Source organism: Echeneis naucrates, chromosome 3 (assembly GCF_900963305.1).
Source record: "Echeneis naucrates chromosome 3, fEcheNa1.1, whole genome shotgun sequence".
Lineage (NCBI taxonomy): Eukaryota > Metazoa > Chordata > Actinopteri > Carangiformes > Echeneidae > Echeneis > Echeneis naucrates.
The window spans coordinates 25,224,655-25,296,743 of record NC_042513.1 but is presented as its reverse complement, the minus strand read 5'-3'; the positions used below and the strand labels follow the sequence as shown (position 1 = coordinate 25,296,743).

The 72,089-nt window shown below is 42.6% G+C and overlaps 1 protein-coding gene across 3 annotated transcripts; it reads right to left on the bottom strand.

Annotated features, from left to right (window-relative positions):
- Window positions 1-27,669: 27,669 nt before the first annotated feature.
- tox3 (TOX high mobility group box family member 3) lies at window positions 27,670-64,019 on the bottom strand. Of its 3 annotated transcripts, XM_029498320.1 has the most exons (9): window positions 63,429-64,019; window positions 43,224-43,289; window positions 40,219-40,221; window positions 37,025-37,276; window positions 30,613-30,876; window positions 30,276-30,506; window positions 30,043-30,123; window positions 29,188-29,797; window positions 27,670-29,121 (listed from the first exon to the last, which is right to left on the bottom strand). In XM_029498320.1, exons 1-9 carry the CDS (start codon window positions 63,528-63,530, stop codon window positions 28,952-28,954), a joined length of 1,779 nt encoding a protein of 592 aa, XP_029354180.1. In that variant the 5' UTR covers window positions 63,531-64,019; the 3' UTR covers window positions 27,670-28,951. The 3 variants fall into 3 exon arrangements, with proteins under 3 accessions (XP_029354180.1, XP_029354179.1, XP_029354178.1); XM_029498319.1 differs by having other exon boundaries at window positions 27,670-29,797; XM_029498318.1 differs by lacking the exon at window positions 40,219-40,221 and having other exon boundaries at window positions 27,670-29,797; window positions 63,429-63,530.
- Between the last annotated feature and the right edge of the window lie 8,070 nt (window positions 64,020-72,089).

Genomic DNA, 72,089 nt, shown 5'->3' with positions numbered 1-72,089 from the left:
AGATGCCATCTTTGGATCTCTTCGTGCATTCTCAGGCCTCTCAGACTGGGCAGTGAAAAAGTCATTACTTTTTTTTTTTTTTCTTTTTTTTTGCTGCCATTTGTTGCACCAGTGCGCCGACTTGTCAGCTTCCAGCCTGCACAGCTTTGTTTTCAAAGTCCAAGCTCCATCTTGCTGCGCGGACTGATGAAACGGTTGCGTGCATCAGAGCTCATATATTTGTGCCTTGGCGCCGTGTCAGTTTTACATACAGGAGAATGGGAGAAGGAAGTTGCACCTGCCCTTTTGTTCTCCTCCCTGAGGGGGATCTTTGTGTTTGTCCCAAAGCTCTGCTGAGTACAGTGACAAACCACACAGCCAGTGACAATGACGGAGGAGTTTACTCCACCGCCGGTTACAGTTACATATATGTTAAATGAGTGGAATTAAGCAGCAGCAGGCTGAGCTGGCGAGAAGTTGTTTCAGCGAACAGTCTCCACTTTTGATTTTCCTTTTTTTTAATGCCTTTTTAATACAAACACGCAGTCACTCACTCACGCACACACACAAAAGAGATGAATTAGGTATTCTGCCAAGCCTATTACCATTTTTTTTTTAAAACAAAGCCATCTACTGATTTAAAGGGGGTAAAATAGTGAAATCAATTAAAGTGAATTGGATACAGTATAACAGAGGCAGCAGACTTGTTGTTGAAATGCAAACAGCATCTCTGACACCTCCCCTGAAAGAGGTGGGGGGGGACAAAACAAATCCCAAAACACTCTTTCCCATCTCTTCAAGCTGCAGAATAAAGAAGGCATCTGTACTCTTCCAGGTCAGTCATGCCCTGTTTGGGAAGGTTGGAATTTGAGATCCAAGGATAAACATCGGCTCCCCAGAGAGGACGGTTACTCATGTTTGAATAGTGCACGGGGAAAATGAATCTCTCCACAAGCACAAACACACTTTCACAGGTTCTTCTGGGAAAGTTCATTCTTGACCTGCGGCTTTAGGCTGTGCAGTAACTTTCTTAGGGCTCATCCTGAGCCAGATGTTTAACGCACACACCAAAAAAAAAAAAAAAAACCCAAAACAAAACAAAACAAAAAACAACAGTTGAACAAGAAACATTCTTGAGAAAATGGAGAGAAATGACAACGCAAATGAAGATGAAGCGTTCAGCTTTTGAACCAAACGACTGTTGGGCCACATCGCACTGAAGGAAGGGACGAGACAACATGCTCCTTTGTTCCGCAGACAGAGGCCACACCACACACTGTCGGTCCAGCTGCTGGTGGTCGCTGTAAGCCATGTGACCCGGGTCGACAAAAATCTAGTCTACCTCTCCTCTCTCGATTCCCTCACGCTCTCTTGGCTTGGATCCTCTGAGGACTCCCTCGGATTAGCTCTCCTCACTCGGAGGTTGGCCCTGACCTCTGAGATCGTCCAAACGTTAGCATCGACTTCCAACTTCACTGCGACACCAGCAACGCAGCGAGCCTAAGGAACTAAGGAGGAGTTCAACCACTCAGACCTGCAGCTCCGGACGAAGCACAATCAGGAGGTTCGCTGGGCCAACTTAGCACAAAACAGGCAGAGCTAAGAACTCAAATGCACATTTGGTTACTTTCTCTGTTGGGCTTCCTTCTATGTGTTTAGGTTGTTGGTCAGCCTTGGAATTCCTTCATGTGGACCCAGAATCAGAAACAGAAACACTTTATTGATCCCTGAGGGGAAATTGCCTTCGGTTACATATGCTCCCACTGAAAGTCTTAAAGAAGTAGGAAAGTATAAAAGTATAAAATACATCAGTAAAGTTTAAAAATAAGTACTCAAATAAAATAAAATGAAATACAAAATCAAAACACTAAAATATAAAAGTACATTTGTTCCTGTATCTACCATGACAAATAAAACAACAGTTTTCAAACATTTGAATATAGAATACTGCACTGGATGTATTTGTATTTGTAGTTTCATTATCTGCCATTTGGTCGCTGTCTCTCACACACACCTATAGCTCATATTAGAATAGTGTGTGTGTGTGTGTTTGTTTAATTCTTTATAATAAACGTTCTTAAACACAAACACTGGTCTGTGATGGAAATCTGCTTTCTTCTCTGCAGAAATCTGAATCCCTCTGATTTATTAAGGTAATTTGACTGGAGTTATTAAGTTGATTATAGTCAGAGATCCAAATTAAAAGTCTTTTATGGTTTTTGATAGTAACCAATGAGCTACCAGTAAGCTGTATCACAACAGACTCTCTTTTATTTGCTTTTGTTAACATAAATCACTTAAACTCATAAGAAATTTCTCTGCAATGCTCTAAGATGTGATGTAGCTGTGCTGCATGGAGCGTTTTAACATTTTCTGGGCCTGCACATTTTCTATTCATTTTGATCACCCATCTCTTTTTCCTGGGGAAAGAATAATGTCTCCATGGGCAGAACCGAGAGTAAACAGCTGTGCCTTTGTATTATGAGCGCTTACAGGTAATCAACAATACATCCACTTATCCAAGACTCTTCACAGAGGGGATTGTTTTCAGCTGCACTCAATGATTGAAAGCATTAGCGATGAATGGCAAACTGCTTAGATGCTTCACAGACGTCCACAGCGACCGTGGCCGCGGTGTGTTCACTGGAAAATACATAATATTTCAGTATGCACCAATCTGTCACATTTGAGTGGTATGGTTTTGAAACTGTATGGATGCTTTTTACACCCTGATTTTTATGAGAGCTCCAGGTGTGCGCTTGCCGTCGAGAGCAGAAAAGGGAGGCGACATTCAAGGTAGATCACGTAGGCAAAATGTGGCAAAGTTACAAAAGGCTTTTACTTTTTATTTTTTCAGAATCTCTTTCCTCAGCAGCCTCCCCTCCCCCCCAGCACACAGTCACACCTGTTTTCAAAGCAAATGTTATCAGACCAGAGGCCATCCAACCGAATCAAACAGACAAAGCTCAGCTGCTGTGAGTTGGTAACATTTCTTGTTTAAAATTGTGGCATTCTTTTCAAGCAAATCACACACTTAAGGGCTCATACTGAACAGCCTCATTGCAGCTTCAGGGTATCACATCCAAGCTTCATCTCCATAACAAAAAAACAAAACAAAGACTGATGCAGACTTCTTTTTGTGGAGACTATAAATGCACGAGGAAAAATAGAACATCACAATTTTTTCGTTGTTGCTTGGGTTCCATTTTTCCGGGGGGTTAAACTTCTAATGAGCAATTTGACGTGACGAAAAAGTTGTGTCGTTACTGTTAGTCTGCTGAGAGCCGACGTTGTGCACTCTGGCCGCGGTGCTGCGGTGAACGAGGTCAACCAGAATTGTGGGACAAAAATGACACTTTGGGAGTGTTAATGAGAGTTTTGTCCTCTTGAACCCCAAATACAGGTTGTCAGTTAGATGGTAAAGAAAAACAGCAGACATAGTTGTTTGTCATCAGATCTGAGGGCGCAGATGGTGCAGGGTGAAGAACCGGACTAAATGTGTGTTACTGCAGAAAGAAAAATGCATTTTAAAAAGGTGTGAAACTCCCTCTTGGCGCTCATCTGGAGCTGATGATTAAAATCTAGTTCCACTACAACTTTTTAAATCTGTCCCCACAGTAGATATCACCGGTCAGAGCGGGGTTTTTTTTTTTTTATCCTTACTATGAAGAAGCCCTGTGATGTGATTCTCACATTCATAGCAGAGACTTCTGTTGTAGCTCTGATGAAATGTTCACCAACAGTGCCCTCGTTTCCAGGATTGTCACATCATGAACTCCATTTTCTGCGGACGTTCAAATTCATTTTCTTTTTAGTTTTCCGTAGCAGTTGTCGTCGTCGTCGTCTCATGCGCTTACATGCATGGACACTTCGGGGTATGGAGCTCAGCCATCTAAGCCACCATCCATTTTTTTGTTGTTGTTTTTTTTTGGTTGCACTAACAACTGAGAAATGTGACAGCAAAGAAAACAGATTGTGGCAGAAAATCATCTATTGAATTGTTGTTTCTTATCACTGTATGCACACACAGGGCGTGACGACACGGGGGCAGGTATGAGCGACGGTCGGGCGAAACAAAACTTATTTCACCGTTCCGTGTGCAAATTTGGGACTAATTACTATCTAATAGAGGCTGCAAGGAACAGGCTTGTGCCAAAGAATTAATGTGATTGTGAGCAAGCCAATTATAACCTAATTACCCAGCTTACCTGAAACAGAGCTCAGTGGGTGAACAGATCATGCGTAGTGGGTTTTCGTCAACACAAGCGTTTGACACAAATGAGCTGAGGGCTTCTTTTTTTTTTTTTTAAAGTTATATTTAAGGACTTTTCTTTTTTGCAGCTGTAACCAACTCACAAGTTTTTTTCCACTCTGCACAGCATCTCTGAAATGAGCTCTGCTGTTGTTGGAGCCTCAGTGAGTCTAACAAAGTCTCCAACACCTCAAACCTGCATTAAATGACCCGAACATAACGGCTGCAGAAACAAGCTGAGACTTGAAGCCGTTTTGTTAGCAACTGCTCACTCACACGTCCACCAGATATGAAAGAGCACGAGAATTCATTTGGACGTCCAGCATTCAGTAGTTCAGTTTTTTGTTTTTTTTTTCCCCCCCACCACAAACGTCTGTGGAAAATATCCAGCTCTTTACCTCCTCTAATTCGCCGCCGTGGTCAGCAGCTAGTCGTTAGCCGTCTCTGTTTGCCATTTGTTGCTGGCTGAGTGGTGTACAGCGGGTTTATCATCTGAGCTCTTTCACTGGAAATGGCTGCCAACATCTCTGGAAAAGAGACTGATGAGAATGGTGAGAGTGAACTGGGCAGCAAAAAGGCAAATAATCACTTTAATAACACACACACACACACACACACACACACACACACACACACACAAAAGTTATGGGGAGCACAGAGGACGTTCACAAGATTATAATACAAATAAACAGTCATTTGAGCTGCTGTTGATATAAATAACACTTTCAGTCAATCACAGATTTGATCAGAAATATTGTGCACGCAGTTCCCGTGCACTACTTTAAGACAAACTTGGAGACCAACACTTTAACTGGTATCACTGTTTGTCCTTTTGATCCTGCTGATGTGCCTCTTCAGTACTTTGCAGCTCCAACCACTCAGCAGTGGACAGCCTGCAGCAGTGAGAATCCAGTTGTGTTGTGCTACGCCGGATTAGAATCAGAAACGGCAGCCTGGACCAGCATGAGGCAGATGGCTCCTAACGTGGCATCAGTAACAGGTCTTACAGGGTAAACCTTTCATCCTGTTGTTTGGCCTCCGCTCGACGCTTGCAGAGATCCCATCATTAGAATCCTAATCTTCCCAGATGCCATTAGTCATCGACGGCATCCAGCTGGTTTTGGGTTTGTTTTCTCCTGGTTTACTTTGTTGGACATCATAGCTACATAAAGGTCAAGTGGTCGACACTAGCGCTCTGTTCTAACTCATTTTTTGTGAAACATATCTTATACGATCGATCTGTAAAATCCATTCGTATTTATTTTGTTAAATGAGGACTTCATCGGGCTGTCAGTCATTTTCCCCAGACCACTTTGGATTGTTGTTTCAAATGAGGACTGCGTCTGTAATGTTCTGCCTATGAAAAGGAAAACAGTTTATTTTCAGAGGCAGAGAGAAAACCTGTTTATCACACTAAACTGAGCTGCTGGTTCACAAGAGGCTGCCTAAACAGTGCTGAAAACACCGAGTGCAGCTGCAGCCTCGAGCATCCACTGTTCCTCATCAGGGTAAGACAAAAAAAAACAAAACAAATAAAAACAAAACAACCTGGCTGCTTCTGTTTACTCTCAACATGCTGAGAAACATGTGAATTTACATCGCGGCTGAATGAGAATGAGCCTGCAGCAGATTATCATAACAACACATTAAATATTACATTTTGTTGTTCGATGACGTCTGCCGGCCGTAGCTGTCGCAACAGGACGGTGGCGAGGAAGTCAGGTCAACGATAACCGTAACCATGACAACCAAGGTGCGATTCCCCGCCTAGATATTCTGAGACTTTTTTACTGCCTCCAATTCCAATGTTTGTTTTTTTTTTTTTTTTTTTTTTAACCTTACCAGCTTGGGTATCGTATAAGAGGATTAAATGAGAGGTGTAGTGCTGTTTGCTTACAGAAAATGAGCACACCACCTCACGTTACATTAAATCGAAACCTGTTTTGACCGCTGCTGCCATCTGACTGTACATTCAAACATTTGGCCGCCTTTTTGAATCATTTCTATCATGTTGACTGTGCCGGTCGGGCAAACATCCAGCTGGGTACAATGAGACGATATGATGGATGTAGGAGGTTAAATTAATGTAGTCATTAGCTTTGCATTAATCAGTATGAGTGGAAGAGGCAGTTTGCTGTTTGAATGATTTCATTCACCTACTTCTGCAGAGAAAATGATGACTCATTGAAAAGGCAGAGGTCAAATGAAGTCAGGTTGTGAAAACAGAGCTGTGCTTTAATTTCTAGAGGGCACAAGCTGAACGAGTACAGCATCACAACAGAAAATCCAGAATGATTGATGAGATGATTTTCTGCATTTTATAGATGGAAAAAAAAAAAAAAAAATATGGCCACTTTCAAGGCGGAATATTTTCTCGTGTGTTAAATTTGTTGCTCTGACTTACTCTTCAGGGTCGATTGGTTCTGAAAGTGCTTAAGATTTATATGAGTTACAACCAGACAATATAATATTCCATTTCCTCATTTAGCAGAAGAAAGGGGCAGTTCTGTGCCAGAGTGCAGAAAAGAGATTCAGCTAAAATAAACAGTTTCTGTCCAGCCATGGGTGTGATACGGTGACAGAGCACTCCCTCTGCCCTCCCCCTCTCTCACTTTCCTCCCCAAAAACTGCATGGAAATGTGAAACGAAGATCGAAGCTCGAACACAATGTGCTGAAATAATGTGTTGGGCTCGGGGCCACACGCAGTACAGTATGTTTGTTGCCATCAGAAACAGTACGAAGCATTAAATCAGAACATGGACTAAATATTTAGATCATATTCACCATCCTGTGTTGATTAGACCAGCGGCCCCCAACCCAACCGGTTTAATGTCAGACAACATTTCTACGGATTGGCCTTTAAGGTGTGGCAGATAAATGCAACAAAATAAAATGATACGATCGGCATAAAAACTGTGCCATTTTCTAAATATCATAATAAACGTGAATCCACTCTGCACTCGTGTGGAACTTTATTAGCAGCGTCATCATCGTGCCAACAACATAACGTGAGTAACATATTCTCTGCCCACTACCCCCGAACCTGAATGCAGCTTTCTCAGGCTCTTCTTCTGTCTCCTCACTGGGCTTTTTCCCCTTCACAAAGAAACTGTCCTCTTTTAATCATTTTGCTAGCTTGTGGGTTTAATTTTAGCGTCCTGACATGCGTCAAGAGTGAGTCATAGACGGATGTAATGGAGAGAATCCGGTCATTTCTCAAAATAAAACATTTCAGATTCAGATAATAAAACATAAATAATGTAGGTTATTTATTCTTTCTGTGCGGCCCGGTTCAAAATACCCTCGGCCTGGTACCGGTCCGCGGCCCGGGGGTTGGAGACCGCTGGATTAGGGGACTTCACTGAGCAGCATTCATTAGAAATATAAAATGGAACCTCTCTAACAAAGTGTTCCCGATCCAGCTGAGCTGCTTTCCAGCAGCCAGCTTTGATGAAAACAGAAATAGCACCAAGTAAAAGATGGCTAGAAGTGTCTTTGTTACACAAGAGGTAGAGATAAGAAAATTGTCCTGGGTAATTATGTTCATGCTGAGTTAGTGTCAAGAGAGAAAATCAAGCAGCTGCTGCCTGACGAATAAACGGCGTAAAATCTCCTTTCTGGAGACACACAACACATTTCTGTAAACTCTACAGATGATAAATATTCCCTCCAAACTAACCGTTGTTTCTATCGACTCACTGAGGGGTTGATCAATGAGATCACAGAGATGTGCAGGATTGTTTAGTCAGCTGTTTTTTGGGCAATTTCTAATTCAGACCAACAATCAGATAAGCCAGTACAGTAGTTTGGGCCGAGGTCGTCAGCGGTTAATGTAACGTCTGCTGCGGAGAGGATTTCTCTATCAAAGTGACTTTAAGCCTCCTAAAGATTGACACAGAGTGCTGCTTTAAAACTGCTCGATCACTCTGCGGACTTTGACGCTGTCGGTCATGACATTTTAATTCAAAGTGTGTTGTCTCAGTCAACTCAGCAGAAAAGGACGAGAGCTCCAACGTTTCAATAGGTGGTGTTAAAAAAAAAAAAAAAAAAGATGATAGACTTCCCAAAGGATATCTTTGGGCCCACTTTTGATATTATCAGAGAAATATAATATATCTTTCAGTTTCCGTGCTGATGACAGGCATTTATGCTTTTCACTTGTTTCTAGTGCTCTCAGTTCTATTACATGAGATGAATAGAGAAGACTGAGAGACTCGTTGCTGCTGAAGTTCAAACCTTGGTATGCCTGAAAGAACCCTGAAATCAGAATCCAAAATGAGACCAAGGTTTTGTACTACGCTGTATTTCAGAGGCCATCTTTTCTGTGCTGAATTTAGAGGACGTGTTGACACCGTGTCGCGGGCCCTCCAGGTGGTGGGGGAGCAGAGAACAGGCACGGTCAGTAACGGGGAATAAGTTTTACACGAGGACTGAGAACAAACTGGCAAAGAGCGCGTCAGGCAGCAGGAGAGGCTTATATATGGACTGAGTGGTGATCAGGACCAGCTGAGGGGGATAATCCTGATGAGGTGGGCGTGGCTGTGAGTCCAGGTGAACAGAATGAACTGTCACCTGCTGTGTAGTGTAGTGTAGGCCCCCTCCTCGGTGGACAGGGATCAGCCTGCAGCTTCCGTCACCGCTGTCTTAAAAGTGTTCCTCGTCGTATTCGTCCTTCTTTCCTTGTTGCTAGTTTTCTGGGAAACCTGCTGTTTTGGAAATGTTGAGGCCATGTGTCTTTACTTCCAACCTCCAAACACATCAGCTCGAAGAACTGAACTTGCGCTGCTGCCTGATACACGTCATCGTTGTCTTTGTAACGTGGCAGTTAATGTCATTCATGTGATCTGTCGGTGGTTTCAATATTGCGACCACATGCTGCCTTTGTCAAATATTTTCTCACTTTACTACTCAGATGATATTATTCCATTTTATCTTTCATGTAAAATAAATCAAATGGACACAATCCCTTTTGTGGAGTAATATGTTATCTTAAAATAACACTTTATTTAAAAAAATCCAAGCGCACACCTTTACTGTGCGTGGCGCAGCTCTGTTCAAACACAAAAGATCACTTTAAATGGTCTTGAACGCTCCCTTTCAGGCCGCTGGTGTCAAACAATGACCGACAATGTTCCCACTCTCCAAATCTTGTATAAATGGCTTTGAACTGAAAAAGATGTTGTCTGGCAGCATCTTAAACAAGCCACATGGCAATATCATGAATGGAGCAGAGCAGACATTTCTCTAATTGGCATGCTGTTGTAGAAGAAATAATTGGCTCATTTCAGTCAGTTGAGTGATGACTGGAAAATGTGCCCTTAAAGAGTATCCATTTTGTTCTTTGGGGACTAATCTGGGAAGCATTCATATTTATTGTCTGTGCTCAGATAGACATGGATTTCCTTGTCTCACGCGTCAAGGGTATGAAAGGAAGGGATGATTAATGATGCAAGTTTCTCTATTAAGTGCCATTACGGGGCGTCATTCACCGCAGCTATAACCTCAAGCACAGCAGATCTTTATTCAGTCCAAGCTGCCCCTGTAAAGAAGACAAAATCCAATCACTTTCTCCCCAGTAGTGAAGGAGACAGCCCGGAAACAACATGACTGTGTTTTGAAAGCAGCAGAGCAGCTAAGGGGGGGATTTCTGCTGTTCAAAAAAAATAAAAAAATAAAATAAAAATCCCCCAAAAGATCGAAGCAATACAAAATAGTCTGGGTAGTTGTTCTCAAATGTGCTGTTTGTAATGAGAACCTGCGTTCATTCATTTTGGTTCCATTTGGAAATAAGCCAAACATAAAGCAGTGTTTGCTTATTGCGTCTTTGTGGTGATGAATTGTACAGACCTCAGTCTCTCACCCAGATTTTCACAACTGGTTTCTCCTGCGACAAAGATCTGCCTCTGTCAATATGAACAACTGCTAACTGTCCCACTTGTATCTCCACACAAGCACATCTCCCACAAACGGCTGTACATTCATTAGCAGTCATGTTTTGGAAAAGTCTGCCGCAAAATATTCGCACATGAATGCATTTTGTTGGAGATGGGTCGGCCTCACGGGTGAAATGAGTTCTCTCTCTTTTTGTAAGGCGGCTCAAACACAACACTCAGTGTGAATTTTTTGAAGCCTACTTTTGTCTTGGCCCGGGTCACAGGTTCACTTTTGTCCCACTCCCAAAACACCATGGGGGGATTTTGTTTCATGGCTCTGTCTTGAACAGGTGCAAAGAATGAACTAGTTGACTGAAACAGTAACACACACTCACTCACACACACACACAGAACAAATACAACATCTCTGTACATGCTGTGTGGGACAGAGCAGAGAGTTCAGTGGCCTTCTGTTTATCTGCTCTAACGCTGGTGTGTTAGAGCCACAGTCCCCGTTGAGATATGCTGTATCGTCTCTGCGTTTGAAACAACACAACATCAGGAAATTTCTTTGGTGATTGTGTCTCGCAACAGATAAAGTAAGATTCCGCACTGCACAATTATTACTATGATTGAAAAACAAAAAATAAAAGGCAGATTAACAAGCTGTTACCTCGGAGCCTTATTAATGGACCCCCTTTATCTTTGGCAGTGTTTGAACTTGTTCACATGTTCAGGACATTATCACCGCCACGGCAATCAAAAACGCTCTTATTTATTCACACTGAAGCACATTATTGTGCGTCAGTCGAAGAGGGGTTTGCTCGGTATCAGCAATATGCTGCGTGAAACTTTCTAGAGGCTTGCGAAGTCACAACTTGAAGGAAAAATTCTCAGCATAACAAATGCAGGTGAAAAAAAAAAAAAACCTTGGAAAATACAGAGAAGAAAGAAGCTGAGGGAGCTGAGGTGAAGATGTTAACGCACTTACTTATTTATTTATTTATTTTCCCACCAAAACATCTTATGAATGATGCATAGTTTGGTGAGGCTGACAGATAAAGGCACGGGCTGATGGTTAAAGCAAAACATCTTGAGACTGATGACCAGAAGATCCATCAGATCAGCGCAGATATGACCCAAATACCCGACCTGTGGATTCATTAGCTAAGTTTTCCTTCGTGACGCTTTGTTTTTGAATTTTTGACACTAAATTTTAAAGGTCTCGTCTTGCAAAGCCTGAAAATGAAATTAAAGCAGGTAGAGGTGAAATGTTAAGCCTGTGAAGTCTGCAGAGAACTGTGTGATGTCACGACGAAAGCCAGCCCGCCATCCAGACATTCAGGATTTGGTTTCTCCTGCAGTTTCTAATGAAATAAAACAAAAAACAAAAAAGAGGCTGAAAATGATTGGCTGATTGAAAATCTGACGTTGAAAAAACTTCCACAAATATATCTACATAAGTCATCAATACCTTAGTGGGCCTTCAATGATTTCGTTTCGGCTCATAAAAGAAGGGACGAAAGTTAACGGCGTCCTTTTATTTCTTTGTTCATTGTAATGATATTCTAAAGTCGCCGCCTGCCAGTTGTAATGTTCGCAGAAGATGCTGCGGGGTAGTTTATCGGTATAACTGCAACAATGTGAACTTTCCAGTAATTATGTTGTACTTTCTGCGTTATCACTGTTTCTTAACGGCGAGGCTGCTGCTGCTGCTGCTGCTGCTGCGGCTTTAAGCTGCTTCTAACTGCTAAAGACTGCAGGAAAGTCCAAAGAAATATGGGCTGCGTTTCCAGGCAACAGACAAACGTATCCTTGGATTTAAGTATACCTCAACACACTATTGTAAATAGAGGAACTCGTTTGGCATGACATTAACTCAGTCTTGACAGATCCCAGTCCTGTATACTTAAGTTCTTTCCTAAAGCAGAGTACAAAATGTATTGCAAATAGGGTGTTATGTAGCGTGCTCATCTCTCTGTTTACACCTCAGGCAACACAACATTTGCTTTTAGTGTGCGACTGGCAACCCAGTAAACATAAATAGATGTCGAACCCAACACAAACAGAAATGCAACGTGTCTTTAAATTAATGAATTTAATAGAGAAGTAATTTTACAGGTTCATTTAATGTGTCAAGAGCAGCTGCAGGTCTGCTGTGCTTTTATTCCTTTCTTTGCCTGTCCCAACAGCTGTGATTCTTACAGCGACCGGGTCAGGACCTAATGAAAATGATTCGTACTGGCGTTTCCCGCTGCAGGTGAAGTTTACAATCTAAATAACTTACCGATAGTTTGACCTGCTTTTCATGCAGCGGAGCTTTCAGTAATATTTCAAAAAGTCGGGAGAAAAGGCTCGAAGCACAATACTGTGACATTAAGCATCTGATATCATTGATGATCATACTTAAAGTGACGGCGGAGAGGCTGAATAAATGACTTTTCGGATCAAAAAGTCGCTTCAAGGCCCATGACTTAGTTTTCTGTCACATATGATAACGATCTAAACCCAGTAACTGATATATTGCCATAATTTGAGTGCATTTTAGATCAGATCAGATCAGAACATTTTAAAGTTGGTCAGGATTTTAAATAATTGCATTAAAATTGCAGCGGGAATGAGCCAAGTCAAGCTTCACTGTGTCATCTGGATAAAGCTTCTGACTGTAACCTGAATAATATCACGTTTTTACATGTACGACTACGTTGTAACGCTTTTCCCATCGATGACGTGAGTGTGTCCCCAAGAAATGACTACGGTGCCCCAGAGGGCTCAACATTAGGTAATGTAAGAAAAAGACAATGAAGCGGTGCACGCTCATAATCCAATCAGACACACAACCGCACAGCAAACAGCAGCGTTTCTAGGTGACACTAAAACCTGAACAGGAAGCAGTCGGTGTTCAATGATTTGTGACTTTTGAAGTCAAAAGCGTTGAACACGTTGTACGTGGAAAGGCTGAATATCTCATAATGCATCCGGGCAAGTGCATGCTGGTTGTGTTTGTCAAAGAGCTACAGGTCGGAGAGCATTGTTTTGTTTTTTTGTGTGTGTGTCTGAAGGTGGGAACATTTTCACTGCAGAACGTTTTCTGCATCTGCGTGTGTTTTGTCTATCTGCTTGTGTTTTCTTAAGCGGGCTCTTTCACTCATTCATTATGTTAACTATATTTAAGGGGATGCAAATGCTTGCTGGATTTTGTTCATGTGCAGCGTTTAGTTTTGTTTTTTTTCCATTATAGCAGCACTTCCAGTTTTCTATCTCATGAAGATGTGCTCGCGGTGGATGATGGAGAGAACGTTCTTCAAATACAACCTAACCAGGAACAGAGGAGATATGCTGCTGCATGGAAACTGCTCATAACTGCCTTTTTATATGAGAACTGAAACAATTGCACTCATGGGCTTTTATGAAATATTAATCCGAGATGGACACTTTATCAAACATCACAACATCCTGCAGTCGCTGTTAACCCACGACAGATGGACTTTTGTTTGAGCCGGTCAGCTATCGTCCTGTATTTTCCCAGAGAGCCACAGTAACCTGTCTCCCTGCAGAGAGCCACAGTAACCTGTCTCCCTGCAGAGAGCAAGCCGAGCACGCAGGAAGACAGGCAGAGGACCGGAGAGGGCTCAGCTTCGGCTCGCAGTCTGCTGCTCTCCGCTCCAGATGTGAAATGTTGCTTCTTCAGCATTTTATCTGAAGCCTCTCTGATAGAAAAAACATTTCTTCTCAACATAAACAACCAAAAAATAAAAATAAAAATAAAATGTCTGTTGAGCACCACAGTTGAACTCATAATAGAATCCCAACCCACAACACATCTATTCGGGCATCTGTTACTGTATTTATGACGACTGACATTTCTTTTCTTCTGTCCCTTCTCCTGCTACAATACACATGCATCTCACACAGTTCTCCCGTGTGTGTTGTCTCGCTGTGAAACACTACCTGGGTGACCTTTAGCCTGAATGGTGAGCCAACGTTTGCTTGTTGTGACACGTCTTGGCCCACACATGCAAATTCTCGTAGAGCGATAAGATCAGGTGAAAAGAAAGTATGTGAGGGCCAACAAGTTAGATTGGATGAATGAAGCAAAATGCAATGAGATAAACGGACGTGAAATAAAATGAGCTGATTTAACTAAGAGCGTGTAGCTAAGAACAGATGATCATGATTCCCATGTGAAAGAAGCTGCATGTGCGGTTTGATTTCTCACTTTATCTGACTCCTCCACAAAAATAACCGTGTTATTCTTAACAATGCCGACAAAGCTTTAACACTAAAGAAGTAATTATTTTAACCCTCAATCTTTTTCCTCAACCAACCAACTAACTTGTGTGCCTAAACCTCGCACCGATAATTTATTATGCGTTGGAGGACTTCAGAGAAAGCTGCACAAAAATTTGATAAAAAAAAAAAACAACAAAAAACTGAACAAAAACATGAAATAGATGAATCTGCAGTTGAGCAGAAAAAAAGAATGCGTTGAATAAAAAGAATCCTTTTTCAGTCCAACAATGTTGTATCGCCTTTTTATCCTTTCTATTTTCAGTTGTGTGTTGTGTTGCAACTTTGTGTTGTTGATGCCTGTTATGTTTTTCTAAAAGCAAACTAAATCAGCTTTGTCTTGACATGAATCCAACACAAAGTCACAAGAGTGCCGCTTCTTGAAACTCAAACGGTGGTGTTTCGGCTCAGCCTCGTTTCTCACCAGCAGCATATATTCACACCTTTCCTTCAATTTTTCAAATGAAATCTAATCTAGAGTTTATCTGAAGCCGTCTCCACATGCAGCATTTTATCGCCGGGGCCGGGACGTCCCACAGCACGATCTGTGTTAAAATGTTCGTCTTGTTTGTCGTTGTTAATTGACTGTCGCTCTACAGGTCTGCAGAGTCGAGCTCGGGCTTCATCAAACCAACCGGATCACAGAAGAAAATTCTCGCTGAGGATCAAATGAGTGATGCAACATGACAGCGGAGACGTTGCCCACCCTTTGTTTTTCCCATTGCCCTACTTTTGCTTGACAGAACGGAGGGAGACTGGAGGTAGCACTGCAGTAATTCAAGCTCTTATCCACGTTTGAGGAGGGGAAAGAAAAACACTTTGAACTCTGCGGAAACAGCAAACAGATGCTAATGAACATGATGTTCTGGTACAGGCCTCTGGCAACAGGATTAAAACAATTTAAAGGGAAGAAACTGGAAAGAAGATATCCACATGAGCAGGGATGAACACTGAGAATAATGTGCTGGTGATTATTCATACTTGGTCTGGGTAGAATTAACCAACAAAATTATTTTCCTTAATAACTGTTTTCATGAGCAGCGGAGCCATTTTAATGTTTCAATGATCCAATTCAAATGTTTTTTTTAGATGATTATTTTTTCCATAATTCGGAATTCAGTTTATTCGACAAAGTGTTCTGGTAAGTATTTATTCTTTCAGCTCAATCAGTGAATACAGAATAAATGAAAATTATATTTTACATATAAACGTCTCTTAAACTTTCCAGGCATTCAGTCAAAGACCTTTATTTTTCCCAGTGAATTTTCATCAAGGACATAATATAATTGGTTTCAAATGATCGCTACGCGGTCTTTTATCCGTACCCTTGAGAAATAAATAGAAAATACTAATTTGAAGCATTGTCTTATTAATTATGCATGTGAAAAAGAATCTCCTTTAATCAGCGCGGGGCACAAACAAAGACCGTTCCTCATTCGGCCACCTTGTTTCCCTGCAAATGATGTCAAGTGTCAGAGTTTAGTCTGTTATTATAGCGAACTGACCGTCCCTGCCACCCAACCCGCTATCCGTAATAGGAGAGCCGGCTGTAATTGGTTCCTTGACTGGTGCAGTTTATCTGTGTTGGACTGTGATGGATGCAACAGTGAAAGACGAGGCATAAAATTACATACACTGGCAACGCAGGCAGCAAGATTTGGTGCAAAAGGTTGTAAAATGTCATGAGCTGTGTCTTGGTGTAGCAATAACAGGCAGTAGCATAGCAAAAACAAAAGCATGAATAATGTATTTACATGTGCACACTCAGGAGAGACACCCATCAGCCCTGTGTACACACACACAAGCACACAAACACACAAACACACAAAACAAATCGCGTCAAATAAATGCTTGATTATAATGTATGAAATGTTTCTGATCAGTCAGCTGAAAAACTAATTTCATTTTCTCATTAGAAGTCTCTGCCTGAGGCTCATTCTCATGTCAGTGTTTATTACTCTGAAAACAGAAAATTAAAATCATGAGCCTGGTCAGAGTTAGAGCTGTGAATCCCTATTTACGACTGAGAGAGAGAGAGAGAAAGGAAAAATATTCAAGACCAGACGTAAATTGAAATATATCTAATTTTACTGTGGCGGTGGATTTATACTCATCGTGACCTTTTCTTTCCTCTGAGATTTGCTTCCATGCCGTCTTCTATCATGTCTCTGATTTGACAGAAGGTACAGCGGGTTAGTCAAAGGTTTCCATCAGATTGGCGTGTTGATGTAAATTAAAGAATGAGGGATCAGAATTAGATCGTTTTCATGACAAGCAAAATCATTTCCATTTAGTCTCATCATAAAATCACACAGCAAGACCAAGAACGATCAAACTACAGACAACAACTGGAAGGAAGAGGGAATATTTAAACATATTTAAAAAGGATTCTAATAAAACACGAACAAAGTCACATCAGTGATAATTAGTGTGCGGGGGAATCACTTTAATCAATCACTCATCAATATTATGATACCGACAGTAGATCAAATAGTTACCATCGGGACTCTCCACTTCCTCTCAGCTCTCATTTGGTTTTGCAGCCTACTGAGACAGATCTGGGTATCTCCTGAGGGACATGAAGGAGGTGGTGGAGACCAAGCAGAGCTAAAAGGAAAGTGAATATTGGACTAACTTCAAATAAATGCTTCTTGTCGGTTGACGTCTGGTTTGTCAGCCAACGTGTGTGTCGGCGTTGTGTTTTGGAAACTTGTAACGTAAAAGCCAACTCAGTCCAATGTGAGTTACTGCTCTTTGAACAAAAATGTTTTCATGTGGAATTCAGAGCTGTGTGAAAGAGTCATGTGTTTTCAGCAACATCAGAAAACTTTGGCTAGTTTTGCACGTTCACGTTAGATCTTTGCGGGCCTGTAGCTTCAGATTTCAGATCGTGTGAACAGCGCGTGGTCCCTTCCTGGATTCTTTTTTTTGCTTAATGTTTGTCTAATACAGGGTTTTACTTTCGATCCAACTCTCCTCGACATTTAAAGTGAAAAATAACTTTACATGACAAATAGTCTGTCACAAGGAGTCGGTTGGTAAAGGCATCGAAGTCCATTCAGAGGAAATCCACAAAAAATAAAAACGTCCAAAAAACCACACAGAGTCAAAAACCGAGGAAGCAAACGTTAAGTGACAAAGGCGGGAGAGCATGAACACACAAGGGCAACAATAACAATCCTGCAAGGGACGGGTGAAGACACAGAGCAAGGCTTAATCTTACACAAGACACAGGTGAGTAAGACAACTGGCAGGAAAACAACAGAAAGTTACTCTGGAGGACCGAGCCTACAAAATAAAACAGGAAGTGAACAAAACCAGAGCAACAAACTGGACATAATATCAGAGCTGTCTAATCAGTTCTGCTGGTTTGGTTTCTTTATTCAAACGTAAATATGAATTAAAATTTAACCTTCATTTATAAAATGTTAGACTTCTTTTTGCATATTCTGTGTACGTCTGATGTTGAACAGGAAATCTTCTTTCAATCTGACATCTCTATTTGACTGCCTGGTGACTTGGCATGTGTTTGTAAAGGCATCTGCAGAGCCTCATTGTGTTTCCTCTTCTGGTTCCAGTTGCTCTGCTGTAGTCTGTTTTTTTTTTTTTTTTTTTTTTTTTTTTTGTCATCTCATTGACCAAGAAACCACCGCTGAGAGAAATCTAAACCAGAAGGGTTTTCACAAGTGCAGCGTCACGGCCCGTCTGCCACTGCTGATTATTTTAAGTCCGCTGATATCAGTCATATCTGATAGAATGCAACACAGACTGAAAAGTCAGAGCTTAAACGATTTTATTCATTTAAGTCAGCAGCTTCAGCTTTGACTCATCAACCGCAGGATGTTTAACGAATTCCTCAGAGATGATATTTCACTGAGACTCGATTTTGGTGAGGACGCTTCGTATGGAAGGCGCATTCGGCCAAACCTTCCCATAAACAGACTTTATTCCACATCACAGAAACATGTGTCCTGACCTTTCCACCGAGACCTTTCATTTATTTTCTAATACACTTCCCCTTGTGAGTTACTCTGTTCTCATAGTCATAGAAAAGGTCAAAGCAAGCACTCATGTCTGATGTCTGCCTGCTGAATTAGCTGTCACCTTTAATTTCTCCAGAATCAGACCTCATCACTCTGCCGAGTCTCATTTGATTGTACTCTGTGTTCTGTATTCATACTGTATTAGTCATAGTGATTGTGCTGTATATATGAATATGAGAGTATGAAAGCAACAACAAACCAAAAAACAAAACAAAACAAAACAAACCCTTTTATCTCTCTTTTTTTTTGTCTCTTGTTCGAGTGAATCCAGCTGTTTAATATAAAAGAGACTTCTCCTGCATGACAGTTATTTTGTTTTCGAGGATTTCAAACAGATAAATGGATAACAGCTTACAAAATATGAATTCATTTACAGCCAATGAGTCGGGACCAACATGTGTCAGCGAGTGAAATGGACGAGTGGTGCATCTCTTCTGTAATGTCCATTCATTCTGAACGGTGACCTCTAATAACCCCCCACAAACGAGGGAGGGGGCAGCGATTATCCATTAATCAACAATGACACTGCAAAGCTCATTTGTATTGTTACAGAGTGAAGCTCTGAATTTGGGACATTGTGCAGAAATGACTCATGGGGGGGTGGGGGGTTGGAGCCTGTCATAGCCATGTTGATCGATGATGCTGCCTCAGATTATGAACACAGAATTAACACAGTAGGATTGGTATGATAAATAGACCAACCAGCACCAAGTCCCCCGAATCGCCACAAAGAGCGGCGAGACAAACGGAGCGAACCCGCAGCTTCAGCTGAGTCCAAGCTGAAGTCCACCTCGTCCACAGCGTCGGGTCAGGAAGCAGTCTGAGAGCTGCTCGCGTCAGACTTTACGAAAAACTCAATTCACACAGTACGGCTCCACTTTAGTGAACTTTGACCTGCAAATTTGTGCCGACTGATTGCGAGCTGCATGCCGTGCAAACCAGCGCTAACATTTAGGGGACTGGTTTGAGAATGGTGTGAAACATCGCAGTTTAATTCCACCACTCGATTTTTGTTTTGCCCCCTTCTCCGTCGGTGAAGTCAGCCACACCCATCACAAAGAGGTGATGGTGCAAAACTGAGCGAACTCATCGTCCTGCCAGCCACCTTTCTCGCCGATAGCGCCTCTTCTCAGGACGGTCTGGGCTTCTGAACAGTCGTGATTCATTGACAGATGATTTCTTTTTATTGCTGCGCCTGTTCGGATGGAAAAAATTGTGACCTTTGTGCGACCTCAGGATATTTTCATACCTGCTCTGCTCTGCACTGCGCCATCCTGAATAAGCGCACACACCTGTGTGGGGGTGAGGGGCTCCTGCATTAATAATTTAAACGCTGAATTACGGGGGAGGGGAAAACACTGTAGCCTAAATTGAACGTTGTGTTTGTCAAGATGAAATGAAATCATCAGTTACTTCTCTGAACACAAGAGGAGTCGCCCCAAGTTAGCTGCAAGTTCAATTAAAATTCTTCTTCAGTGATACAAGACCAAAAACACTTTAATTTCTATTTGCCAACTGTCTATTAGTGTGTCCCTCCGCACACTCACCGACTGACTACACAGACGCCTCGGCGGGTTGTTTTCCGACAGACACCGGAGACATTAAAGTGACATCACTTTCCAGCAAAATCATTTACTTTCCATTTCAGCTTCACTAAAGGCCCGGATTCTATCGCAGCACACAGGAGGTGGAATAATGAGAGATTACCTGTTTACGGCGAAGGCAGTTAATGAAGCTAAATGTGGAGGCAAACCAACACAAACATCAGGAGAACCCGCAGCTCCCACACAAAAGTGAGTGTCTGAGACCATTTGGACCATTTACATATTATAATACCCGAAATGGTCCAGACGCTGAGAAGCATCCTGGTATTTTATTATTTTTTTTTGCATGTAAAACAAACAAACAAAAAAGCAGAGAAGTCGGCTAACACGTTTGTGCAAATATTACCCACCCCGAATGTTCCTCCTCATTGTCCCCAGAGGACGAATCTCACACTTACAGCACCCTTTTTGTCCAATTCACGACACTTCCATTTGTCTCGGCTGCACTTTGTGTTCGGAGCTAACAAGCTGTAAACTGTCAACACGTTAAACCCGGATGGCGAACACAATCAACATTGTGCCGTCATGTTAGCATTGTCGCTGCGTGCTGACATCGGCAGTTATGTTGAAGCCTCACAGAGCTGCTGCAGTGGCGGCAGCGTCTTGTTAAATCTAATCTTTTGGTTTTTCGAATCAAACTGTTTTGATCTCTTTAAGTCCGAAACCCCAAAAGCAGATTGGGATCCAACCGATCCGCAGGCTGACCCCCCCCCCATCTCTTCATATCAGGGAGACAATCTTCACAGATGCACAGAATGCGTCCAAACTCAAATATTTCAGCTCCTCATATAAAACCAGTGTCATTCTGAGGTGAAGTGTCTTCGGTAGCTGTGTGACTAAACACCAGCACACATCAGAGGCCTTTTGGCTCTAACGGGACTGAAGGTGAGAATATGCTGAGGGTGTAAGTGTGGACCCCTGGCACCCGGCGAGACCCCGGCTCTGCTCCTTCCCTCCCCTTTAGCCGGCCCCTTCTCTCTCTGCAGGCAACTGAACAAAGAGAGGACCCAAACAATGGATCACTCTGAGAACTGAATGGCTTTGCGGGTCAAGCTCTGCCCCCCCATCCTCCCTCCTTCCCTCTTTGACAGAAACACAACCCACACTTGTTCTTGCTGAAGAGAGGCTGACCCTCCCGGCTAAGAAATAATGACCGCAGCCTGGGCATTAAACTGATAAAACTACTGGGACTGGAATCAGTTTGGCAGACAAATCACCTCTAATGGCGCGAGGCTGGAGCCTGTCTTCTGTCCTGTCCCCCCCCCATCCCCCCTCCCGCTTCATTACAAGTCCACTGTACACTGTCCAGGCATCCACACGGCCATGTTTAGCTCTACGGCGGAGTCTAAAAGCTGAGCACGGCTTATTTTTCTACAATGGTCTGGTTTTTTGTTTTGGTCCGCGGCTGCTCGATGTGGTGTCACAAAGAGAAGAGGCCGTGCTCAGCCAACTGAAACTGTGTTGGAGGGATATTTGTTAGGCAAATCGACTGATCAACTGCCACTGAGGCTACTGTTTATAAATACAACTCGTCTGACATCTCTCACAGCATCGAGGTCCAAGCCAGAGTTTTACATATTTCACAGTCAAATTGGTTACAAATACATTCACAAATCATCTGCAGCGTTTGTTGCCGTCCTTCCTCCTGCATTTTCTGAACATCTGGAACTTCGGATAATGTTGCTTAGCTTGTGAATCAAATCACAGAAACACTTATTTAAGCATTCATTTATTTTCAAGAGTTCTCCTGCGATCGTCCCGAGCTTCTCCCGCACGTTCTTCGGTTTTTACGGCTGTGAAAACACACCCAACCGTGAGCTGCTGCGAGATTCAGGAATTATTTTAATGTTATGAATTATGTGAAAATGCAATTAGATCCATGTCTGCTCATAGTCAGAGTAAGGAGCGATAAGATAAAACTTAATTATCCCCATGGGAACAATGGCCGAGATCATCATCACTTACTGATCCTTCCCTCTTTCTCTTCCTCCTCCACTTTAAACTTCAGCTCCCACTCAGGCTGCATGAGGGCTCCTGTCGCCGTTGTATATGGCCGCCGTGACACTTCTGCGCGGCTCAAACGGTGGTTTTACAGCTCGCCGTCTGCATGGGCAGCTGAGGTCTGGAGGCATGCAAGCTGTTCGGTCTTTCACCTTCGCTCGCGGCCCCTCCCCCAGGTCAGCGGCCATACATTAGATCAAGCTAGGCCTCACGGGGTCGAGGACTGATGCCAATCACGCCACAATGCAGCATGAAGCAGGGGAGGGCGCAAAACTATAAATCTCACTCAGGCAAGAACGTGTATTTTTATTTTTTATTTTTTTATTTCCTCACTCCAGTTTGTTTGTGTTACTGGCTTGTTGGTAAATGTTTAATCATTCTAATTATTACGGCACCGTTTCAGTGTAATCTGGGCTAATTTACAATTGTTGTCCTGATTGTGTTCTTAATTAACTCTCAGCTGTCAACAGGGTGGAGCATCAGAAATTGTGTAACTGTCGTAATGAGTCAAAACTGATTAGACAAAAATGAGCAAAAGCACATTTTTATTTATTTTATTTTATTTTATTTTTTTTTTTAAACCATGATGCTTCTCAGAATGACTGACTCCCTGAGCCACCGTATGATGTAAGACCAGCGATGGAAAGTACATTTAATCAAATGCTGTATAACAAGGAACCTTTTTACCTACAGAACATCTAAAACATTCTGCTCATGTGGAATTGCAGTTGATATATTTACGCATGAATGATCAGAAAACAAGGATCCTAATGAAAATGGACGTTTCCTCCGACTTTTACTTGTATTTTAATGCTGGAGTTCTTTAATTGTATTATGAGTAAATGTTGCTCCTTTACTCCTGTAGGGAACAGACCAAACATTATTCCCTTCCAGGAGTTATGCACAGTGTAAAGAATGAAGTTTCCTGTTCCTGGATGACCTGTGCTTGTAATATGTGTAATATTTCAGACAGCAGCCGTACACGGTGAAGAGACTCTACGGCTCATTTGCCTGTGCTCCTGCTCCCCGAGAACCGCCTGTGTAAAAGAATCATCCTCAGCTTGAATCCATTATCACCTGATCCTGCACTCCTTTAAGTCCTCTCTGTCTCACGTTTAACCCTTCCTTTTCCGTTCGATTGCATCCCACTTCCTTCACTATAACCAAGAAGAAATGTTTTCCTGCGCCCTCTCCAATGAGTAATTTTTTGGTGTCGAACTTGTCTCTAACCTTTTCCTCCTCCCTTTTGTTTGGCTTTTGTTTGGCAACAGCTGTTATCATGGATTTCTTTTTTTTTTTTTTTTTTGGTCAGCTGTGATTGCTCCAGGCAAAACAGGAGCAGATGGTGTTTTGCTATGCATGAATGGAGCGTTAGAGGAGTTGGATTGAATAGGCCAAGTTTTGAATGGTGTCTACACAGCACCTGCCTCTTGTAGCAGCAGGGACATCCTAGTGGCATGATCTATCTTGGCTTGGCTGGCATCGTAAGGGATGAAAGAAAGAAACAGAGGGGGAACCTTGTTGGGTACCGTCCATATTTATTGATTTTCTTGCAAGTCGTGGCATAATGTGGTGTACAGTCAGTTTGAGTTAATTGGATGTGACACAGCGTGCACGTATAATCTATCACTCCGGTCTCCTGGTACACTTTATCAGTTTTGTTTCCATAGAAACATGTTGGCTCTGTAATAGCCTATATTAACAGGCTAAGTAAGTTGCAATAAAAGGCAATTTCAGAGTTGGGATCCTCTGCTGAACACAAAGCCTATAAAATACTGATGAAATAAATCGGAAAGTGGCAGTGTGGTGGGGGGTGGGGGGGAGTCACGTTTTACATTCTTAAACCAAACGAAGTCCAAATAAAAAGAAACTGCTATCGTTGCCACGCAATGCAGGGACATCTGTCAACCTCTGGGGCATGATGATCTGTCACAATAAAGAAAGCTTTCTCAAATCACTGACAGCTTGCTGTGCAATTTTTTCTCCTCTTTCAGAACAACTGCATAACTCATCGCAGAATAAATACTCCACCATTTTGCTCCGCTTAATACTGACAATGCAGTGCAACATATTGAGTTAACCATAATAATCTGAAACTAACCAGCCCCTCATTCGCTCACTGATGTTATTGTTATGGTGACAACTGCTTCTAATAAACAGTTTTTCTTTGGGATTTACATGTTTATCCCCAGGACCTTTATGATGTTGCCAGCTGGATAATGGTGATTTGCTTAGCAGCCAACTGAGCAATATATTATATATATATATAGCTCTGATGGTAGAATTTAAAATTGTCTAATAAGCCATGAAACACTTAGATATTATTATATTATTATAAGATGTTTATATTATTATTACTTCTATAGAAGTCTCTTGCTGTTATGTGACAGTTTAAAATTAGATCTTTATCTATTTCAGTTCTCTCTCTCTCTCTCTTTATATATATATATATATCCTGTGGTTAGAGGAAAGATGATGTTTTTATTGACAAGCTGCAGCCATTCCTCTGAGTGTATTAAACATATAACCAGAGTCTGGTCAACTATATGCAGAAGGCTGAATTAGTTTTGGTAAAGGGGTCCACAGGCTGACAGAAGTCAGGAGACCGGCAGATCAGACTTTCCTTAACAGCCTCCAACAATAGAGGGGGATAAGCCTAATGGCTGAATCAGTGTCACCAAGGCAACATCACTGCACCGAAGCCTAAGGATGGTAGGTGTGTGACTAAAACCTGTGCATCTGTGAGTTTGCATTTGGCATTTGGCTGTGGAAGGAAAAGCTGAAGCAGATAGATGATCATTTATGACTATGAGATGACGATTTATTTATTTTTCTTTTTTTTTTCTTTTTTGCAAAACAGCAAATTTCTATTCATGATGTTGGCACAGTTTCCTGACAATTCATGAAAAAAAAAGAACTGCCTGAAAGATGGTGATTAGGGAGTTTAACACCTAATTCAGAGATTTAGATAAGATTATGACAAAGCTTATGCAAGGCTAAGATAATATTTACACTGGTCTCCCTGAATGTACTATTAACTTTGCTCGGAGGCATCTTCTGTGGCGCGCCTTTACTTTGGAGGGTCAAAAGTTCTCCAAACAAACGTTGCCATTGGTCAGGGATGTCAACAGTCCAACCAGCCAACGGCCCCCCCAAACAAAGTTCACTATTCATCTCAGAGGTCAATAGTTCTCTCCATGAAGCTCATCATCGCGGGGTCAAAAATTCCTCAAATGTAGTCAGCCATTTGACTGGAGGCCTGCTTCCTCCCTGTAAACAAGGCTTGGCATTGGAATTGTCGGGTCAACTGTCTCTATGCTTCCCTTAAACCAGTTCTTGTCAGCCAAACAAGCCTGTTTTCTTTTTTCTTTCTCCCAAGGAGACAAAGTTTCGTGTCTGAGCCGGATGGAGTGGCAGGACCTGCATCTGTGACCTTCGTCCAGACTGCGAGATTGGCTGGAGCGTGGGTCTGATGGTCAGATGGTCAGTGTCAGCAGGGCTTTTGTTGTGCTCGTATTGTATCTGTTCACTCAACGGGAAAACAACAAAAGAGCCAAATAAATCATTAAAATACAGAATCCCTGAGCTTCCACATCTGACTCCTTAGTCATCCTTGGCACACTGCCGAGCAACTGACCTCGGCGGAGGACAATTAGGTCACCTCATGATTGCATTACTCAAATGACATATTAATGTCATAGTGCCCTTCATGCATTTCATCAGCGTTGGTTATTGATGAGGAGAGAAAGAAAGAAGAGCATGGATGATATTGATTGCTTCATGCGTCTATGATCATATCGCTCTGCTGTTTGTGTGTGTAGGGCGGTAAAAAAAATAAAATTAAAAAAAAAAAGAGTCGATTCTGCAGATAAAACAAAGTCCACTGCACAAAGCAGGTGAAATTTATTTATTCACCTATTCAAATTAAACCAATCCCCATTCTAAAAAGGAGCAGTGTATTATCCTGGTAAATTATGTGTGCGTATATGTGTGCAGCAATGTTTTGAAAATATCTGTAACCTTTTTATTGCAGAGTCCCATAACTCCAACCCTGGCTGTGAGATATTTGTACACACAGTGACCGCAGTACTGAGGGGTTATGGAATAACAAGGAGCTCCATGCATTATTAATGGGCTCTGCTGTGAATCTGTTCAGAATAATAACAGCGATTTCCCAGAGCCTCATTACTGTGTGTTTTTAAAGCATGTGTTTGGTATCCATGGACACCCGCTCTCACATTCTCCTCTTCTCCCCTCGTATTGAGATTCAGGTCATGCACGCCACTTGCTGTTTTTAATTTTCATTTCATCATAAGCACTTTAAGACTGTGGCCAGCACTTATTTGCAGTTTTCCTGCAGACCTCTTCACTCGGGCTTCTGACAGGACAGATGCTACAATTAATCAAGGCAGAGAAATGGGCATCGTTTCCACACTGAGAAGAGCCAATCACCACCGCAGCAGCAGCAGCGGCGGCGGCGGCGGCAGTGACAGGCCTCGGCCCAAATTACAAATGCTTCTCTAAAACCAACTTACTGAAAACAAACCGAAATTTTCTAATTCAATCAAGCTGCTATCACAGACGTGCAGGAGCAGATTCTTGCTCTTAATTTGTAATTAACATTAACCCATGTTTAAAACGTCTCAGCTGCCTCTGCAAATAAAAAAAAGAAAGAAAGAAAGAAAGAAAACAAAAAAGGAAAAAGGGAAGGCCCTTCTCTGGGCCAGTGGATTCACAGGCTATTGTGAAGATATGATAATTATTGTTTGCCTGCCATCCCTCCCCCGCTCACCATATTATTCAAGGGAGCTCAGCAAACCCCTGGGGATGTCTTGGAAATGAAGTGATTTTGAAGGGAGTAAGAAAGAGGCAGAATCCAATGCACTGGTGTGTGAAAAGGGGACTGTTATTGAGACAAGTACCAGTTACATGCTGACCTTGTCCAGTATCAACACTGTTTTTACACAACAGTTACAATGGACTTCCATTCAAATCACCGAGAAACAGCACACACTATAATAATGCCGACATGAACGCGCTCGTGTCCCTGCAAAGTATTTTCTCCTCTTATAGAATTGCTCCATAGAAAACATACAAATTTATTTTTGTTTTGAGTGCTTAGAATATTTGTCAGTGTGTCTACTTTGAATAGGTAACAAGGAGATGGGAAGAAAATACCTCATAAAAATTATGGCTAAGATAACTTTTGAAATAAACCGATTGCTTCAAATAAATATTTGTGATTGATAGTTTAATTTTGAACAGAGACACAGAAATATATAATACTTCATACAAAATTATGGCTACTATCATATTAGTGATGGAATGTCTCTGGATTCAACTTCATGGCCCAGCAAAAAACTCAGACATTAAATTACTTCTCCTGTTGTGAGCTGAAAACAACTTTTCTAGAACTCATCATACCAGATATGCGTTTTATTCTATAGACAGTTTTCAGAAGCAGTTGGTTTGTAAGCAAAATACAAACAAAATTAATCGCCGCTATTGTAACTCATAAAAAAGTATAAAAGAGCAGAAATGCACTATGTGATATAGCAATCCACAGGTCGTTTAACAATGTTTTAATTAAAGCCTCACATATTAAAACTTTACAACAGGTGATATGAAAAATGTACAACATTTCCTTTTTTGTTTCGATTTTTTTTTTTTTTTTTTTTAGGGACTTTTATACAGCTGGCAAAAATACCTCCAATGCCTTTTCACTTGGCGTTGGCAGTGCAACAAACTGGCTCTGCAAGTTTTCTTTTTCTCCTTTTTTTTTTAAAACAATGACGGTATCAAGGAGCAGAGTAAAAATACATCCATCCCCAAACCACCTTCCTTGATCCGGAAATTTGTATTTACCATAAAATATCCCCTTTGTTACACAAGATAAAAACATAATTTAATTGTTAAACATCTGAAGTAAAAACAAATAGATTAAAGAGGATTTTTTTTTTTTTTTTTTTTTTTGGAGGGGTTGCGGGGGGATGCCAGTTACACAGTTTTGGGCAAATCACCTGGAGGGCAGATTACTGGATAAAGGAGGTGCCGCCTCTCCCCACTCTACAAAACCTGTACAGCAGATTACAGCTACAGTTTGATGATGTGATGACATAAATGATTTATGGCAGTCTCTGTCTCAGTCTGTTCAGTCGTTCATCCAGAGATCTGCATCCCAAGACCTTTTTAGATTTCAGTTCCCCTTATTCTGCATTTGTGACATGGTCTGCATGTATTCAAATATCATCGGGCCTCCGGCGTGTGACGATTTATTCAATAATATTCTCCATGTTGCTGTTGAACAGTCACGTCTGCGAGAACGGTCGGTGAAAGAGAAAAAGGTTAGACTAAAGAAAGTCTCGTTATATACTGTCCAGTGTGGGAACAAAGACTGATGATGCGTGGCTTACTGATTTCCAGCAAGGACCCTGTGAGTCATTCAGTCCAGGCAAGAGCTGATAAAAATCCTTTTGTTAAAAACGCATTCAAAATGTCCTTCTGCGGCGGTGAACTGACAACTCTGGCCTCATAAATAAAGCTTTATTGTTAAATAAAACAGTGAAAGACAAACATCTTTCCACATATAACTGTGTGCCCAGTCAGTTTGAATCGACAACTGAAAGACCTCACAAACAAACAAACAAACAAACGAAAAAAAAAAAAAAACAATCACTGGGCGCTCCCTCCAACAGGCTGCTGTCACAGCTCCGCCTATTTGAATGGACAACACCCCAGCTAACATATTTACCTCCTGTACACGCATGTGCATATCCGTCTATAACAATGGACAAGTTCTTTGTATAACATTCTAAATCTTACACACTTCTTAAGTGCAACTTAGAAAAGCAACGTGGAATGATGCTTTTATTTTATCCCCGTTCTTTGCGATAGGGTTTCCATTTGGCTCAGTAAATGCTGACCTGGGACAGGACTTGGGCGTGGGCCTGGATTTGGGATGGGTGGGGCTGCTGCTGGGGGGCTGGCTGGGGGCTGCCGAGCGATGCAGAATGGGGCGTACCAGGAGAGTGCTGTGGTGGGGAACACTGGGACTGGTGCTGCTGCTGCTGCTGTTGCTGTTGCTGCTGCTGCTGCTGCTGCTGCTGCTGCTGGAGATGTTGAATCTGCTGCTGATGCAGCTGATGCTGCAACTGCATGTGCTGCATCTGCATCTGCTGTTGCTGCTGTTGCTGTTGTTGCTGCTGCTGCTGCTGCTGCTGCTGCTGCTGCTGCATGTGGTGCTGCTGCAGCTGTTGCTGGAGGTGGTGTTGGAAATGCTGATGCTGCATCTGTTGCTGGATCTGCTGGTGATGCATCTGCTGCTGCTGCATCTGATGGTGCTGGAGATGCTGCTGCATCTGCTGCTGCTGTTGCTGCTGCTGGAGCTGCTGCATCGCGTGCTGCTGCACCGGCTGCATGGGCGGGCTCATCTGAGACACCGCCGTGGACTGGGCACCTGCCACCATGGCCCCTCCAGCACCCATCTGACCGAGAAGCTGCGGAGGCATTCCAGAGGACATATTCTGGTGGGACACTGTGACCGAGGTCACTATCTGACTGCCCCCTAGTCTCATCTGAAGCGGTTTGGGGGCGATGGCCCGTGGCAGGGCTTGTTGGAGGGCCTGGGACGCTGCTGACATGGAGGGGTGCTGATTAAGGGGTGAGGGCAGCACCAGGCCGGGGGACAGGCTGGTTGAAGCCAGGGTCTGCTGCACTGAGCGGATAGTCTGGGCCTCGGCGGACTCTGCTGCAGCCTGGATGGAGTTAAGAAAAAAAAAAGAAAAAAGAAAAATTATCCTCAAAAGTGTCACCCGTTGTGTCTGTGAATATATAACCATCTACAAGGCCTGAAATTGCTTCAAATCTTTCGGTCACTAGAAAAGAGCCGTCTACAAAATTCACAATGCAAAAGTATTTTACAGAGAATGTGGAGAAATTTAATTCACCGTACCGAGAAAATTCACACATTATTCAAGTGAAAGAAGGGACAATTTCTCACCTTGGAAACCAGGCTAGCACGGTATGCTGCAAGAGCTTTTAAATATTCTTTCTTGGCAGCTTCTGTTTTGCTTTTGTAAACCTGTGATGACACAAAGGTAAGTGTGAATGGACAAGTAACGATTCCTTTTAATTAGAGACGACTCTCAACTCGCAACGTATGTTACACACGGTCCCCACATGAACTGTTAACGCTCTCACATGCTATATTTGACAAACGTAATAATGTCGGACCTGCTTCTGCTCCTCTCCCAGACCGTCCCACATGGAGGCCACGATCTTGGACACTTCTCCAAAGGTGGCGTTGGGATTTTGACCCTTGATGGCGGCCTGGGTGTCTCTGAAGAACAGGGCGTAAGCTGACACCGGCTTCTGAGGCTCATTGGGATCCTTCTTCTTCTTCTTCTTGGGAGTCTTGGGCTTCTTTGTGGGATCGATGGGAGCTGGTCGCTTCTCCCCGATGACCTGCCATGACAGCAATTGGTGACATCAGAAAATGTCCAGAAAAACAAAAATAATTCTCATCTAACACATCAGCAGGCTCATTCTAAACTCTTCTTCTCTTCCTCACCCTGTTGCCTTCGTCCTGGTCGTCTTCGTTAATGGAGCTGGAAGGAGATGGCGTGGCAGACTTGCTGGCGGGGGGAGACGGGGAAGTGTGGGCGATGTTGGGTCCCGCCATGTTTAGGCTCAACTGTGCGTTGAGCTGGGATTGGTTGATGGTGGTCAGCTGATTTCTTGATATCATCCCGTTGGAGCTGTTCATGTTGATGATGGACTTCATCACCATGGCTGGGTTGGGCGGGTACTGGCGAAGGTGGGCCGGCCCCACATTCTGTGAAAAAAAAAAAACAAAAACAGCTGATTAGAAATCAATCGGAACATTTTACTGGCCCATGTTCTTTTGCTTTCACACTGAAGATCACAAAGCTGTATCCCCTTTGAGGAAATCAGGTCACTGGAATATTTGGATTGTTACGTGTCACGATGTCCCGGGTCTTAAATGTCTCTATTACAGACCATGATAAATTATCTTGACTTCCGAGGAGCCAACATTATGAGCCAATAATAGATGGCTACACAGCTCGGTTGATTCATTTCAGGACTCCATTGTATGGAAATGTGTGACACAGCTTTGGACTGGCTGGTCCCTGGAGGAGGGGGGGGGGGGGGGGTGGGGGGGTGGACTCAGTACATAACTTCAAATGCCACAGTAAAAGACTATTAGAGTTGCAGTCTATATAAATGTAATGTAACCCTGAAGTTCCACCAGTGTGGAAGAGGCACCTTTCGTGGAACATGTGTGACCGCCACAGAGCGGAAAAACCTACCTCGATATAATCAAAGCCGTAAATCAAGCAACTGAAGGTATGAAGCTTAAGAGATTTGGACGGGGCCCCTCCCCTCCACCGTCGAGGTTACTATCAAGGGTATAATGTAATAACATTTTCAAAAATCCCCTCCACTTTTCTCTCGGTAAAACACTCAGTTCTTGAAGGAGTCTTGGAGAAAGTGTGGGCAACGTGTTTGCATTGATTGTGGTGGGGATGAAATTACGAGGCCTGCCAGCTCCCCAGAGGGAAGACTGATCAGGGAGCCAGCAGAGCTGACATGGAACGGAGGAGGGGACGTGAACACAACAGAAAAGGTGATTTGTTCTCCCTGGGTACATCCATCTGGTATTCAGCAGCACAAACTCAATCTCTCCCAACATCAACACATCATAAACCCACGCACCTGGCTTTATTGAAAGAACCTTATGAATACCCGTCTTCAAAAACAATATTGTAACGCCATTTCAGACAGAAACATATTGGATCGACAATCCATTTCTTTCTCATATGCCATGTCTACTGCTTATCATAAATAGAATCGACGAAGTGAGGGCAGATTTATATTTACATGTGCGAGGAAGACTGCGAAAGGTGAGACAAAGGTGGGGAAGAAATTGAAGACATATTGTTGTGATTCTTCAAACGTGGAAGCTTTTCACTTTTTTCTCAGACATAAAAAGCTGCAATAAACAAGCTTGTGACCAAATGACACATAACAGCAACCTGCCGTCTTCCAATTGCTATTGTCATCTTCATTACTGAGAACACGATGGCTTGCAGTTTGCTCTCTGCTCGCTGTGAACATCAAAGACGTGCACACTGAGCTCATTAGTCGTGGCCATCTGTATAATAACACTTTTGCCCAATCCCAATGCTGCAGTTCTGACTTACAGCGACGGCCTGTTATGCCGCTTATTCAAAATATGGTGATATCCTCTAAATGTTTATTAATATTATGCATTTTGAAATTTACCAAAAAAAAAAAAAAATAAAAAAAAATAAATAGAAAGAGGGGGAAGAAAGAAAAGCGCTGATGACCACAGTTATTAGTCATCACTTCATCCAATCGCATTCAATGCTCTGTTAAATGTCTTAGCTCACCAGCAATTTTCTGGTTTTTCACGTGACAGAAGAAGCAAAGACGGTTATGTCAGTCTAATTTGAATGAAGAGAAAAACCAGCTAATAACGCGCAAGTGAAAGAAATCATCTGAAGTAACAGCTGCCTTGATTGTGGATATGAATCTGATACTAGGTCGTTTATTTATGTCCCTCTGCCTTCTCATTTGCATTTTGATTGCAGTATTGTCAGCAGTCACAGCAGACATCTAACCAGATATTTTGATAGCCATCGTAAATCTGCAAATAAGTCCTTATCTTGAGTACACAGTGGCCAGATGTGCCCTCCTTAGTCCGGACTGTGCGCGCGTTTAGGCGTGTGGCCTGTCTGTGTGTTTGTCCGTCAAACACTAGCAGGCCGACATCTACTTTGTAATCAATAAAGATTTTTTTTGTAAATTCAGTTTGGCAATATTTCTCGTTGTGCTGCATTTAAAGCGACATCCGCACAATGCTGTTGATAATAGAAATGTAAAGGACAAAGGGGGGGGGGGGGGGGCTTGTTTTGTATGTCACTGTTGTCTTCATCCACTCTTAACACAGCAAACAATCCTCACACAGCCACGTAAAGCATTCAGAAGAGATAAAAAAAACAAAAAAAACAACTCAAAACATGTGAAACCTTTTTTTCCTCCTTAAACGAATGCCAATAAGCACAGCAGCTGGACTCAGAGTTCGACATAATGCATCCACCGTGTGATAAAAATCCCAACACGGATGTCAATGAAAGCAAGTTCCAGGCTGTTCTTTAAGATACTGGAAACCAGAATTTGGGGAGAATTTATGAACAGTGGCACTATGTACTAAGCTGTAACAGGCTGAAAAGAATGTTAACAAGTTCAATTTCCATTCAATCAATGCCAGAGCTCTTGGAAATGTTCCATAGCAGGAGAGGGGTAAAATCATCTATATGGTAATTATAAGGATGAATCCCCCAGTAACTTTCGCCAGCATGAAAGGTCAGTCCTATTAAAGATAGTTTATCAGCGCACTGCACATATTCCTTTACTCGGCTTCTAAACGGGTACATCATTTTATTTTTTTTTCCTCCATTTTCAGCAACCTGCTGAAGTCTGTGCTTAAGCCAAATGAGAAAAATGGAATTCTGAATGCCGGTAGAGGCTATAATAGCATGAAGATAAATTGTTTTTCTTTCCCCCGCCCTGCCTCAGTCAAACACACTTCTCTCTCTTTCTCTTCCTGTAGTGTGCAAACCTAGTCCTTCTATCTCCCCAACCTATAACCCCTTCTCAAAAAAAACCCCCCCGCCTCCCCACACCCTCAGACTGCGAGGCCGGGAGGGTCCCTCCCCTCCGTCCTGTACAGACCCCCGACCCACACCCTTCTTTTTCTGCCATTTCTCCTAATGCATTATGGGTATTTAAAACTTGTGCAACATGACATCATTTCATTTTTAGAGCTGCCTGAGAAAAGTAAATTACAGAATCAATCATGCAGAAGGTCAAGCTGAGACTTCATTACAAGTATTGCATGCCTGCATGAATATCTTTCATTTCTGACTGACCCAAGATGTCACAATAACTGTCTGTCGAGGTAGAAGAGAAAAAAGAAACGAAGCGAAAAAAAAAAAAGAAATCCACTTTCTTAAATTGATGTACAACTCATGTCAGTGCTTTCTTGGCTTGGAATGGAGATAAGAGGGGAAGTGTGGAAAAACATGCTTTCTGCAACAGTGCTCACATTTTCCATTTGATTCAGGATATAGTGGTTTTTGACCAGTCAAAACCGAGGGTATTATACTCACTGGCAATCTCCACAATATCAAGGCATATCAAATCATGTGAACAACAAACTGCAAATGGCTTTTTTCAGCCGCACTTTCATCTTGCATGATGCATGTGGTCCAAACACCATTTTGTATTAGATATTAGCATATCGCTGCTGCTGTAAAGCTAATGACATGTGAAGCAGCCAGTTTGTAATGAAAAATATATAAATGCATCACCACATGGGGATAAACGTATTAAGACAGCTGGGCCCGAATCTCCTAAATATTGATTTTAACATGTTATACAACTAGTCGACTACTGTAGGTTTCGAATCCAATCACAGGAGGACACAGAGCCCATTTCAGGACGTGCTTACGTGTGTCAAGAAAAACCTAAAATGTGGTGAAGGCACCAGGTGTTTTTTGAAATAGAACCCAGAGACCCTCGCTGTGCAGGAGGGAGAAAATCGAGAAGAAATTGTGAATAAAGCAATACTGGCAGCTCTAACTCCAGTACTATTTGGCACTATTGAGACTCAATCACAGATCAGGAGGACACATGCTGGGAGACAAAAATGAGAGTCAGAAGCTTGTTAGGAGAGCAGATTAAATAAATAATGACTTTGAATTCAGGGGTTGCCAGGCAGCTGAGAAAATGTATTTCTCTTTGTAGAAGCTCAGCATCTGTGGCCAATTTGCAAGACATACGCTGAACGTTATGGGGACAGGAATTAGCAGAACACTTGGCAATGCAATGACATGGAAGAGGCTTTTGAAAAGAGCCCAGGTATATTCACTGGTTGGGTTTCTCATTAAGTTCTGATAAGAGACAGGCTTTCACACACACTAAATATTCTCCACCAGTAAGCTAGTACAGCGAGAGAAAACCAAGACAAGTGTTTGGGAAATATGAGCATGGTGGCTTGATGAAAAATGTAATTGCAATAGTGCACGGTTTATTTGTTTGCCCCCGCAGCCATAACAAATAACACAGAATGTAATCATGTATATAAGGTTGTCATCCCTTTATCAGTGTGCTGACAAAATGACAAAACACCCCTCTCAGGGCCTCCGTAAATCATTGTCTCTGTATATAGAACACACTGCAAACAGCGCTGTTACTTATCTCATTCAAAAGTTGCGCTTTTCTCTTCGAGACGCAGATAAAAACTACAGATGAAAAGAATTTCTATAGGCATTGTCACAAGACTTTTGGGGATCAATCCCATTTACAGGAAAAATGAAGGGCCACCGCAAACCTTCCTGCGGTACAATGTGTGATGACTGATAACGAGTGAGTAGTGTGCAGATGACAATGCCACGAGGCACGAGAGCAAGGAACCCATATTCTCCCTTCAGTTTTTAATAGAGCCTCTGCACAATCAGAGACATGAGCCATGCAAATGGTGTTAAAGAGGAATAATGTTTGAGAATCAAATCTAATCCTCCAGCAAGTCGTGAGAACAGTCAGGAATGTAATTGTGTCAAGGTTCTGTTTCTTCCAGATGTAGAAAGCTTAACTGACCATGAAATGAAAATTCTTTAGGCAAAAACCTTCTGGGGCTCACTTACTGTATGCGGCAGAGATATTTTAAAAGCTGCAATTATTTTACATGCCAGAAGCAAGGAAGCAGGAAAAGGAGCTGTTAAATTTTATAGCACCTTCCCATATGGAATGTAAATAAATATCTCTAATATCAGCGTGATTCAACAAATGTGTTGCAGAGAAGGTGGAGACACGGGGGGTCTAAAACACATTTCATTTATTCACACAGTTATAATGATCATGGCACCTCTTTGTGCCTCACAAAGTAAATTCCGCATCAATGTCATCATCTCTCCGCTCGTGCCTTTTGTCCGTTTTCCTTCCTTTTTTCCTGAAATGAATCTCCCCCCCCCCTTTTTTTTTTGTTCGTAACATGTCTGTAAGACAACTAGTCAGCCAGTGACATTTCCATTTTTCCTCCTCAATGCTTCTATGATTGTGGCATTTGAAAATGCCTTTCCTACCCGAGACAACAATCTTACAATCTATATCACATAAGAGTATCAACATAAAGATGGTGATTACTTGGTCTGCTGTTCCGTGTTTGACCACCTGTCTCGGAGGGGAGGAGGATCAAGCTAAAAACATCTTGGTGAACACCTCACTTGGAAGGTAATTGTCTGATCCCAAACTCCGCACAAAGCACGCGTCTATTCTGAAGACGTCGCGAGACAATGGACAGAAACATGCATCAGCATTTACAGCCGACAAAAGGAAGGTGCATGAATTAAATATGAGCATGTGAAACTGGCACTTTTGCTCCCATTTTCAGCGTCCTTGTGGGCCGTCAAGGCGCTTTGTATTGTAACACCTGTGATCTATTCACATCTGCTCACCTTTTCGAGGGGGGGGTCATCCACGGCAGTACGCACTTCTTTTTTTCTTTTCAAATCCTCACAGTAAGTAACATAATATCATGACATTTACTCAATGCGATCATATACCTCCTGTGTTGTAAACAAGGCCAGATGCTGTGCCAGATGTACTGACAACAGGAGGCGTACAAAAACTGTGAAGGTGACACCGTGGCTCAGTTAAAGGGCTCATTTAAGGACTGATATTAGGAGTCTATATGCTATATAAATATATAAATCCTACATTTTAGTTTGGTTTTTGCACATCTGGAGCTGCGGTTACAAGTAAAACTAGCGCTGGTGTGGTGCTAGATGGGGATTTTTCCAGCTTGATGAATGAGAATAGCATTTCTGTAGGGACCTCTTGATTTTCTGCTGGTGTAAATGCAGAGCGGTGCTCACCACGGGTTGGCTGCTGTTGACAGACATCCCTTCCTGGTCCATCATGTTGCGTGAGATGGTAATAGAGGGCAGGTCCAGGCTCTGTGGGGGGAACTGAGGGATCAGCTGACCCCTGTGTGGACCCGGAGGCTCTGGCATGGCTTGGAAATGCGAGTCCACTTCTGACAGACCAAGACCAGACTCCGTCTCAGGTGGAGGCGTAATGGGAGGGATCTCGAACTCCTCGTCACCCAAGCTGGGCGTATGAAAGGTCTGAGAAGGAGGGACGAAAAGGGAAAAGTCATGAAATCCACAAACACAACACACTCATTGAGGTGGTCTTGATCTAGAACGCCCGATTCAAACCTTCAGGGATTCAATGGGACAACTTTGTTTCAGGGAGGGAGTGTTTTTTTTAGCGGGGCAATACACTCGTCTGGAAGTGCACTAAGATGTAACATTTCCTTAAACCTATTAAAGTCCACTTTGACTGAAAAAGAAGGCAAAAACGGAAGGAGATGTCAAAAGCAAAAATATCAAACAGCAATCACAGGAGAGAGAGGCTACATGATAAAAGCCCTTAATCTTGGGGATGGAAGATGTTGGGTTGAAGTGCAGTGAAAATACACGTCACAGGGAGATGGGTTTAAAGAACATTTTCAAAGATTATTACGCTTGGCCAGAAGTGTTTCTTTTTGTTCCCCTCGCCTGCACCCTTAAATCTGCTCATCAAACAGCTTAATCCTTCTGCCTTTCGAATTAAAGCTTTTGGTCACACTTAATTTGCTTATGTTCCTTCTTGGAGATGGTACTGTTCACCTACTTGGGTCTTGTTGTCATCTGTACGTTACATTAAGCTAGACTCTGCAAAGCCAATATATTCATATCCTCACAATGACCACACTGCGCGTGCACATGAAGGCAGCTGTACACGGGGGGGGGGGGGGGGGGGGGCTGAGCTCGGCTGCTGCTGTGAAGTTACTTTCCAAAGCACGGGTCTCTTTGCAGACGTGATATGGTTTTAACTGCTAGAAGGGCTCGGCACAGTGTTTGAAAACATAGTGGTACGGCGGCGAAAATCATATTAAAGTCCCAGCTCTGTTGGAAATCCTGCTGAAAATGAAAGAAAAAGCAGCCGGCTCTGTTTTCGGGTGCGTGCCGGGTTGATTGCTAACAACTTTCTTGCCCTCACGTCCCTTCTGGAGCAGTGTTTATGTGTTGCTGCTGGCGGCAATTGACAATATTATGGCACGTGTAAAGCATCACAAGACTGGTAGGACTCAAACACCTTCCACAACAGCAGCGAGGTTCGACTACGACTCTGAGCAGGCCCATCCTCCTGGTCTCTGTCTCTGGTAGGGGATGGAATAACAGAAGGGAGACAATGGAAGGAATATGCCAACACAGCTCTTGATTAGGGAGTATTAATGTTCCCCTTGCTTGCTTTGGCACACAGACACTTGAAACTAATTCATTGCCCGGTCAGGACAGCTGTCTTGACAAGCACTGATGAATTCCTGTGGCAGAGGCAGCTAATAGAGTTTTCATCGCCTCCTTTTTCTTTCTCTCTTTTTGTTGCTCCCTACCTCTGTTTCACTTTTCAGTGCTCGTTTCCCAGCTAGAGAATCAGTTCTCCTTTTAGGAGGAGCTCAGGTCATATTCATCAACCCTGGCCTCTGGCTCGCAGGGCTGTGAACTGATTTCTCTGAGCACTCTGCTGTCATATTATGCTTCGAATACTCAACAATTTGTAGAACTTAGTCCGCAATCGAGCATGCTCAGCAGCATGTAATAATAATTAAAAAAAACGAGGTATATGCGAATTTAATACAAAAAAAAAGTCACAAGTCATGGAAAGAGCATTCCAGTAACACCAGCAATGGATAAAAAGTCTTCATTCATCTTCTTTCAACTTCCCTCGTGGAGCAGCAATGTCCACACCAGCCCTGAGATCTGCGGTCCCAGTCTCATCTGTATCATGTAATGTAGCGTTCTGAAAACACTGGCACTGACAAAGTGTCACCTCGTTTAGGTCAGCCTTTGTCCACCCCAGTCTGACACGTAGCGAGGGCCGTGGCCGCATTTATCCACATATGTATGAGCCCATGGGGCGATGCCTTTGAGGAGAATAATATCACAGTGCTGATGTAAATAGGTTTCCTGCTGTGTTACGTCGTGTGAGGCAAACCAGGGCAAAACTATATAGGCCACCGGTTCCTATAGGCTGGTCCACGATGGCCTGAATCACAAAGACGAGCTGAAGTTTGGAGAACAAACCTCACAGAGGATGGTTGGTTGGGGTGTTGGGGTGTTGTTGGCTGTAGGAGAGCAGCTAAAGCGTGACGGTGACCTTTAAGAGAAACACAGAAATGTACCGGGATGAGAGGAATGCTGCTGTTTTGTTTCTGCTAAGCAGCCTGGAAGTGAGGCGGCGGGGAGGAATAAATAAAAAAATAAAAAAGAAAAATCCAGTTGGGGGAGCCAAGATCAGTATCACAGACTGTGCTTGTGTGCATCGCTGTCTTTGTTAATGATGATACAAATTAGCATCTGCACCAGGGGCACTGGTAATGGAGACATGGCGTTTGTGCCGCATTTGAGAGTGTGTGTGTGTGTGTGTGCGTGGAAGATGTCAGCTGTCCATGAAGAAAAAGGCCTTCTCCCGGGGGAAGAGGTGCCAGATTTTACTGGAACCCACAGAGTGTTACAGTGTTGCACACTGTCTGGTGTCATTTCACATAAAGCCAGTCTAATTCTGCACCAGGAGCAGCTTAGGGGGCTCTGATCGGAGATTAAGAGATGCACAATCCACTTTCTTCGCATCACCAGCCTGATTATCCATTTAAATTGTTCTGAAAGGCTCAGCAGAGCCAAGTGCCAGGCCAGATGCTGGCTTGGGATGTGCAGGCATGTACATGTTAAAGGGGCAGGCAAGGGAGGAAACAGCACAGAGAAAAAGAGACAAAGTGTGATGCCTGTAACAGAGATGCCTGATGTACCCAGCGTGAGCATCATGAGCAGGTGTGTGGGAAACCTCCAGTCTTCTGTGCTTATTGGGGGAGATAGAGCTACCAGTCTGCAGTTAGTCTCAACAATGCTTCTGTTCTGTCAGGTTATTTAAGACCCAAAAAAATATATAATATGTTGTCAGTTGGATTAAAATAGACCATTCAGTAGTGCATGGCTGATGGGAATGCCAATCATTTAGCAGTTACTTGCTATCAAAATTTTGGAGACTTCTGCCACAGAGATCCCAAAATGATTACTATTCATCCTGCGGTGGTAACGAACGTGTGCATCGCATGTAACTGTGACTACAGTGGAGACATTTCTGATGGTGGCACTAGGAGGAACGTTGGGGGGGTCATTCAATGGTTGTTGAAATATTTCCATCTGGACTGGAGGTGCATTGATTCTGAGAGCGAGACCAAAATCTTGATCCAAAACACGTAATTCGTGAAATTGATCATTCCACTCAAATGTAGGCCAAGCCATTCGGGATGTATATAGATATATTGTGATGTTTTCTAAACTGCCTCTGATAATTCTGAGCCATCATGGCTGCGATCAGTAAAGCTCACTTCAACTAGCTCAAGATGGATCGTAACTCGGAGAATGGCGGGGCCTCCGAGCACACCTCCAATAATCCAAACCAAACCTTGAATTTGGATGTTTATATTAGTTCTTGTCTCGACACAGACCCATCCCAAAATTGTGGTAGGATGAACAAAAAAAAAAAAGGTGGATAGCAGAACTTTGGAGGTCTTTACAAGGTCCTGTGGTAAACAGTATAAGTCGATTTATGGAGGAAAGGTAGATACTTTGAACGCTACGTACAGGCTAATAAACAAAACCTTGCAGCAGTGTTCCATGTCCAGTGTTATCAGTGCATTTTCCCCTCTGACGATTTATCCCTTTGCTGCCATGGTACACTTTCAGCATCAGGATAAAGAGCAAGAAAAAGCTTTTCAGGCAATATTACCAGTCCTTCAATAAAACACAGTAATGCAATTCACAGATGCAATAACCAAGACTTGTTAAAGCCAGCCGTATGCAATTACTGAAGAGAATAGGCCTCAGAATCAATAGAGACAGGATTGAGGATCCAGTTTCAAATATGTAGACAGGCAGAGTGCAGCTACTCAAATGACAACATCAACCGTGGCACCCCTAATCAACATTATTTCAAATTTGGATCATTTGTAGTCCATTTCTACATATTTATAGTTCATTACATGTCTCTAATTTGATTGGGAAAGTAAAGCGATATGTCTGAGTGGAACACAATCTCAGTGTACAGTATCGTTTTCCCTGAGGGAAGCAGTCAAGCTTTCCCTGCTAGGATGTACGCTTTACCGGGCACACCAAGGTCATCTTATCTCATCCTCTAAGTGCATAAGGTAAATGATACACTAGCCATCAAAACAGCAGATACACACCGGCCGCATTTTATCTTGAGCACAAACGTGCTTCAAAATACAGCATGTGTCAGGAAGTGAGGATTAGAAACATAAATTAAGTTACGCTAACTTTTAAAGAAAGAAAGAGGAAAATTATTCCTTAGCAACGTTAGCATGCTTTCACCAGGTTTTGCTGTTATTGCAGCATGGCAAGAATTACTTTGTTAAATTCACAGGCGTCATGACACCCCCCCCCCCCGATAAAAACGGCAGCTAACTGAAATTTAGCCTTGCTGACATAATTAGCTTTTCATCATAAAGAAGACTTTCTGCCCGGTTCAAGGTTGACAAGTTGAGTGGGTTAATATATGACAACTCTAAGAGGAAGCCACTTCAGTATTAGTTTAGCTCAGGTTGCAACAAACAGCACTTCGGACTCTCCTCTGCGTGAAGAGAAAAATCTACGCTGAAGACATCTCTCTCTCTCTCTGCTGCTCTCTCCCTCCTTCTAAGCACAATACCATCTGTGCCTTAACACTGGAAACAGTTGTTCCTTTTGATAAAATGTAAATGAGCTAGGCTGTTTTTATTAAGAAGCCCCCCCCCCCCCCCCCGCCTTCTCTATCCTCCAACTCTGTAGCCCATCCCCCCTTTGCCTCACAGCTGGGGACTGAATGCTCTCCAAGCAGCTTGTGTCGGCGTGGCCCCCGCTGCAGCGGGCCCCAGCGGCCCGTGGACACAGAGGATGCGTCCACTCAGCGTAAACGTGGGGGGAAATTAAACTTCTTCCACGACACGCCGCGGCTTTTGTGAGGCCGCCACTTTGCCAACACGAGGCCGCGCCTTCCAAAAGGACGTTTGGGCCCGAACTACACTGCTGCATCCCAACTAAACTGGCGTGAAGGAAAACAACGAGGTTAACAATAACATCCATGGCAGCGTCTGTGCAGAGATGCTTTGCTGTGGGTTCTGAAACCAGATTAATCTCCTCGGCTAAACTGGATGAGATTGGCCTGTTTGAACCACAGAGGATGATGGGTATTTTTGGTACACTTAATAAAATAAATACAATAAAATGGGTAAATTTAGCACGCTGTTAGGACTAGTATGGTTCAGAAAGATGCTTATTTGCCCCCAGAGAAACAACTATTCCCTCCATACTTTTAATGCAGCAGTACAGTGCGCTGAGGTAATACAGGGACTCCACAGCCAAAGGTTGTTGGTGACATTTCACTTTCTCTAAGTGCCGGCAGATAGAGCGGCTCAGAGTGACAGAACTACACAATCTCTTTGGGCCCCTTCGTTACGTCTTTGAAAGGAAGGAAGTAAAGCGCTGTTTATAACCTCAGCGTGCGGAGATATCGCTTCATCTCGGAGAGTGCAGTCAAGGCAGTCAGACCACATCAGCGTCAGCGCGCACAAGTTAGCGCGAGACAATATATTGTGATTCTATAGCTCTGCCTCGACTTTTTGCTCACGTCTCAGGACGAGTGGCGTTTAAGCAGGAAGCGTTTCAGGTAATAAAAAATAATGCTGCCGATGAAGAAAATGGGGACGTTTAAATTGGAGTTCAATTATGGATGTTGGCTGTATGAAACAGGTACTCTGCCTCGCGATATTGGATTTTACTCTGCCCATCTGCATTTCTCAAAAAGTGAATCACCAAGAACTATTAAAAAGACCAATTTCATTTTATCACCTCTAACTGAATTATAACTATATTTAGGTCTTACTGGGAAAGAAAATATCAATTCATAGTGTTTGTATGAGCTGAATTTCTTGTTTCATGCCATAAAGGGGAAAAAATAAAGCATACTCACATCGCCAGCAGCCAGCAGCGCACCATTCGCCTCCGCCATGTTCATGTAGTTGTTGTTATTCTGGAACTGCAAATGACAAGAAAGAAAAAAAAAAAACACGTAAGTGTCCAGATAACAGCCAATGTAACTGCTGCTCCCCCCTCATAATGGACACCTGTCACTCAAACAGGCTATCTCACTCAGCTCTGGATGTTTACACACCAAGTTAACCTTTTCTCTACGTGCACGGGCACATTCTGCCACTCTGCCATTATTGTGACATGACAAGAGGCGTTTGAGAGGCCCGAGCTGATTCGAACCAGGGTAATGAGAATCTGGTCCAGCTATTCAGCCTCTTACGGGATGGCAATTAAGTATATGCTTGCATCACAAAGCCAAGTATCAAGATGCAGTGGCAGGTTATTAACTTCAAATAACCTATGGGAGAGGTGAGGGGAAATCAGGAGGTGGAGTGTTTGGGTGTGTTTTTTTTTTTTTTTTTTGTATGGGTGGAGCTATTTAACGAATAATATTACTATCTAACTTTATTCATGTGAATTAACAATTTTTCATTCTGACAATTTACACAAAATAAGCATCTGCCTGTAAATGTGTGAAACAAAGATGGTGAGACGCATTCATGTTTCAGACAGCTGATCAGCTATTAAAACCCTGTACTTTGGTAGGAAATAACATGTTTTCACAACATCAGCAAACCCCCCCACCCCCTCCCTCCCCCGGCCCCCCCCCGGCCGCCACCCTCCCACCCCAACCCACACATAGCCTGCTGGCAAAATGGCAGTCACTTCCTTTCTTCGGAGGCACAACCATGCTGACAGGTAGGAACAATGGGACATAGAATGAAGAATTATGGGCTAGCAGCTGGGCCCAGGAGCACAATGCACCTCTCTGTGAGTGAGGAGTGCAAAACCCAGCCTACACGGCTCAGAGGAGAAAGAATCACAGCGCGTTTGCGTCTTCATGAGGTTCCACTGAGAACTCTTCATATTCTCAACAAAGCTCCGCAGTAATCTCCTTTGTGTGTTTATTACAAAGTCACTCTCTGAAAACATTATGAGTGACGAAGAACTCCGATAGACAAAAAAAAAATTGTAAAAAATAAAAATAAAATCCAAACAAAACAAACAAACAAACAAACAAACAAACAACTACAGCCCCCCTCCGGCTTCTTATCTGAGCAGAAGCCAAACAATAGTGGAAGCAAATTAAGATCACAGTGAACTGAGAAGTGCATTAATATATTTTCTAGCCCTCTGTGTGTTTTTTTTTTTTTTTTCCTTTTCTCCTTTTCTTCTGAGTGGTTAGTATGCGAATGTAATTACCGAAAGAGCTGCTGCTAATCAACTGCGAATGGTATCCATTAATTAGTCTATGCCCTGGAGAGAGAGAGACAGAGAGAGAATCAGCAGCAACGTTAACAGTGTTACGCACCAGCGAGAAGGAGCCACAAGCTCTGCTAGCAGTTTGCCGAAGCAGGTGGTTTGAGCTGTCTGGGCCTCCGGTGCCATTTTACCTGGAGCTGCCCCACTAAACTACATCTGACTCCAGCACTGGGGTTTACATGTTTGCACAACTGCTCAACACACAACGTACACTGACACACACACACACACACACACACACACGCATGAGACTCACGGGCCTCAAGTGAAAAACATCTGTCAATAGCGAGTCCTCTTTTGCTTCCCCAGCTGTGTGTAACTTCGAGACATGACATGGCTGGGTTACGTCAGCCACTCGGCTGGTAATTAACCTTATGCTGGGCTTATCTCAGAAGCCCCCCCCCCCCTACACACACACAAACACACACACATACGCACACATCTTCTTTTAGATAACAAATTGAAGTCTCAGAGATATCCCTCTCTATTTGAGCACTAGAAACATTGTTCTGATTGTGGGGGGAGATAGGACTCCATGCAGGGCTGTCTCCCTTTCTTCTGTCCCCATGTTATGAATAAGATTTCAAGAGAGCAGACAATTGCTCTTCATCCTAAATAGTTCCTTGATAATTTGGTGGGAAAATCCTTGAGGAACACAGACAGCTTTTAATCATCTGATACCGTTGCTTGTTTGCCTCTTTTCCCGCCTGTTGCATCGAAACGAGCGACAGTTTGTTTCTGGAGCTCTGTGACAGGTTCTGTGCGAACTCCTTGCTGGCATTGACGGTCACACATATTTTCGGCTCAATTACTCACCATGTTAGACATCAGGGGGTAATGTGGATGAGACCTTCATGAGCATGTGATTGTAAAAAAAAAAAAACGAACAAAAAAACAAAAACAGCAAGCAATGTGTATTGAGACAAACACGAAGTACACAAGTTCGGCCAAATTACATACCGACGGTACGGACGCTGATCTGAGTTGCATTAGCTTCATTAGAGAAAGCACAATCAAGTTAAGTCCAAGTGCTAATTAGTAGTGTGAAACTCCCTGGGCTCCGTCTGTGTGAGTCATGCTTTATTGTGTTTCCAGGGCCCTTTAAGAGCGGCTCCAAATCTCCTCTGAGATCTGTGACTAACATCCCAAGAAATGTCCCCAGCCGCTGGTATCAATCTTCTCCATTAAAAGCTGCACCGTGTTGTGGTGCAGCCCGGGCTGGAGGCCTCGGCGGACGACCTGAGCGGAGCAGGGAGTGAAGATTGTTATTGTTATTCCCAAGTAATTTTTTTTTTTTTTAAAGGGGTGAAGGCAGTTGGCGCTCGTGTTCGCGGCAGTGCCGATTGAGTCAAATGCCAGATGAAATTAAGTGTGATTGGAGGAGTGCAGCTGACGTTGAGGGACGGCGCTAAAATGGGTCAGCGCAAACAATGAAGGCTCTGTAATTAAAATGATGTGACGAGCTAGCAAAGAACTGCAGCAGCTATGTGAGGGGCCAAACAACCGTGTGTGTGTGTTTGGAAACTCCTTAACTGTCTTGTTAAGCAGCAGCTCAGACAGTGACGTTACAAGAAGCAGCATCTCACTTCCTCACTTCCCCCCCCCGAAAAAAAAAAAAAAAACCAAACAGTCATGTATTCCTAAAAGGGAGCCATAAGGAAGCTGTTGAAAAGGGCACTTTAAATAGCTTTGGGGGTTTTTATTAACAGAATGAATTCCCAGTTAAAGGTGTTCTGTAATATGAGTCGCACGAAGAGCCAGGCATGGCTACATGGCAGAGCAAACACTGGGCACTCAGTGTTTTTATTTCTCCTTCTGCACCACCAGCACATTTCTTCAATAACTGTTTAACAGGAGAGAATTAAGAGCTTACATGGACCCCGATCCTGACGTGAAAAGACTCCACTGTCAGGCTGAAAACCGGGCAACTTGAAGGAACGAATGTGCAATACTTTCTTTCATTCTGTGCTGAGATAATACGTCAGGGGTATCTTTGAATCAAAAAATAAACAAGAAACATCAATATGCATAGGGGCCAATCTAGATCTTTTTTTTTCTGACTGAAACTCTTCTGATTCCTGATACATCCCATTTTTTTTTAAACCCCAAAGCAGGAATATTTGTATGAAAGCATGTCCAGTGGGAAATAAGGTGTTTTACAGCTAAAACAGCAAACAAAATTATTTCAACCTCAGGGCGAACACAATATTGCACCAACATGACTCCATCTCACACCCAGTGTGATGGAGAAAGATCGTATCAGTAAACATGAACTGGACGGCCGAGATCCACAGAACACGTCTGAGGAGTCTAATAGCACAGGCGGCATCTTTGCATGCATACAAATGAAAAAAAAAAAACCAAAACAAAACCTGGCACCATTTTGTCCAACCAAAACTGCTTCGTCAACGGCCATCACAGAGTCCTCAAATTTGAAAGATGCGTGCCGAGATAACGTGTAAGTGAAGGAAATGGAGCTGCGAAGAGATTTGTTAATTCTTTTTTGAAACCAGTTTCAGCAGGCTGTTCTTTGGTGTTACAGTCCAATCAAAAAGTCACAATACCTGCGCTGTCTGTCAGCAGGTAACCAAATTGGACACATTCTTTTTCCCCGCTGAAAGCCACCAAACTAATTCAATCAAGCACCCAGGCGTTTCCAGAAACATATCAACTGCTGACAAGCGATTTTACAGTTCAGCTTGAGCTCAGTAATCACAGCCTGCCATGTGTTCTCTGGAACATGACACTTGTGCTAATATGGTCTCCAGTGGTCTCTATAAAAGGAGGCAAAAACACCACAGTTAAAACTCAACCTCCAATCCTGAGAAAGCCACAGTAATTTGCTATGTATTATTTTATGCAATTTCCTTTAAGGCTCGGCCCACCGCCAGGTTAGAGTCTCCCTCTTAGTGGAGGCGATTGGAGAGCGAAAAGAGCAGCTCTGTTTCTTTTCCTCGAGATCCTGCTTGGGCCCCGTTGAAGCCTCTGGAAAAGTTATCTTCTGATTCCCAAGGTCTTCCTCAACAAATACACGCTCATTTAGAGCCCAATTCGCCATAAACAGTCTGCAGCTGCCTCTCTGGTGATCACAAGGCCTATTCACGCCCAGCAGGCTGCTGCACATGCAGCGCAGAGCTGACATATATAGATATATTCCCTCCTATGTGTGCAGCAGTCAATTTGTAAAGCGACTCCACAACACAGCATGTCCACACAGCCGACTCACAAGCTGTGTTCTGATCTGCAGGCCGAATCGATTGGTAATTGAGTTTAAAGCTAAAATCATTACTCCCCCAGCCCAGCACTGTCTTCCACTATTAGCACTGCTAGTCCTCAACTACATAATGCAGCACTGAAGGGGAAGTTCATAGCAAGCATCTCGCTCCTCCTTTGCCTCTCAGCGCAGTGCAGAGTACGTTTACATTCGTGCTGAGAGTCCAGCATCAGTGTAAGTCCAAGTCTTATCTGGGATCTGAATCAAGCTGATGACAGTCTTGTTCAGGCTGTGTGTGGATTTATCTCGTCTCTCACACCACACTGACCATTGCGGTCTCCACTGTTGTCATCACTGCTTGCACTGTTTTAGTAAATGCTAACCTCAGGAAGATGTAAAACCCTCGAGAGCCGTAGTTCCATTTTTTTGTTGTCTTACATGCATGAGGTTCAGGTCGAAATTTAGACCTCCAGCTTTTGGATGTGTCATCACTAAGATCTCTAAATTGTAAGATGCTAGACTTTATAGATGGAGGTTGTCATCAGTCCCTGTTCTTCAAATTACTTCTTCACGGTGCGGGAACATTACAATTCTGTCATGTGGCATGAAAGTAAGTTTGCATATAAAACCAAAATGACAAGCTTACCTATCAAAATAAAGGAAAAACTTTGGGCGATTTCACAACTCAGCAGATATGTATTATGTTTTTTTTTTTTTTTCAAAGCTTCCCAGTCATTATGGCAGTGTTGACAGACAGTAAAATGCAAGTTATAGTTAGTTCATTCAGCAAAACTCCTCGAGGCTTTAAGTTACATTCAGTGCAGACATGGTGTGTAAGTGTGATAACATAGAGATGCAAAGAGACCAGGGTGAAACAGCATGTCTGAGATTGTTGCATTTTTTTTAAAGGCTTGCAAACAAGTTTTTTTTTTTTTTTTTTGTATTAATTCATACGTTAAGTTTAGACAGAAAAACTGCCACACTGTCACATAACGCACATTTTTGATGGGACTGTGGCCATCGAAGCAATCGTGAACTATCACTCGGAAAATCTGTTTGTTAGTTATTAAAATATTACAGTCTGGACCAAAGTTGTGGATGGACCTATGTTGCCACAGCACTAAAAAAAAAAAATAAGAAAGAAAAAAAGACTGATCTTACTTTGCTAAAAAAGTCGGGAGAGTAAAATTCTTTGTCATCAAGTTTTATGTTTAAATGTTGGTATTGAGAGCCAACAGAGCGACAATACACTAACACATTAACGCCATAATTTTGCACCACTGCTCCATCTGATGCCAGCATGTTACACAATGGAACTAAAACACACTGAGGTTCACCATAGCTACTGTTTTCTCTGAGGCTAAGACTTGCAAACGCTGCCAAAACAAAGACGGTCTCAGCATTTGTCATAATGGACCTGTAGCCTGAGCCGGGCAGTCTCAATACTATGCAGGTCAACATCCAACATCCCCCTTTTTTTTTTCCCCCCTTCTTCTTCTTCTTCTTCTTTTTTTCCTAGCTGTTGAGTTTGCTCTGTACTCTCAAGAGCAAATCCTAAAAGAAAGCACAAGCTAAATGGGGTGCCATCTTTGATCTGGCGGGGTGCAAAGCCATTGGCCCACAGCCACAAAGGGGCTTAGATGATGGAGAGAGCCTCAGAAACACGGTGTAGCTTTCTCACAATGGCTGCTGTTGCATGGACACACGGCTCTTGAGGAAGCAACATGAGAAAGGCTTGGCATGGCGGTGTTGTCTCACTCTTTCTGCTAAGCCGTGTCTCAGGGCTGTTTGCTCTTGGCAGCTTTGAAGCAACTTAGATCCAAGATGGTATCAGAGGTGTAGATTTGGAGCAAACTTGCTCTTCTCCGTTTGTCACTCAGGAGACCGCTCCGGCGTTACAGGAGCTAATAACCAAAACAAAAAAAGAATGTACCTGGTTAAATGTCATTGGGAAGAAGAACACATGCTTTCTGTTACTGGAAATTGGTTTGATTTTGGTGTCACCAATAGTTATGGTTGTGCTACTTCTCTTGGTTTGTCGGGTGACTGTGAGCTCTGGGACTTGGATTCACATAAAGCTCAACTGAAAGCTGCTGGGAGTGGAGTCCTCTCTTATTGCTTTAGCAGCACAGATGCATTTTTCTATTCCCCGTGTGCCATTACTGGCTAATACACTCATTATAACCAGCTTTGGGAACGTGCACAGTCAAGAGCTTTTAGTGATGGGCTCCACTCAATCCTATTTCTTATCAAGTAATAGCAGCAGGAACATTGGTGGATAAAACAATACATTTTCATGTGCTGCACATACAGTTCAGGTATGAAAGCCTTACATACTGAGAGCAACCACATCAAGATATTTAATCCAGTGATGTCTTCTTCTATGGTGGTGCGTGGAAAGGATCTGATATAATGAACATTAGAAACACACAGTCTGCAGATTGTATACCATTTCCAGGGCCGTGCTCGTTAAAAAACATGAGGAATTATTTAAACTCTTGCAAAATCTCCACATTAAACCCCTTAAAAAGGTTCAAGTCATTTTGCAGCGTCGTGTGCAGCCAGTTATACGTTTAGTCTTTTAGCCTTTTTGCTCCAGTAATAGATTTTAAGACCTTCATGTGCACACTTTGACAACAACTTTCCAAGTTTGTGTGCAACCTGTGTCTTTTCTGTTATTTTTTTCCATAAGTCCACAGTAAGCACAAACCGACCAGTTGTTCAATCTCTATAAATCTGAAAAACACAAACTGCTAAGCGGTGACTCATATATCAGTCTATTATATACTACAGGGCTGACTGTATTAAACAAATGGCTGGGCCTGCAGCTGGAAAAGAGAGGCAATATAGAGAGAGCAGAGGTTATTGTCTAATTTAAATCTTGGCTGCTTTCCCAGAGCTGTACCACATTCCAATTTGTGGCTGTGTTGCTTGGCGCTACTGACAGAGGTCCGGCTGCAAATACTCACGGGCTCCTCTCCAGAAATGTGTCTCCAAACTGACAATCAACAAGTTGGCAGAGATTAACGGAATGACTGGGGCAAATTAGGTGAAATAATGAAAATGCGCAGACATTGATTGTTTGTGCTTTGTCCAATTTCGGGATGTGTTCCTTTTTTTTTTTTTCTTTTTTTTTTCTTTTTCCTCTTTTTAAATCTCCAACTGCGGCAGCAGTAATATATCTATAATCATAACGATTTGCCGTGCAACAAACAAGACAAGAAAAAAAAAAAAAAAGCGGCGCATCGTCTCTGTACCATCTTTTGAGTTTCATGATGAAATAGCAGCTGTAAAAGACATCTGTGAAAACATAGTAGTTACAGGATGGTTGAGCAGGCTCTTAGAAGCAATTAGCTATTTCATGCATTCTCTCTTTGGCATACTATTGTCCATTCATCTGCAGGATTGACAGCACACCAGGACATCATTAGCCAAGCCTGACAGCTGTTGAGTTGCAGACATTGTTTTTCTTGTGACAGCAACTATCAGGCTAAGTGCTTCACTAATGTTTTTAACAGTAGTTAAACTCAAAATGTCACTTTAACATTTCCCACTTCAAAAGCGCTGTGAGATTAAGATACGGGCTTTGAATAATTACAAACACTAAGCTTCAACTTTGATTCCATATCATTGCGCTGACATTTAAAGAGATTCGGAACAAAGACGCACTACGCATCTTTTAGTCATAATGCAAAAATGATTCCTTTTCCGCCGTGTAAAAACGACAGGTAGGAGATCAAAGGCACATAGAAACCTAGAGGTCTGAGGCGCTTTCAAAAGAATAACGCGAGTTAGCAAAAGTGTAAAAAGCTCTATTTAATGAAAACTTACACGTGTGGCCAATTTCCCTATTGATCCGACAAACTGGTAAAAATCCATTTTGCCTAACAAATACAATGTTAAAGCTGTAAAAATGTATACATGGATCACAGTTTGCCTGGATTGTTCTGTAGATTGAGTTTCCAAAGAGTTTAAAAGCAGAGCACCTTGAACCTGTCTCTCTTTTTATTACTATTTAAAATAATTGCATATGTTGTATTTGTACAACTCTCCTTTGCAGCTTTATTGATTTCCTCCTTTGCCCGCAGCTCACCCTGAACACTTCTATTCCATTTGTCTACTGGAAGCAGCTAAAAAAAAAAAAAGGGGGGGGGAGTGGAGGGGGACTGACATTTTCTGGATTTGAGCCTTAACCTCTATTTTAGGATCACGCTGCGAGTTTTGCCACTAAAATAAATGAGAGCAGGACACCGTCTGCCCTGCTCTCACACCTTCCTGTGCACATGTTCTCACATCACTCTTCATTTGTCTTCATTAGGCCCAGTCTTGACCCGTTTCTCTGAATTCTCTGCTTGTTCGTACGTTCTGGTCCTAACGTCGCGTCAGCCTGGGCGATATTAAAGGTTAAACCGCTGCACAACTTTCTGTTTACAAAAGTGATCACCGACTAGCTGTGCAAATTCATTCTATATATTTTTTTGGCTCACGTTTCGTGGCTTAACGTAGATATAAAAAGCAATCTCCCACGTCCGTCAGCTGAATTCAGCCAACAATCCCCGAAAGATAAAGGCCACTGATCCATTTAATCGATATGTAAACAAAAGCAGTGATTTCAACCGGGGGCGCCCTGCTGTAAAACCCGAAAGGCCGCCGCTTTAATTTGCAGCGAGAAACAGAATTCCCACTGTCAACTTGTCATCAGCTAATTTACCTGGAGCCAGAGGGGGAGATTCACTGGACACATAGGGAGAGTTAATCTCTTCATTCATCTTCGCTAAAAAGATCGACCCAATTAGCTCACCGCATTGACTGACAGCCCTTGTGTTTGGTTTCCTCCCTCGACTCCCCCCGCCTCCCACCACCACCACCAACACCTTCTTAAACGGGTAGTTATGCCGTTTATGCTGGCTCCAGCTAAAGGGCCTCTAAAATTATTTGAGAGTACTGTACAATAGCGAAATAATCATGATGTCTTTATTCAAATCTGTTGAGTCTGAAATATTCACCACTGCAATTTGCTGTGACTGATTAGCCAGTGGAAGGGTTGCTTGGGGATAGCTCTCCAGAGCTCTGTAATTGAGCGGATTTGACTTGGGAGAGGGTTTTTTTTTTTTTCTCCCCTTTCTGCTGATAACTACACACATTCCCTTTTTAATGTACTTTTCTTTTTTTAGCCTCTCCAAAGAGCCGGTGCACATCAGAACTATGATGCTTGCAGAAACAGCAGTATGCAGTATGTAGGCCAGTTTATATCTCAGTCACTCTCCCCTGGGAGACGGGCCTCAACGTCATCTTTCATCTGCTGATTTACCGTGATATCTCTTGCTGCAGCCCGGAGAATGGGCAAAGTTGGTTGACCTGGTCACTGCAGGACCGTCACATCCAGAAACTCAGAGATCAGGACAAGGGCCCTGAGGACTGCCGCCGTGGCTTTCAACATCCCACAATGCAAACAACCTCGAGAAGGTTGATACGAATGTCTGGGTGTCATTAGTATTTCTGTCTTACACATTTTTACAGATTTCATTATTTGGCAACTTTTCCATCAATCAGAGCAAAACTTTCAGACTTCTCTGTCCAGTAGCTTCAGGTGGTTCATGTTGACTTGTAATGGAGAAGTCTGGACAATTATCGCCGTGCGACATCACCAAGAAGTTGCCCTCTACCCATTTTATAGCCCGCTGCACTTGTGCCTCACGCTGTTCTGTAACTTCCCCTCGTTGCCACCATAAGATTGCTTCAACATTTCTGCGAAATCCATCAGTGTTTTCCTTTGATGACCTGCGCTTGTATTTTGCAGTTGGCACATACATGTGAGGGATTGCAGGGGGGCTTAAAAAGGGACAATAAAGGGGTAAGCCATCAAATAATGTCTAATAATGAGCTGTTTCATTATAATCCTGTGTGGATAATTATAAGATTAATATGTCAGTCCTGCGTCCCGGAGAAGCTCTGTTCACCGCAGCCATTGTGCCACAACGCAATGAGAACGGTTTTCTTCTCTCACCTTAAATCTTGTTTATTTTGGGGCGGAAAACAAAGCAAGATGCTGTTATTCTTTTCCAAAACACAACACTAATGCTCCGGGGCATGATTTGTCATTGTTATTCAGAGCTCGCTCACCTACACTTACAACATGATCCTTCTGGATTTTAATTAAGCACAAAGGTACCTCCCAGGGGGTTCTGACTTGGCAAAGGAAACTACTTTGATTTATGTACTACTTTGTTGTTCCTGCTTGAAGCTTGCCTGTTATGAGAGACTGTTGTGATGAATGAAAGAACAGGGCAATTATTCTTATTTGTTAATTAGTTCCTGTTTGGTATATGTTCTTCTAAAAATATCTCCAGCCAGTAACAGTGAAGCTGAGCATCTCTCAACCACACAGAGGAACCAATAACCATGGCAGGACTGGGTAAACTGGGACGCTCACCGGCTCGGGCTGGTTCAGTTTCAGATCAATTTTGTGACGATTCTTCAGGACATCAACTAAAGCTGACAGCAACGTGTGTCTTTTCGTGATGCCGGAAGCTTAACACATTCATTTGCCTTGGCCGCCGTCCATACAGCACCAATCAGCGTGACATGAGCATGTTTGTCAATTACCAATATGCTTCTCAGACTGATAAAATTAACTTTTTTTCTGTATATGAGGAAAGGATTGTGTAGTAATGCACAAGGCGAAACAAACAGGGATATATATATATATATATATAAAGTCTGGACAGAAGATTATTATTACTCTGTAGAAAGGGGTATTATCAGCTCTGTAATACGAGGTCTAAATCTTATCAAGTGTTTATTTGTTAGACATAGCGAGCACTGATGTTTCTCTCTTCAGGTATTACTCACTCAGTGATCAGATCGCACGCATAGCAGGCAGATTTCAATACAAAATAGAAGCCACTGGTGAGAGTACAGTGCAGAAGAAACCCCGGCTGCTAAATGTGTCAGAAGTTTCATACCTTTCTACTTTCACTTGTCAAAAACCAAAGCAGCAGCTTAAGACATATCCTGGGATGAGTTTTGAAAGCTGATGGTCAGGGACCGTTTTCAGAGACAGACCTTGTATGAGGGCTTCTCTTCTAGATGCATATCAGAGGCTAATGGAGTCTGGAAACTACAGGGGTTCTGCGGGGTCTCTGCGATTAGCTCGCAGAGCTGCTGAAGGTCAGCGCTGCTGAGCTGAGCAGCCACAAGCCTTCATAAAACCATGCAGCGTATCATTATTTTCAAAGTGTTTCATTATGGACGGTTAACCTTGGCTAACTCTGACCTAACACTTTAATCAGCTGCCTGTAATGCCTTTGAAACGGTGTAATCATTCAGCTTCTCCTCTTGTTTATCAGTGGGGGAGACACAGAAATGTGGGCCTATTAAAAAAAAAAAAAGACTTAACATTTTCCCCAAGGCTGTTCAGGTGTTTGAAAAGTTTACACCACCAGTCCGAACCCCCAGACATCAGGAAGTAGATCAGTTTCCTCAGATGGACTGTCATTTGGAAGAATCGTCGGTGGCCATCCGGCGAGGGAAATCCCTGCCAGCGCTGAGGCCTCGCGGACCTTGATCTGGAGCCCGTCCCTGCCATCCCGCACCGTCACGACGAGCCAGCAGAAACACGCATGTCACAATAAATGAGTCCATGCTGAGAAAGAACCCTGACTTCAACTCCTGAAAATATCAGAAGTTGGCTCAAGAATTTCACGGAGCGCGGCTCATAATCCCAGCTGAGGTTTCAGGGACTGGACCTTTATTGTCCATGTCCACTGTTCCTTTTGATTTCATAGATGAATACTGCATGATCTTTAACAGAAAATCTGATCTGTTGGTCATACCAGAGACAACCTAGATTTGTTTTAATCAAGATGTTCACATATAATCACAACGGATCAATGTTGAAAAAGGTCAGCGTCTTGTGTCTCAAGTCAGCTTTGTACCGGCTGAACACACAAGTTACTTATTGTGAGAAATTGTGTCAATTGAACAAATATTGTATGTAGTATATATATAGAAATAATAAAGAATAGTAGAATCATACCCAGTAATAAAGAGCAGTGGTTGTTTAGTTTCAGTGCAGAAGATTCTTTTGAAGGTTACACATTTGACAACCCAACTACATGGAGCACACTGAGGGCAAACACATTTTTCTTGGAACAGCTGTTTTACTCTCCTCCGGGGCTTAACAGAACAGACAATCCTCCATCAGTGCAACAAATCGAGAGCTCCATGTCAATGAACATGAACTAAGACAAAAAAAAAACCCTCTAACTATTCATGCCAGTGAATGATGTTCTTATCAGTCACATGCATGTATATTAAAGAGCCATTTGAACTGTGATGGGGTGAGATGGCGGTTTTCCAGTTTTTGGGAGACTATTACAGCTCATTTTGGTGGGGGGGGGGTGAAGTGGCTTTATAGGGAGCAGTAATATGGCTATGGCAGTAACTGCTCAGACATCAGATCAACATCAACCACAAACAGCCGATATGAGCACAGTCTGTGTGGAAAAGAGGCAAAAAAAAAAAAAAAACTGTTATTCTTGTTAGTCTTGCCTCTCAGCAAAAAACTGATTCAGTCTGATGATTTAGGGATGTGCTTTAAAGTGACATTTTGGCAGTCTGCTGTGTGATAAACATCTTATATCCAAAGCCGGTCTTTCCTGGAACCATGTGGCAGGTTTTCTACAGCACAGCATCTATTTGACCATTCAAATACAAGTTTTATTTACCCTCATTATTTCAGCTCTTTGTCCAAGAGGTCTGAGGGGTATTTGCACACCTGCTACTATTGTCAGTCCTTTTAGCACAACCTGGTAACACACTGCATTATGGGAATGTGTGATGTAGGAGGGGGCTGCTGGAGAGGCTGAATTAATCACACTGCGTAAAATGTAATACTACACACACCTGCTGCCTGAGCAGCTCATAATGAGAAAGAAATTCACATTCAAACTGATACAGGAACAATAGTTGGAACGGTGACTAATATTTCTGAGTGGGCTGCTTTAGCTGGAATGGCCGCAGCAATAATCAAAGCATAAAATGAAACCTACACCAGGCCAATAACTCTCCTTTGGCTGACAGGACGAATTTATACCTTGCAGGAAATAATATATATGTGATTCTGCGTTTACCCGACTGGAAGCTGACTTAAGAGAAAATAACATTAACAGCTCGAGGAAAGAAGTCTGATTAACAGCATGGCAATGAATTCACGTTGTCCAGTCTCAAAATATTACGCATAACTGTGTGAGCAGGACATTCGTCAGTGGCCCGTGCTCCTTGAAAAGAGCCAAAGGCTTATGTCAAGCAAGTCAAATTGAAAAGGAAAACAGCAGAATGTTTTGATACAGTCTGTGAGCCCATTAAGAGAATTGGACATCAGATCTATGAAACATGGAATGGCTGCGTCTCTGGAAAGCTTTAAAAAATGAATGTGCCTTAACAGCGAGGCTAACCGCTAAAGGGACACAACACTTATTGAATCAGCCAACCAGAAGTGATTGACTGGTCCTTTTGAAAGCTGCTTAATTCACGGTAAAAGCACTTTTTTTGGAGGTGGGCACAAGGAGACCCCCCCCCCCCGGCCCCACCCTCCCACACCCTCACCCACCTCCTCCCCTTCCTTTTAATAAATCAGCAAGGTTGGGGCTGTCAAAGATGTAGTGAGCCAAAACCAGATTAAAACAGTTTATCACAGTGGAAAAATATCTCTGGTTTGATTCAGAGGAGCAGAGTATTCACAGAAAATAGAAAGAATCCTTCAACTTTCCCGAAGACGAGTTCAGTTTCTGCCCAGAACTATAACTTATGTGTGTGTCTGCAGAGGGCTTAGCATTTGTGCATTTCCTCAAACAAAAAATATAAAGAAATAACACACACACACACACCGTTTAAACATTTTGAATACAACATTGCAACTGACGGCAGCGTGGATGGCTCTTAGAAGCTCCACTGTATATTGTCACCAAAATTAAATAAGTCGTATATCTGAGTTGTTGGCGTGCTATGTTTCATTTGAATGGTAATGAAGCATCAAATAATAACATATATTGGAGCGAGGTAATAATGATACAAGGAGCAATTTTCATTCAAGCAACAGAGCATGTTGTACTGCACATCTCAACTCTAAGCTCTAAATCTCGTCTTCAGAAATTAGCGGCGGAAAAAAAAAAAAGCTTGTAAAGCTATTAGGAAGTCTGACGAACGATCAATAACGCACCATTTACGCAACACTTTGAAGAACACAAGCAAACACCTATCTCCTCCTTTAATGTATGACATTGGGTGTCAAAAGAAACTATTTCTCCTCAGGCACTTATATGGTTTGATGGATGGTCTTGCGAAGCTGTGCACATGATCAAAATCCAATAACAAATGTGTCTCTCCTGCGCATTCATCCTCTTTATCACTGAAAGAGATGTTTTTGAAACAACCATGTAGCTACAAATCCTCCAGAAGGAGGCAGTTGTTTTAGTTCAGCGGGGAGCAACGCTGCCGAGGTTAATCCTCAAAGAAAAACATGAAAAATCATACAGCTGCACAAAGACATCCGACGTGTAGGAATCGATCCGATTGCTGGTTTTACTGTGCTCCATATTATCTGGGTCCTAATTTGTCCCTGGTTGTGAAATCGCAACCTAAAGCACAGGACTGAGATGTTTTTTGTTTTTTTTATGTCTACAGCCATGTCAGATGGAGAGAGAGTCGCCAAACACAACTGTGGGGAAAGCATTTTAGCTGTGTGAGGCTTGTCTAAATGAACCGCACTGAGTCAAGCGTGGGGAGATGTAATGAAGAGGATTTACGAGCAGAGATGGCGGGATTACAGAAGGTCTCTATGAGTGCAGATCGGGGTAATGGTCTACGTCTGTACAAGATTTCAGAGCCACTGTTGTCACATCCACCTCATAAACAAAGTAGATAACCTGGTCTATTCATGAGAATGCACTGAAGAAAAAAAACTCGAACAGATCCTCAGAGACTTAGCTGGTGGCTGTGCACACGTCACACGTCCGCAATGTCGACTTCTTAATCTGATGAAGAAAGCAAAGCGAGTGACATCTGTGGTACTGTGATGCCTCCGGAATCAGACTCATGGTTTGATACAACCATATGTCCTCACTGTGAACCCCTTTAAAAGTCACTTCTCAAACACGCTTACATTTCCCACAAATCTGTAGCCATCCTCTTTATGAGGTGCCCTTTGGAGGAACCAGGACGGCGCGTTGAGGAGCATCTGCTCCGTATAGACACGTGTGTGGCGTGGTCCGTAAAACAGAGGAGCCGTTCTTACACGCAGGAACCCCGAGTACAGTATGTGCCTCGGAGTGGACGGGCTAAAAATAACGCTCTGTAATCTCAGTGGGAAAATTAGCTGTTTAATAAATGTGTTGAACGACGTCTTCTGACGGGCTGCAGCTCAAAGACTCAGCACAACATATCAGCTATTCACTTTTTGGGCACTTAAACGTTTAACACGCACCCCGGAGTCATACCCATCAAACATTTGACAAAACAGACACACACACACTTTAAGCTGTGTTTGGATATGTTTAGAATGTGTGTGATGAAATGGCACCAGCTGTGTACACTGGAGAGATGCACAAGGCCCCCTGGTTGAGCTGAGGGTTAACCCCTTCCCTCCCCAGGAAACATGGAGGGGGCGGGGTCAACAGACACAGAAGAAACTTGGTCCACTCCAGGTTGGACACAATAAATGGTTTTCCGCTGGCACAGTTCAATTAATCCACCAAGATTCTTGAAATGTTTGTTGTTTTTGGTTTAGTGACTCCGGCGTGTGCCACCGGGAGCCACAAACACGAATCTGAGCCGCCCACGTCACATTTTACAGGCGACATAGAAAGCTGCTGATAATTGCAGCTTCCGCTCTACATCATCATAACAAATCTTAGAGTCTGAACAACTTCATAATCGCTGTTTTCACAGCATAGTTAGCCCTTCACATCACGCGTGAGTGCACAATCAAATCAAAAGAGTAGACGGTGAATAAATTCTCCACTTTGTATTCAGCCTAAAAAGATATTTGAGAATTTGTTTTATAATAATCTTGCAGTCCAATTTTAATCTGATGACCTCCATGGTGAATCCAGCACAGTGTTGTTTTAACAGGAGACCAACAAATGCTACAGAAACAACACAATGGAACCAACCAAACTACAAATGTTGCTCTACCCAAGAATTCAGCCAGTAGTCATTAAATGTTCAGTCTAATTTCATGCTTAACATGACATGAGTAGTTTCACAATAACACGACGAAGTTGGTGCTCAGGAAAAGAAGATCATCGCTTTTCTCATTCTTTTGTCACATTTTTTGACAACCTGTAACAACTACTACACAAATATGGCTAAGGAGAATTCTAAAAACTGTTTGGACCATCCGTGCTGTTAAAGACGGGATCTGATCTCATGACAATCAGGACTGTAGCAAAAGGAGCTGGCACTGATTAGGAAGACGACGTCACACAAGTTTGCAACTTTCCATCTACAGTGTGTGCTAATGTGCTTCTGCAACAGTGTCGTTAAATCGCTCAGATGTCCGGCCAAGTCTCAGCTACAAAGAACTTTGACGTCTCAGAGGTGCTGGTATTAGTTTTGCAAATAAACCTAAAGTGTTTGCACTAGTGTAGGTGAAAAGTTTGTATTAACATCTGTTGGTAATTTCAGTCTTTCTTTGCCTGGAGGTAATGAAAGCCCTCAGTAAATGGATAGTGTATCTGAAACATTATTAAACTTAAAAAAAAAAAAAAGGGGCCAGATGGCTGTAAATATGGGCATAACACTGGGTCCCTTTCATGAAACCATTAAAGTCAGTCACGTTTGGCTTTTACAAATAAGGGTTTCAAAAACAGTCAAATCCAAACAGCACCAAGTCTTTGGTTGACGCAGAGCTTGCCTAGAAAAACTCCAAACCTATAACTGTCTCATATCATGGTGAGGCATCACCAAAGCGATGAAGCATCCAACAAATGGGAACTGCATATGTTTATACAGGCTGTTCAAATATTATTTAAAGCATGGTATACTTTTTTATTTTCCTAATTTTTTACCCAGACAACCTGAGGACAATCGCAGTTGAAAGTAAAAGTAGGCTGTTTCGGCCTTGGGCAGAAAAGATCTATGCTCAACCTCATATCAAGGCGGCTTAAGAGAAATGGAGCCCGCTGTGAAAGCCCCGTCACCCACCTGAACACTAAAAAAAAAATAAAAAAAATCACAGAGAGGGGCCTCAGCATTTGATTCGATGACAGAAGACTTTAGCTCTGTCAAATTACAGCCAGTGATGTTTCCTGCTAAATATATTTTATGAGTGTTATTCATCTGTGTGAAGCTGTGGCATGTTTCTCTTCAGGACTGCTGTGTCTGCACTGAAAAAACAGGCAGCTTCATTAGTCATGACTGCAGCATCTAATTAAGTTTGTGCTACTTGTTTGGACTTTATTTAATTTTTTATTTTTTTGTAAATTTAAGAGAATCTCTGATGTTTCAAAGTGTCTCTGGGCCCTTCTTGTCCCTGCTGTCATTAAAATTTAACATTTCCTGTGCCAGCGTTTGAGAGGGTATTGCCTGAGCTCAAATCAAAACTGTGAATCGAGTGAAAGTTGTTTGCTAAAAAAAAAAATAAAATAATAAAAAAAGGTGCAGCAGTATCTTATAAATAGATGTAAGAAGTAATGCTTTGGTTCTGTGTGACTTGTAAGCAATGCCACATCTTTTGGATGACTAACCGCTCCGCGTTGTGCTACCTCTCGGCAAGTTGATTCAAATAAACTGGAGGCTTATTTGAAAGATGCATGCAAAAGAATTTGTTTGTTCATCATGGAGAAGCTTTGTAATTAGCATGAAATGCATGCTTTGTACCACCCACCCCCCTCCACCCCCTCCACCCCACCTCTCTCTCTTCAAAATAACAGCTAGAGATACTTGATAAGCACCTTCTCACCACCCTCCCTCTTCGCTCCTTGCCTCCTTTTTTTTTTTTTGCATCGTGGCCAATTACTGTTACAGATGGAAAATTTCACTTGACCTGGGGAATGTGAGCGAGAACTAAAAAAAAGAAAATGGCAGTCTGTCTTCTTAAACCGATTCAAAGCAGTGTAGTTAAAAATTTCTCAAGGCTGATGAAGACATGATGAAATTGGGCACATATGACAACTTGGCCACATGACAAAGAGCTGATGAAACAGTGAGAAACCTGGTAACCGTTTTTGAGCAGCATCAGATTGCGAGGGCTGTATAATTTGGGAGGGGGTGGTGTGTGTGTGTAGATGGTGGGGGGCTACCTTTGTTTAGACTTCATAAAAGCAGCACGCTGCTGTTGTGTGATTTTTGCCTGTCATACTGATGTTCCTTCTTGCTGGGGAACAGAAGAGTGGAGCTGCTGGCGGATCACCGGCCTCATAGTTGGACTGTTACATCACTGACAAAACATCCCAAACCATCAACTGTGTTTTACATAACCTCAGTCTCACATTTGGGAATTAATAAACTTGTCATTCCTCGTCAGCGTTATTATTAACAAGTCAAAGACACTCCCGAGTTTTGCTCACTGTGTGCAGCTGTGGCAATGTGAACACAACAACTTCCTGCTTTAACGATAACAACACGGATGCAGAAAACAGGCTGTCCGGCTCGCAGGACGCTGTGCTGCACATCAGGCTGTTTTTATTAGCGTGACAGTCAGTTTTCTGAGGCCGTGTTTGCATAAACGCACAACACAGCGCGATGCTGACAGTGAACACACTCAGGCTGAACAGAGAGAAAGTCTGCTGCCTCTCTCTCCTTCTGTCCGAGTCTCCACATGGAGCTCTGAAGATGAAAAGTGATAACTGAGAGTTCTTTTGTAGCCACAGTCCAAAAAACAAAAAATTAATAAAAATAAAAGTCCAAAAGTCCAATTTGTTAAGCGCTGGTTTAAAAGTTCACTGGCTGTCAGATCTAACTGGATGATTTTATGGATCCAGGTAAACAGAATAACACACACCAACAGGCTAAACAAGTGTTTCTATGACCTGCTGTGGATCATGAGCAGGATTACAGAGAAGCTGAGGAGTTTATTTGACATTTGATAGCCTGCATCGTACTTTGATCGCATCTAATTCCTGTACTGTAGCCCGGAGAGGGTTTGCTGATGCAATGATCCAACACTGATGTTGAACAACATTAAAACCGTGTATCCAGCAGCGCCGTCGACTGTGGGTCACATCACTCTGGTCAGAGTTCAGCCATGCAGAGAGACACACAAAGTACCACACAGCTCCCCCTGCACTCTCATTTCCATTAACACACAACAACAAAAGTTTGTGCCAGAGGTGAGTTCTTGTCATCAGGCAGCGGTGATGGTGATGGGAAGGAAGGAGGTGGGTTAGATGGATAGTTGTGTTAGTGGTGTGTGTGTGTGTGTGTGTGGGGGGGGGGGGGGGGGGGGGGGGAAGGGGGGGTTAGGTTCATTAGCCCCAATTTGCATAGAAAATAATATCAATCCAATATGTTCATTCAGTCATAGCAGACCAGATCAGCATCAGCATGTTCACACACACACACACACACAACTGGGCTTAAGGCACAGCCAACAGAGGGATCTCTCACCTTATTAAAGTTGTAGTAGCCCAAACAGTGGGCGAAATCCAGGTTCTGCGGATCTCCTGGAATAGAATTCCCACCAGCGGTCGGATAAAATCTTACATCCATGATGGGAGCTGGAGCTGGAGCCGGAGCCTGGTCTGCACGGAGCTCGGTCTGTTTCTGCCCTTTACAATCCAAGCGCACAGAGACAGAGACGGAGAGGCGAAGACCCCAGCTTTGTTGGGGAGGGGAGGGGAGGAGGAGGAGGAGGAGGAGGGGGGGGGGTGGAAATTCAGATTCTGCTGTAAGCCGAGCAGAATCAGGGCTTCGGGGCAAAGTTTAGGATATTCCTCTTCTTACACCTGGTTCATTTCTGGAGGAGGTCTGATGGAGGTTGGACTGAGCCCCGGTGAGCCGTGCGTCCCCCGCATTTACACACAGCTGCTGCTGGATACAAAGAGGACAGGAGACCGGCGACCGAGCGAAGGTCCACCTCCTTTCCCCTCACGCTTTGGATGCAGGAAAAAAGAGACGAATAAAAAGAGAAAATAATAATAATAAAAAAAAAGAAAAAGAAATATGTAACACAAATTATAATAACTAAACACCACAAGTAAGTCCGCCAGTAGGGGAAGAAAGTGCGCAGAAATGTGTCCGTATCCTCCGACTGCTTCTCTCAGAAGTTCATTTCTCCAACTTTAGGAAACAAGTTGTTGGAGCGGTGTGAAACTAAAGAGCAGCTCTGTGGCCCATCTGCTGGGTGATGCGGCGTTTTGCAGGGTTTGTAAAAAAAAAAAACCCACCAAAAAACACACAAACAAACAAACAAAGCCCCCCCCCCAAAAAAAAACAAACAAGCATAACAACAACAACAACAACAACAACAACTACAGCGACAAACACGAACACAAGCGCTCCACAGATGGTGCAGTTAGTGAGTGTGCTGCGGCGCCTTCGGCTCTGGCTGTCGGAGTGATGAACAAGGAGAAATGTGTGAAGAAGGCGGCCACTCCCCAAACACTACGAAGCCACGCCCCTGAAAACACTGCATTTAGCATTCAGGTCCCTGTGACATGCTGCCATGTAATAATTCAGTCCAATTACAGCAGTCTGACTCATCTGCCCCCTCGTGAGATTTGTTTTTGTTTGTATTGAAATAGTTTTTCGCCCAGATGGTTTTGGTTGCGTGTGTGTATCTAAAATGACCTTTGAGACTTTTTTTTTTTTTTTTTTTTTTTAACATCAGCCATTAATGATCTTTTAAAGAAACCAATTATGCCAGCCAAAAGCTGATCCAGGGGACGCCTTGGTGCACGTTTAACTTTTCATGCATTATATTTCTTCTCCACGTTTTTTTTTATTTTATGTAATCCAGCTCTCACTTTGCTTTTATCTGGATTCAAATCGGACCGTATGTCTGTGTTGTGTGACTGCTCGGAATCTGACGCAGAACTTACAGAGAACCCCGTTCTGTTATTTCCCTTTTCCTCCTGTTGTCGTACACTCATGAATCAGAGTTATACATTTCGTTTCCTTACAGAGAAGCGTTGTCATCTCGTGTGCCGCTCAAGACAAACTTGCGAATGCTTGCATGTTTGTGTCGGCGTCCATAACTTTTCTTGATCAAGGTCTGTGCGGTGGACATGAATGAATAAACACCATGACAGCAATTTGGCGGTAGCCAAGTGGAAATGAATAATGAATGAATACACACCTTTTATAAAATGTGGGAAACAAACCGGGTCGGTATCGGCGTTCACATAAAACATACTGATGGAAGAAAAACTGTTTTGCTGAATCACTGCTTATTTTGGAAAAGTAAAAGGGGAGTCGCAGCACACCGGCCTTTTCATTCCCATTTATTTTCCTTCAGTCTGCCTGCTCATATCCCCGTTACCACACTGCTGTGAGTCATCAGTTTTTTTGTCGCTTGGTTAGCTAAGGCTGTTTTTTTTTTTTTTTTTCATTTATTTATTTCTTTTTTGTCCAAACATCACCTGAGGTCGTGCCCTCCGTTTGACCTGATCGTCAACGTTAGCGACGCTCTCTGTGTGCAGGATCTGCACTCGCCTGTGTTCATACGCACTTCTATGAACTGAACGCAGTGCAGCTAACCACCCCGACGTGCTTTACCCCCCCTCTCCATTTGTAAAATGCAGTTTAGCCACGTTTTTATACGTTGTGGCGAGCTACTGCTCTAAATTGCAGGAAATTGGAACGTGTCAGCCGTTTTCCACAAACCAGACAGCAGTCAGACGTTTGCCCTGTTTCTGACTCCGTATCAAAATAACCATCAGATTCAATAATAATAATAGGCTATTTGGTAATTATGAAAAAATGAGGACAAAAGACAAATATTAGAAAGAACCACAGCTAATGGGAAAGGAGGAGGTGGTGGTGGTGCTTGGACGCCACTGAGGAAATACAACGCCCTGTTTTTGTTATACTAATTGTAGCATTCGGAACAGATTTCTTTTTTATTATTATTTTGAACGAAAACAACATAAATGAATGTATTAAACGAAATGTCCTATTGAGGCGATGATTCAACCGGTTGAGATTCATCTGTTAATTCTCTTCAGCAGCGTCTGTGAATACACGCTGCAAGTTTTTTGTTGCCAAAATACAGTTTTTCTTCTTCTGAGTCGGAAACAAGTTTGTGAAAGTGTTACTTTTGGGCAAGCTGCTGGAAACTGTTATTTCCACACAATCAGATCGGAGATGTTATTTTCCAGTAGTACTTCACAGCATTGGAGGAGTACTGTATGTGTCTACGCCAGGGATCTGTGGAAGCCCAACAACTTTCGGACTGTCCGATCAGGTTATTGGTTGTTGTACTGCGTGTGTGGAAACAGCGTCGACGCTTAAAAGAGCAATGTAGAAAGAAAGAGCTAAACGTTTCTGGTTACCGAACAATCTCCAGAAACACAACAATAAATAAGGAGAATGTTGGAAAGTCTACAAGTCGACAAAAATGAAACATCGAGGCGCTTTGTGAGAATTAGTTGTTGACTATTTATTGTGAATATCAGAAAAGAAGAGCCGTTCAATGGTTGAAATTCAAATGAAAATCCATCCTCAACATGGACGAAGCGTCGCCCTTTCTGCTGCAGACATTTTGACTGGACGGAGCAGGAAGGAGGAGTAATTAATAATGTTAATGATGACTGTGTCTCCACGTAGTATGTCAGTGAGACAGCATGAATAATACCAATACCCTGAGACAGGAACACCAGAATGGAACACAGCCATAATTAATACTATTAATTAAACCTGCGCTTTTCCTGCCAAGACATGTCAAAGTAGAAGAAGAAGAAAAAACTTTATTGTTTTCACTGGGTATATTCTGAATTTCTGAATAACTGTGAACAGATGAGTAAATGGAGAGATGGTGTTGTTTTGTTGTTGTTTCTTTCATTCGTGGAGAGAAGAGGGCAGAGCTACTGGCCACGAGGAAACATAAGCAACGCTCTGCTCTAAATCTCTGTGTATCTCATGGTACTATTTAATATTGGCAATGTGTCCTCTTACTATTCTGTGACGTTACCTCTTGGCCTCCATCCGTCGGGCGTACTGAGTTTTAACATTGTACAAAATGATAAGATAATCTTAATTGGAATGGACAGCTGTGTAGCATTTAGACTGTAATCCAACACTTTTGTTGAGTCTGTTTAAAATCGAATCATCTGAGAACTTGTTTTGTTTAAGTCGCGGTGGTTTGACAAGCTTGACCACATGATTTAAATGTTTGAATCCAATGATTTTACTTTACAAAAGGCTCTTGGAATTGGAGTTAAAGCAAACTTACATAAAGCTAAAGTACTTCAAACTGGGAGTATGGTTTTAATTTACTGAATGCAAATAGTCCTTATTGACTTTTTATCACTGCCTCATCCACTCTGGGAATTATTACACCACAGAAGAGATTATATATGTTCCACAATACATTATGTCAAATGTTCAGATGTTGATGTTTATGACATTACTTCAGAATTGAACTTTTAGTAGCAGTAAAACAGTATCTGTTTTAGTTTGAGGCTTATGAATATGTAAAGGCATTCCTTTACATATTCAGAGATGGTTTGTGTTTGTTGTTTCCTATATGATGATTCTTTTAAACACTTGTTACGAGCCAGACAAAAAGACAATGCACGTGGGATGTGCGTCGGCATGTGATATGCCCAAGCTTAATCAATGACATACAGTGCTAAACAGCGCTGTGCTGTGCCAGGAGAGATAATCCCCATCTGAACGCTCTCCAGTTGCTTCCTTAAGAGATGGTCAACAATCCACGATAGTGGCCAAGAAATCTACTTTTGTAATTATGGACACACTGAAGCATATGCAAACCAGTTTCTGTCATGTTTCTGTTTGATAGTGGCTCTCGCATACATAACAAAGCAATACCTTCACACACTACACACACTGATACACCCACTCCTTCAAATCTCATTCAGTCCTGCACATACAGACGCATTAAAAAAAAATAAAAGCCCCACGCACTCTCCCACACACCACATATCAGATAAGCAAGCTCCACTACATTCCCAATTCAGTCTGGTTATTGGATGTTTGATTTTCAATACAACAAGTATGAGTGTGCTGTGTGTGTGTGTGTGTCTGCGGTTTGGTTGCTTTTGTTACTTATTCCTGTTTTTAATGTTGCTCGGCTGTGCGGCAAGGGAGTGGAATTAATTTCCTTTCTGATGGTTGGGTATCAGTTGTCTCAGCCAGATGAATTATGCTTTTCCACCATATGTCATTTCCTGTCAGCCTGGCAACACTGGAAGCATTTGGTAACGTGGAGGCATTATCTTCTGCTGGCTCCTGCTCAGATTCAATTAAAGCGGTGCTGGGTGATTATACGGCAGGACAAAAGAGTAATAAATGCAAAATAATTGATAAACCAAATAATCTTTATTTACTGTATGACCCCGCCCCCTTCGTGTTAAGCGTGCAATGCTGTCACGCCTTCATATATAACTGCTGTCAGATACCCGTCTGAGTTCTGCCAAAGTGTTTCATGCTATTTCCTTTTTCAGATTTAAAAGTCAGGCACGGGCACTCGTCACCTGCAGAGCTATTGTGATTGCTCTCAAGTTCACCCATGAGTTATATGGATACGCTGCAGCTAAACGAGGTGCAATCAGTGTAATTTCAAGGCAGAGACACATTAAATATAATTTTGGTATCAGAAAGTAGCATAATATGACAAAAACAAAAAACAACCAATATGAAGAGATTTAGTGCATAAAGAGAGGATCACATGAATTTTCTCATGGCTGCCTAATTACGAGAATAAAGCAGTAAAAGTGGTGTGACAAGAGTTTCCTTTTAGCATTTGGAATAAATTTGAAGAATTTAAGTGAAGGCTCGGAGTGAAGCTGAAGTATTAATTGAAGTGAAAGTGCTGAAATGGTGAACGTGCAATAAACTGAGCTGCAAGTGTTGGCCGAAGTGTGACCACTAAAAGCTTAGACAAAAGCAGTCAAAATGTCAGTCCAGTGACGATGCTGCTTGTTTGACTTTCATGTTTTAAAGACAGAATTCTTATAAGTAAAAATGTTTTTGTGGGCAACCTTCTTTTGAGCATGTAGTTCCATGTCTGAAAAAAAAAAAAAAAATCCATATTTTAAAAAGCCGACTATGACTTTATCATATTAATAAATCTGTGATCTGGGTAAAATTGCACTAAACTGACTCTCCATCTGCTTAATTTACAACCACTTTTACTTTGTCCTTTGGTAAGTATATTAGATAAAATGTGCTGCGCTGACAACACGAGGAGTTATAACTTTACTTTGACTCGCAGTGGCCTTGCAAATTCCCTCACTATTGTTACTCAGTCAGCCATGAAAAATGGTTAATTAACTTCCTCTATAATGACGCTTTTTTGTTCCACAGAAGAAGAAGAAGAAAAAAAAAACACTGTTCCTATCTATCCCTTGTGAAGGGTCTTAATAGTTTATTTTATCAAGCGAGAAATGGACGACTTGTCTTACAAGAAGCATGACAAGCAAAGTGGAGAAAAATGGAATTGAATTCAGACCATGTCTTCTCAGACAAACATCATACATGCCATTAGAAGAGAAAAATGGGCACCGTTGCAAGACTGCACAGTTGTTTGTGTGTTAGTGAACTGCGACTCCAGAGACTTCAAACGCACACACACACACACACACACACTCATCACTGACAAATTTAAGTCCGACACACTCTCATAGATAGACAGTGGCCTGCAGCGAGACACTAAAAACATGAGGGGATAACACACTCAAACCTCACAGCAAGTCATTACACAACTCACTTACATCTTCCATCACGGTTCTGAATACACGTCTCATATAAAATATGATAATAATTACGGTTATTATCCACATTTTATTGAAAAACGGCGAATAAGCTGTAAGGCTGAAAGCAAAAAGGCAATAAAACTCAATCAATGGAGTTACAACAGTTGTAATCTGTTTAGTAGGTCAGAGAACATCTCTCTGTAGTGAATGAGTTTGAAGCCTCAAGTCATTGTACATCAGCTTCATCCTTCTGTTGCCCTTGTGGACACGTTCATTCAGTAACGATAATAGCTACAACATGAACATAAAGTGGAGTTCTGCTTTTTATGTGGAGAGTTCTGCTCCGAGATAAAGTCTCTCTCTTCTACCAGTTACCCACGAGAGAAAGTTTTTATGGCTGAATACATTAAAATGTGAGCTTTTAACACTTTTCACGGCAGAAATCTGAATGAGATTCTTTATGGATTCGCAGGAATGAAACAAAAGCAAAATGATCAATGGCACACTTGAGTTTTTTGGACAAAGCTGCTCAAGGGTATCTAACATGCATATGCTCAGCCAATTTGCATTAGTAGGTTACATCTGTGCAGTCTAACACAATCCAGTAAGGTTTCCCTGCCATGAATGTCTGCTTTTATGATTCTCAGAGCAATAAAAATGCTGCTGAATTTCCATATTTCTGACGATGTCACCACTGAGCATTATATTGCATGTTATGACAGGGCAGCTGTTCTGGATTTCATAAACAAAACATAGACACTGAATATGGCTTGGAAATATTTGCATTTCGTTGCATTTCAAATCTAAATCATCACCTATCTACACTTTACATCCCATCAGGGGCTGAAGGTTTGGAAGAAGCCAGCGGATTTCCATAATTTATGAATGCGTGAAGTGCGGAAGGTCATCAGGGACCCGATGGGGACTCGGATCCAGCTCCAGAAAGACCTCTTCACTGTTCCTCCCCTTTGATTTTAGTTCAAATGGGCGGAATTCTTTTTTTTTCCCGCCATCGATCCACTTCAAAATTAAAATGTCGCATTAATTATTTACAGCAGTCCTTAATTCTCGTGTTGATCCTTCCCTAAACTCTGACCAACCCCGCCGTCGCCATGCTGCGCTGCAGGTGATGATTCAGCAGTCGTTGTGTTTGGAGTTCTGCTTCAAAGGTTCGGTCTCCTCAGACCACCAAACCACGGGGCAGGCCGGAGGGGTGGCGTGCTGTCTCTGCAGAGGACTTCTCATACCGCGACTACCCGGTCTACTGGATTTCGCCAGACTCTTGAGAAGAGTCCTGGTGGTTCCAAAAATGTCTCGAGGCCACTGTGCTCCTGAGAACACTCCTAGACTGAGAAATAGTAGAAAACTCACAGAGTTTCTTGGACCTCACCAATCCGTCTTTGTCCTGTAACGGATTCTGTGAAACGCAATCTAAATTAATTAGCATTTTTACTTCAACAATGGACCTCACGCAGAATGCGACAAGTGTCTGACTTAGTTTTGAAGCAAAGGAGGCAGCTAACAGACAGACATGGACATTATATATATATAGATATCATCTAAAACCCCTTTCAGAGGTGGTGGGGACCAAAAACAGAGCTACTGTACTGAATACTTAGCTGCTGGATATTCGAGTTTGCAGTCGTTTGGTATCATCAAACGTCATCATCATTGTCGTCCTGTTGCCAGCTAATTTTCAAATAACATTGTTTAAAAACCAAGACAACCAAACTGAGACGCTGGTGGATTGTTTTTTTTGTTTGTTTGCATGCTAGCATCGCATAATGTCCCATCCTCTAACCCTAACCCATCCCGATAACGCCCCCCTCATGCCCTCCAACCATTGCGGTTGAGTTTTAGTCTGAGCCCATGGGCTTTACTCTCGTCAGTAATAACGAAGGAACTCAGACGTTAAACTAATTTCTTTTCCTGCAATAACACATACGTTTTCCTCCCATATGTTCACGCTGACATGTTGTCTCTGGATGTAGGTCCGCTTCATCTGCACAACATCAGCTGCTTTCATGTTTGCCGTTCTGATTTCTCCTTCGTCCCTTCCCACTTGATATTCACATTGTGTGTTGAATTGAAACATGCCAATATTCCAAGACAATTTAATCAGTAAGTGAATTTGGTTACCCTCCTCATGAGTTGCACACAAATTAAATGTTTTGCTTGTATCCTGGCGAACCAATAATGAATAACATCTGTGCACTAATTAAAAAGAAATAACAACCTTTGTTTTGTTGTTGCTGGACACACCGCTGGCTATTTTAGCACAACTCTTAGCCCTGTGTGGGCCAATAAGAAACTAGGACTGCAAACTGACAATTCTGCAGGACACTTCATTACATTATTCTCAATTAAAACCTGTCCTCAGCAGCATTAGTCA

What these genes read in the sequence shown, in the direction of transcription:
- tox3 (XM_029498319.1), bottom strand. Translation starts at nt 63,530, where the DNA reads ATGGATGTAAGATTTTATCCGACCGCTGGTGGGAATTCTATTCCAGGA. An exon ending in TCAACAGCAGCCAACCCGTG is followed by an intron (nt 30,877 to 37,024) that starts GTGAGCACCGCT and finishes TTTTTTTCACAG; the next exon opens with AATGTGGGGCCGGCCCACCT. An exon ending in ACCAGGACGAAGGCAACAGG is followed by an intron (nt 30,507 to 30,612) that starts GTGAGGAAGAGA and finishes CTGTCATGGCAG; the next exon opens with GTCATCGGGGAGAAGCGACC.